Source organism: Cervus canadensis, chromosome 18 (assembly GCF_019320065.1).
Source record: "Cervus canadensis isolate Bull #8, Minnesota chromosome 18, ASM1932006v1, whole genome shotgun sequence".
In the NCBI taxonomy this organism is placed as follows: Eukaryota; Metazoa; Chordata; class Mammalia; order Artiodactyla; family Cervidae; genus Cervus; species Cervus canadensis.
The window spans coordinates 48494416-48566504 of record NC_057403.1 but is presented as its reverse complement, the minus strand read 5'-3'; the positions used below and the strand labels follow the sequence as shown (position 1 = coordinate 48566504).

The 72089-nt window shown below is 42.3% G+C and overlaps 2 protein-coding genes across 9 annotated transcripts in view; one reads left to right on the top strand and one right to left on the bottom strand.

Moving 5' to 3' along the window:
* Positions 1 to 7117, top strand: part of LONP2 (lon peptidase 2, peroxisomal) — a 92374-nt gene extending 85257 nt beyond the window's left edge. The window contains exon 15 of the mRNA XM_043437814.1: positions 6702 to 7117. Within this exon, the coding sequence (XP_043293749.1) occupies positions 6702 to 6923 (222 nt within the window). The 3' untranslated portion in view covers positions 6924 to 7117. The remainder of the gene's footprint in view (positions 1 to 6701) is intronic.
* Positions 7118 to 15781: 8664 nt separating this feature from the next.
* SIAH1 (siah E3 ubiquitin protein ligase 1) lies at positions 15782 to 42408 on the bottom strand. Of its 8 annotated transcripts, none has more exons than XM_043437813.1 (2): positions 42120 to 42408; positions 15782 to 17735 (listed from the first exon to the last, which is right to left on the bottom strand). In XM_043437813.1, the coding sequence occupies exon 2, from the start codon at positions 17731 to 17733 to the stop codon at positions 16885 to 16887; it is 849 nt and encodes a 282-aa protein (XP_043293748.1). In that variant the 5' UTR covers positions 17734 to 17735; positions 42120 to 42408; the 3' UTR covers positions 15782 to 16884. The 8 variants fall into 8 exon arrangements, with proteins under 8 accessions (XP_043293748.1, XP_043293745.1, XP_043293743.1 ...); XM_043437810.1 differs by lacking the exon at positions 42120 to 42408 and adding an exon at positions 41659 to 41777; XM_043437808.1 differs by lacking the exon at positions 42120 to 42408 and adding an exon at positions 41413 to 41603.
* Positions 42409 to 72089: the final 29681 nt, after the last annotated feature.

Below are 72089 nucleotides of genomic sequence, written 5' to 3'. Positions count from 1 at the left end.
CCATACTTTATAAGACATACCCTATCATTAACTTTATTAAATATTTTAAACATTTCCTCAATTTGCATATATACATGATTGATAGAATTGTTACAGAAGAAACTGACCGTTTCTTTGAACAAGCTTTAGTTAACAGATAAAGGAAACTGAAGCACCAGTTTGAAGGGAAATTGAATGACAAATGAACTTGAGATACTCATGTTCCACTTTGACATTTGAGGGAAAAATGTTCTAAGCATCAAGCTGAGGCCTGGCTTACCTAATATAACTGATGATTCCACAAAACAGTAGTGGAGTTAGAAACTGGTAGCAAAGCACCAATAGATACCATTTTGAAATTATTGTGTTGAATCTCGTTAGGGAATTCTATAAAATACAAATTGTTCTATACACAGTTTAAGATGGCTGGGAAACTGCATTCAGGAGCAAGAAAGAGCATATATCTCATCTTTTAAATTCGTATTTACTTGTACTCATTATTTCTGAGGGAAAAATACATAGAAAATGGATGCTTGGTAGTTAGAGAATTGTTTATTTAAGAACAAATGACTTTGAAGAGTATGACTCCAAGTTCTTGAGTTACAGATTTTTTTTTTTTTTCCTCCAATATATAATACTATATATGGTTTGGGCTTCATGGGGTCTTAACTGTTGCACTCTTCATGGTGGTGCATGGGCTTCTGTCTAGTTTAGGCGTGAGGGCCCAGTGGTGCTGCGGCATGTGGGATCTTAGTTCCCCGACCAGGAATCGAACCTGCGTCCCCTGCATTGAAGGGCTGATTGTTAACCACTGGACCACCAGGGAAGCCCCTGGATTCTTGACTTGTCTTAGATGGCTGTTATTAGCCTGATCACGAGATTCTCGGTTTGACAGCAACTCCTGCCCTCAGTTCTCCCACCCCTGTATGTTGTTGAGTTACACAGATTTGTCACTAGTCCCATTTTCAGGTTAATTTTAGAACACTTGCCATCAAGCTAGAATAAAGTGATTATGAGCCTGGATGGTTTTGGTTTGGCCCTCCTGCCTGTCAGTGAACTGTGTACCAGTTACTTCTACCCAGAACAGCACGACTCCCCAGTAAATGGAGAGTCCTGGAAACTGGCTTGGGTTTCTTGAAGCAACGTGATAATCAGCATGAATCTTACTCTTGATTCTTTGGGCACATTATTTTGACAAAATGAGTTTTGAGGATTTAGCTATTTTTAAAAAGTGGGATTTGTTCTTGTTATAGCTAACAGTTGTACAGTATGGCTTTTTCTGTTAAATTAGCACAGGATTAAGTATATTGAGGATAATTGTGTAGGGCTGGTTCGGGTCACTCAGCCCTGGAAAAGAGCCAGGCAGTAAAAACAGGAGCCCCTGGCAAGTTCCCGCCCACTAGGTGTCGTTCAGGTATAGAGCATTGCTTTTATATTAGCAGGAACAAGCCTTGTGAACTCTTATAGTGGTTTCTGTGTTTTCCGTAAACAGTACTGATCTTCTGCACGTTGTTCTTTTGCTGCTTTCTCTTTGAATAGATACAGAACAGGGCAGGTGCGAGGTGAGGTCCATGGTGCACAGCGTCAGCTCAGCCACCACTGCAGCCTGGCCTTCCCAGTGTCTAACCTCTCATTAAATACAAAATTAAAATTTTAAACATAAAACCAACTTTAACAATAGGCCTTTATGTTCACTATTTTAAAAAGTGCCCAGTAGCTTCAAAGGATTTCACACATCCATTTAAAATCAGGATTTTCGGCATCTAAGCCCCTTGGAAAAGGAGAGAGCATCCCCCAACCAGCCCTTTAACCGGAAACTCATCCTATAGACTCTGCTGTACCTTAGAGAGAAGGTTACCTCTCAGTGGAAAAATCTCATGTTTGCATTAGTGCTGGCATGATATATTGTGCCCAGTTCCTCTAACATGCATAGCTTCTATAGGAAAAGAAATTTGGAGGCTCAGCATGTGCAATAAAAGTTACCATGATTGTTTTTCAACTGTTACTTTTTATATGTTTTCATAACTTGGATGTGGTAAGCTCTGGTGAGTGACACGATCAGTTTGAGATGGCATTGAGGGCTTATTCTCAACACTAGCGAGGGACTGAGCGGATTTGTTGATCTAATATAGATTGAGATGTCTTGGGTTTATTCAGATTTACATGGACAGCTTCTGGGGATAAAAAAACAAGGCAGTGAGGCAGCACGGTGGGCCTCCGAGCACAGAGTATCCAGGACACTGTGAAGCAGCACTTTACAGCATCTCTGCAGCGATAAGGAAAAAGCAAAGATGAGTGGCGGAGAAGTGCAGTCCAGGGGTTTTAATAAATACCTTCACACTTGGCCTCTGGAGCTAACACTTCTCAACAGCGTGTTTAAAAAGACGGTAGCAATTTCATGATTGCCTGCAATAAAGTTTGGCACTGGAGTGTTTTTTAAATATGCAGCTTAATAAAAGTACTGAGGTAAATAAAACGATTGTGTTTGTTCCTTGAAAATTAGGGCATGTGGTGCTCAAGCATCGAAGTCATTCATACATACTTTAAGGTAAAACTGTTTCTGATAAATGCCAAACCTCTTGATTTGGCAGAAAGCCTGTGTGGCTCTAAGTTGAGCGCAGTAATAAGTTCTTTGAGGTGCAGCGTATGCTCAGGTCCTCTGAAGGGGAGCCCGCCTTTGTGATTAGGTCAGCCTGAAAAGCATTTGGCTGTTGTTGACCTTACTGTTCATTGTCCTTCTTTCTGCCAAGGTGTCTGAGCGTTTGAGTCAACCAGGAGTGGCGATCGGTTTGGCTTGGACTCCCTTAGGCGGGGAAATCATGTTCGTGGAGGCAAGCCGGATGGATGGCGAAGGCCAGTTAACTCTGACCGGCCAGCTGGGGAATGTCATGAAGGAGTCCGCACACCTTGCCATCAGCTGGCTCCGCAGCAACGCCAAGAAATACCATCTGACCAATGGTGAGTGGCCCGCCCCGCGGCCGCGGCGGGGGTGGGGGGCGTGCTCAAAGCCGTGGGCAGAGAAGAGCCTTGGGCTCGTGACCCAGGCGGTGTCCCACAGTTCTGAAACAAAGATAAAGGAGAGCTTTAAATGACCACTTACACCTTAAAGCACAGACCTTTGCTTTTGAACTGCAGTGGAAATTCTAGTTCCCAGTTGAGGACTGTTTGACTGGAACCTGAGCTGGAAACTGATTCCAAGAGTTTGTTTTGTTTTTCCTTCTACTTAGAATAGAATGAAGCTGTTCTTCCACACCCGCACTTACACTGCCCACTAATATTTTGAAGGATTTATTTACCCCAAACATTCATTTTTATCTCTTTGATTTTCTTTTTTCAGAGAAAGAGAAAACCAGTTTAATTTTTCTACATCAAAATCTTTTTTTCCTTTCTTAAAGCTTCTGGAAGTTTTGATCTTCTTGAGAACACAGACATCCATCTGCACTTCCCAGCTGGAGCTGTCACAAAAGATGGACCATCTGCTGGAGTCACCATAGCAACCTGTCTGGCCTCACTTTTCAGTGGGCGGCTGGTGCGTTCAGATGTAGCCATGACTGGTGAAATCACACTGCGAGGTCTTGTTCTTCCAGTAAGTATGAAAAAGCCTATTTATATGTTTTTCTTTTAATTTTTTAATTTAAAATTTTTATTAATAGTATTTAAAAATCTACATTAATAGTGGTTTGCCATCTTCCTATAAATGGCTTAATCAAATAAAGGAAAAACTGACGATTTTCCCCATGTTTTCCCTTCCACTAAAAAAAAAAAAAAAAAAACTTGCTGACAGGAGAAAGACACCAGTGTGGTCACCAGAAATATTAGCTGTTCAGATGAAGATTGGAGGCTTTGTTCTAGTTAATGAATTGTTAAATATATAGCACATGTGTGAAATAGGATGGTGGCTGTGTATTTTATTTTGGCTGCACGGGTCTTCACTGCAGCGCCTGGGCTGCTCTTGTGGTGGAGCATGGGGAACGCATGGGCTTGGTAGTTGTGGCGGCAAGCTTAGTCACCCCAGGTGGCATGTGGGATTTCAGTTCCCTGACCAGGGATCAAACCTATGTCCCCTGCATTGGAAGGCTGATTCTTAACCACTAGACCACCAGGGCAGTCCTGGACAGTAGCTGTTTTTAAACTTTCAGCCCAGTTCTCACCTTTGAAATTCCTTTGAGACCTCCTGTCCTCCTATAGATAATTTAGATTACTGTAATTGATAGATTGGTAGAAAAAGAAGTAGTACAAAATGGAAGTTTGTAGTAAAGACTAGCCATTCTTAATTGCTAAATGTTGAAAAGTTCTGTATATATGAGGCTTTGGGGTTCCAGCTTATATGGTAACTACTTATAAAAACACTGAAAAATGCATAAAACCTGAGAGATCATTTAGAGGTTTAAGTCATTAGATAGCAGTACCACTCTACATTAAAGTTTTGGCAGATTTAATAGCAAACTGAGAAGAAAAGAAATGTCCTTTATTCTGAGAACACCTCTGTTTTAATGAAGTAATGGTGAAAGTAGGTCATAGACTCACCAATTAAGATCACCAACAATGCTCTCAATTCTCTGGGTTTTTAAATTTAATTCAACCAGGAAGTCATATCCTAAACTGTATTTATGTTCTGTACTCAAAAGGAATGTTGATCTCTTTTCTTCACATTGCCCCGGAACTATTGCGTTTCTAGTGACTTGTGGTTAACACCAGCTGTACTACTAAAAGGAAATGAGCAAGTGCTTTAGCAACCATAAACTCTGTAGCTTCCTTGTTCAAATGGTAAGCCAAGTGAAGGAATACATGTTAATGGTCAGAAATGAGTGGGGAGCCATCAGCTGATAGTTCAGCCCACTTCTAGAAGATAGAAGTATCCCAACTGATGTAGCAGGACTGGAGATAGAGACATTCTTCCCAGCAGGAACCTGGTGAGAAGCACTGGCTCAGAGCCAGAAGGTTCAGACCAGGAGAACAGGAAGGGGATGGGAGACAAAAACCAGGGCATTCATTGACATCTCCACAGAACAAATGGCTCTTCGGCTTGGTCCCCTGCACTCAGAGCACATCTCACCCAGGCAAAGGCTTCCCCACCCCCAGGGGAGGACAGCCACAGCAACTCTGAGGAAGCCTTCACTTTTAAACTATTACATGAGACATGGAGAGAAGCAGCAGCATTTAAGAAAAAGACCTGCTAAGGCTAGAGAAAACATAATTCAAGAACAGAGGATAAGACAAAGCTCTTAAATTTAAAATGATGGTTTTAGGAATTGCTCAAAGAACTAGTCAGAAAAAAATAGAAAGAAACAATCTTGACAGATCCAGCATCTTAACTAAACTGAGAAAGTGGAATAGAACAAATTGTCAAGGAAATAACGGGGCATTTCCTAGAATTGAAGACTGTGTTCAGTTTGAAAGGACCTAAGAAAGATTGAAAGGACCAACTCAGGAAAAGGATTGCATCCTCATGACTTTCCAGTTCATCAAGGACAAAGCTTACTCATTGACGACACTAGATATATATACAGCACCTTCAAGACCCTGAGAGAAAATGATTCTTAATCAAGTCTTGTATACACAGCCTTCAGTTCAGTTGCTCAGTTATGTCCAGCTCTTTGCGGCCCCATGAAGCGCAGCATGTCAAGCCTCCCTGTCCATCACCAACTCCCGGAGTCCACCCAAACCCATGTCCATTGAGTCGGTGATGCCATCCAACCATCTTATCCTCTGTCGTCCCCTTCTCCTCCTGCCCTCAATCTTTCCCAGCATCAGGGTCTTTTCCAGTGAGTCAGCTCTTCGAATGAGGTGGCCAAAGTATTGGAGTTTCAGCTGCAGCATCAGTCCTTCCAATGAACACCCAGGACCAATGAACAGTCCATCCTTTAGGATGGACTGGTTGGATCTCCTTGCAGTCCAAGGGACTCTCAAGAGTCTTCTCCAACACCACATAGACAGCCTTAGTGTCAGTTAAATGTGAACACAGAATAGACATTGCCATACATTCAGGGAATCAGTTCATCGCACACTTTCTGATGAAGGTACTGTGAAAGTGTAGTTCAGCAGCATAAAGAAAAAGCCTGGAAAGAGCGACGGTGCGATAGGATGGTAGAAGTGCAGCAGGGGGGAGACAGCCTCCAAGAGCTGCCTCCAGGGATTATCTGTGTGTGGCATCTACTGCTGCATACACACCGCCCCCAAACAGTAGTTACTCTTAGCTTCTGTGGGGCAGGAGTTCAGGAGAGGCTTAGTTGGGCCCTTCTCAGTGTGGTCACTGTACCAGCCCGGGCTGTCATCTGAAAGTTGCCTGGGGCAGGGCATCTGCTTCCGTTGTGCTTCACTCATGACTGCAGATTGGTCCTGGTCAGCAGGAGGCCCTGGGTCCTCATTTAGAGCTGGGGTGACCTCAGACACCTGAGCTACCTATTAACAAGATTGATGTGAGTGTACAGAAAGGAATAGAAATATAAAAGGGAATCATGAACAGAAGAGGTGCTCATACCTGTCAAAACTTTAGAATTTTCCAGAAAAAGTTTAGAATTTTCCATTAATAGGATTTAGTTTGATGCTAATTGAAATGTAAAGAATATACTATTAACTTTTTAGTGGCTTTGTCAGCTCAAGCTCTAATGAAGTGGAAGATGATTTGGATGTTTGAAAATAGCAATGAAAGGTGGGTCAGGGTTTATCTTGAGACCTGAGGATGATCATAAATAAACCTTCCAAACCTTCTCTCCTTACAGGTGGGTGGCATTAAAGACAAAGTCCTGGCAGCACACAGGGCGGGACTGAAGCGGGTCATTATTCCTCAGAGGAATGACAAAGACCTTGAAGAAATCCCAGCCAATGTCCGGCAGGATTTAAGTTTCATCACGGCAAGCTGCCTGGATGAAGTTCTTAACGCAGCTTTTGACGGTGGCTTTACTGTCAAGACCAGACCTGGTCTCCTAAATAGCAAATTGTAGCCCAGATCGCAATAGAATTTTATTGTTACAAAGTGCCAAAAGGTACTGACATGATTTTATTCGCACCAATAGGGGTAAAGCAAAATGTCCCTAATTTGTGAACATAATCACAGCAGTAACAAGCCTCACTCAAGTGGTGGCTGGTGTTTATTACAGAAATGTTAATTTAATAAATTGATTAAATTGGAATTGAACTCTTGTCTTGAATGGGCTTATTACTGTCCCTGTCAAGTTACAGAACAGTGGTTTTCTTGTGGTTCCAAACTGAAGCCTCTGTATTACCTGAGAACTTGTTAGAAATGTGAATTCTCAAAACCCATCAGCAGACCTTCTGAATCAAACTCGGGGGATGGGAGCCAATCTGTACTAAGCCACCAGGTGATTCTGGTGTGTAGTCAAGGTCAGGAAACACTGGGATAGACCATTACGTTAGCAGATGCATCTACGGACTTTATTGGACCCTGAAAGCAATCAGAAGGGGAAATGAGCAAAGGTGAAACTATAGCCAACTATTGTTCTTTGTGGAACGTATCCAAGTGAAGCAAACTCTGATGAGGTCTACACATCCCAATACAGGCCCCTTCCTTGCTGAGGGGAGTAACAGAGTGGCCTGTGTTGGCTCACATGACAAACACACCGACCCTGAATGTGATCTTAGGAAAAGTAACCAGAAGGAGGCAGCCGTCCATCTGGGGAGGTCCCTATGCTTGGGGTCCTGACTCCTGCCACCTCCCCTCCTGTTCCTTGTTCCCTGTGCCCAGGCCCAGTCCTGGTAGATCTCTGGTAGACGTGTCTTCTGTGACTCAGTCCAGGATATGGGTCTTTTGAGATACGGGTCTTGGACTGAGTCACAGGAGAAGACAAGTCTACTAGAGGAAGTCTACCAGGGCTGGGCCCTGGCACAGGCGAACAAGGAACAGAAGGGGAGGTGACAGGAGTCGGGAAAAGACAGGCGGGAGACACAGGAAAAGACCCTGATGCTGGGAAAGGCTGAAGGCAGGAGAAGGGGATGACAGAGGATGAGAGTTGGATGGCATCACTGACTTGATGGACATGAGTTTGAGCAAGCTCGCAGATTTGGTGATGGACAGGGAAGCCTGGCGTGCTGCAGTCCATAGGGTCACAAAGAGTTGGACAAGACTGAGTGACCCGAACTGAACCGAGATATGGGTAACTTCTATGTACTAGCATTTGAACTTACTGTATCTTAGTTTTCCTTACCTTTAAAATGCAAATAATTGTATTCCACAGTCTTACTGTAAAGATACAGTTAGAATGCAATATAAAATAATGTTGAGCAATTTCTAATCATCATTCCAGCCAGTAATGGATTTTAGAATCTTATTATATACAAAATATAACAAGAGACTTGTAAAGATACATTGAAATTTCTTGGATAAGAATGTGTTAGTTGCTAGTCGTGTCTGACTGTTTGCAACCCCATGGACTGTAGCCCACCAGGCTCCTCTGTCCATGGGATTCTCCAGACAAGAATACTGGAGTGAGTTGCCATTCCCTTCTCCAGGGGATCTTCCTGACTCAGGAGTCGAACTCTTTTCTCCTGCATTCCGGGCAGATTCTTTACCATCTGAGCCACTAGGGAAGCCCTAGATAAGAATAAGGTATACAAATTACCCAAATACTGTGCTCAGACCTGGTAAATAAAAATCTGAAGGTGTTCTGGGAAGACAAGTCCAGATCTGGGACTGTGGCCAGTGGTAGCAGGCACCAGGAATTTTGAAAACATGTCATTTACTATCTTACCACTACTATGAATGTATTACTTCTGCTCAATCATCTTACAAGGTAGGAAAAGAAACTATATTTGTTTTCAGCAACCAGAGGGAGCTAATCCATACCCAAGTTGCTCTGCCTTGTCCCACCCAGAAGTGCAACATAGCACGCTTTAAAAGTGGGGGTTCTCTGTATTCTTCCTCAAGCGTTCTGAGCGTGCAAGTTTGTGCTGGTGCTTTGGCAGCAGCAGGGCATCTTCCGTGCCCTCTGACTCTGAGCATGGCTCTCCTTCCTAAAGGAGCTGACCAAGAAAATCTGTACCTGTCTGAAACTAACAGTATGACCTTCCATTTCTCTAGCATTGTTTTCAGTTTGTTATTTTAAATCTAAGCTTTTACTTTTTAAAAGTTATGGCAGATTTATTTACCATTTTAACTTAAAAGTGTATATGGGGTTGTTAATTACACTAATGTACAACCATCACCACTATTATCCAAAACTTTTTCATCATCTTAAACTGAAACTCTGTGTCTATTAAAAAAGTAACTTCACATCCCTTCATTCCCCAGGCCCTGGTAACCACTATTTTGTCTCTGAATTTGCCTATTCTAAGTACCTAATGTAAGTGGAATCATAATAAATATCTACCTTTTTGTGTCTGGCATATTTCACTTAGCATGTTATCAGTGTTTATCCATGTAGGATGTATCAGAATTTCATATCTTTAAGACTGAATAATATTCCATTGTTGGACATGCCACATTTTATTCATCTTTTTTTCTGCTTCTAGGCTGTTGTGCTATGAACGAGTGTACACAGCACTTGTCTCTTTGAGTCTGTTTTACATTCTTTTGGAAAGATGTTTGAGGAACCCAACTCATGTTTCCCACCACAGCTGCATCATTTGGCATCCCCACCAGCAATACACCAAGGTTCTTATTTCTCCACATCTTGCCAGCACTTGCTTGCAGTATTTTTTAAGAATTATTTTGGTTGCACTGGGTCTTCCTCACTGCGCTTAGGCTTCATCTAGCTGCAGTGTGCTGGCTTCTCCCTGCAGTGGCTTCTCTTGTGAAGCACAGGCTCTAAGCGCACAGGCTTCAGTAGTTACGGCACAGGCTTAGTTGCTCCACAGCATGTGGAATCTTCTCGGACCAGGGACCGAACCCTGCACTGGCAGGCAGATTCTTATCTGCTGTACCACCAGGGAAGTCCTATTTTCATTATTGGTAACGACCATCCTGAGGGTATGAAGAAGCATCTCATGGTTTTCATTTACATTTCCTTAGTGACTAATAATATTTTTTTCTTTCTAGCAATGTTTCTGTTTCCCAAAGACCCCCCCCTTATGTCAGCTGGGTTTTTTGAGAACTGCTAACTAACTTAAATTCCGGTTCAGCAGGCCTACAGGCAAAGGCTTGTTAATCAATGTATTTATCCAGTGCTCTCATGCTTTTTATGCATGGGCTTTAAAAATTTTCGAGTATTAAAACTATATAAAATTTTTAAGTGCCTTGGAAACCAAGAAATTTTATACTGCTTGAGGCACACATGCTTTTTACTTTGCTCTGCTGCTTCTGTTTTGAACCTTACTGCAAACCATGTCAGACATCTTTAGTGCTTTTAATCATCTATATGCAAATACAGTGGAAGATGCCATCACAGTGAGTGAGCCTTTTTAACATCTATTTACACATCATTGGAAGACCCTGATGCTGGGAAAGATTGAAGGCAGGAGGAGAAGAGGGCGACAGGATCAGATGGTTGGGTGGCATCACCAATTCAGTGGACATGAACTTAGGCAAACTCTGGGAGATGGTGAGGGACAGGGAAGCCTGGTGTGTTTCAGTCCACAGGGTCATGAAGAGCTGGACATGAGTTGGCAACTGAACAACACACATACTGGACCATAGTTAAGGTCTTCTGACTATGTGAGTGGTATTTAAAAGATATTAAACATATCTGAATTTTTCTAAATAAGGGGAGGTAAAAAAATAGGTTTCTTTTCTTCCCTTGACATTAGTCAAGATTTGCTTTCTAGCACAGATGTCAAAGTACAGATCATCTTCACAAGAAGAATGGAGTTGTAAATTCATTTCCATTTCCAGTGCCATCTGAGTTGTAGAGGCTGCTTGAAATGCAGAGGTTTTCTGCTTCCTGTCATCTGAACACAGTGACCTAGTGATGTCTACCATCAGGAGCTCCCTGGACTAGGTGACTGGCCCACATTTAAACCTTATCAAACTCTACCATGTTGTGAGGTAACCAACTGCTGAGGGTAGAGTGGGCTATTTCTTTTTCACTGACCACTGAAATGAGAAAAACCTTCCTATAATTAAGGGACTTGACACGAAGCCACAAAGAATGTTAATTTTGCCAAGTCTCCTTCCAAATCTGTAGTTTATCTGGGACTATTAGATGTTAAAAAAAAAATCAGTAATTTTTGTTTTTTAAATAAGTGTAACTTGTTCAAGCTCACATTATTTTGGCAAAAATAAGTTGTATTTGAGTGCCCATCTTCATGAAGATTTTATCCAGCTGCTTAAAATGTCGACTACAAAGTTTTACAGTCATGACCCAATTTGATGATTTATGATCCAATCCTGTGTGGATCACAATAAACTGGAAAATTCTGAAAGAGATGGGAATACCAGACCACCTGACCTGACTCTTGAGAGACTTGTATGCAGGTCAGGAAGCAACAGTTAGAACTGGACATGGAACAACAGATTGGTTCCAAATAGGAAAAGGAGTATGTCAAGGCTGTATATTGTCACCCTGCTTATTTAACTTATATGCAGAGTACATCATGAGAAACGCTGTGCTGGAGGAAACACAAGCTGGAATCAAGATTGCCAGGAGAAATATCAATAACCTCAGATATGCAGATGACACCACCCTTATGGCAGAAAGTGAAGAAGAACTAGAGCCTTTTGATGAAAGTTCAAGAGGAGAGTGAAAAAGTTGGCTTAAAGCTCAACATTCAGAAAACTAATCATGGCATCTGCTCCCATCACTTCATGGCAAATAGATGGGGAAACAGTGGCAGACTTTACTTTTTTGGGCTCCAAAATCACTGCAGACGGTGACTGCAGTCATGAAAGTAAAAGACACTTACTTGCTCCTTGGAAGGAAAGTTATGACCAACCTAGACAGCATATTAAAAAGCAGAGACATTACTTTGCCAACAAAGGTCCGTCTAGTCAAGGCTATGGTTTTTCCAGTGGTCATGTACGGATGTGAGAGTTGGACTGTAAAGAAAGCTAAGTGCCGAAGAATTGATGCTTTTGAACTGTGGTGTTGGAGAAGACTCTTGAGAGTCCCTTGGACTGCAAGGAGATCCAACCTGCAAGATCAGTCCTGGGTGTTCATTGGAAGGACTGATGTTGAAGCTGAAACTCCAATACTTGGCCACCTGATGCGAAGAGCTGACTCATTTGAAAAGACCCTGATGCTGGGAAAGATTGAGGGCAGGAGGAGAAGGGGATGACAGAGGATGAGATGGTTGGATGGCATCACTGACTCGATGGACATGGGTTTGGGTGGACTCTGGGAGTTGGTGACGGACAGGGAGGCCTGGCGTGCTGCGGTTCATGGGGTCGCAAAGAGTCAGACACGACTAAGTGACTGAACTGAACTGATCTAATCCTATGTTTTTTTGCTTTAATAACAGTTGATACACCAATGACAACTAGACTGTTACTAAAAAATAAATTTTACAGCACCAAAACACGAAGGAGTATTAAATGGATCTGAAGGGACACAAACAGGCAAATGCACTGAATGACTACTGAAATGCTATAAAACAGCTGTATCAAGTTTCTTTTTTAATCTAGGAAAACCTTTATTTGATATGAAAATTCACTTGTTTGGAACACATTAGGTATGGTTTGTCAGAGAAGGCAATGGCACCCCACTCCAGTATTCTTGCCTGGAGAATCCCAGGGGCAGGAGAGCCTGGTGGGCTGCCGTCTATGGGGTCACACAGAGTCGGCCAAGACTGAAGTGACTTAGCAGCAGGTATGGTTTGTACTATCAATGAGCTAAAGAATGTATTTAACATTCTTGGAGATAAAAAAATCATAATTTTTAATTAAATTCTAACAGTACATTTCTAGGCAATAGGAACTAAAACCCTTCAGGCTAAACCCTAATCTTGACACAATGCAAACTTACCAAGAGGTGCCTTTATTATAAAACCAAGTGTTCTTTCATATCCACTGTTTCTTCTTTTCAAAATGTAGAAAAGCCTAAGAGAAGTAATTTTCAAAGAAAATTCTTCAATCTGTACAAGGTTAAGGAAAATGTCTGTTTTAGCAGACAATGAGGCTATAATGCCAGACATCAGGATAAGCACGTTACAGCACATTTAACCATCCTCATTTTCTTAGGAGGCTGACATCATCACACCTTTTAGTACACCTAGAGGAGCAAAGTTACATGTTAGTAGGGAGTAGGTCAGGACTAAAACCCAGGCAGTTAGAACCTAGAGCCCACAGTTTACATTTTAGTGGGTGAATTTGGAGGATGCTGTTTTTAGATAAAACTGAGTTTCTTTTGGTAAATGACTCAACTAGCTTAAAATCATAAGCAGTGAGCCACCAAATTATCCTTTATGTTTAGAACATGCACACTGGTAGGTGGGGAAGAGAATGACTAAGGTTCTAGCAGTGCATTCAGTCTATCGATTTTCCTAACATTCTATCTGTTCCTTTCTTGTGTAACCTACATAGATGACTATAGTACTAGTTGGTAAGACATACACTCACTTTCACCCTGTGTGTTCTGATCTTACTCTAGATCTAATGCACCCATCACGGGCTGGCCCCCAGAATGTTTAAGTTTTGTTCAGTGTTTTGTTTTTTCAGTTGGGTTACTTACCAATTCTTCTACTCAAGAATCTGAATGAAATAAAATTCCACCATTAGAATCATTTGCAGATGTTCCTGGATATAAAGAGCTCTTGGGCTGCAGGGAAGGTGGGCACAACTAAGATTTTTGGTGAGCCAAAACATTTATAGCCATTAGGTTAAGTTTAAAGTTTGCAGTATTGTGGGCCTAGGCACACATATGATTCAAAAAAAAAAAAAAAAATCAGAGCAGAAGAAAAAAATTGCCCAACAATCATTAACATATTAAACTAGTTCATGATTCAACAGGATAAATTCACATATTTAACTAGTCCATGATTCAACAGAATAAATTCATATTTAACATAAAATAACAAAGAATATCACCTCAAAGAATTAACTCTACCGGGCTTCCCTGGTGGCTCAGCTGGTAAAGAATCCACATGCAATGCAGGAGACCTGGGTTCCATCCTGGGTTGGGAAGATCCCCTGGAGAAAGGAAAGGCTACCCACTCCAGTATTCTGGCCTACAGAATTTCATGGACCATACATAGTCCACCGGGTCACAAAGAGTTGGACACAACTGAGTGACTTTCACTCCACTTAAATCTATATAGTCCCCTGAAAGAAAACACGAAGACTCCAGGAGTAGGAGCATCAGTAAAAGTAGGATATTGATTACAATATAGATGATTTAAGAACAAGAGTTAGACCTCATAAATCAAATGAACCAAGAACTACAACTCTAGACCTATAGGCCAAGAATATAAAGACTACTAAGAAGAAATACAGTTAACAAATATCAAAATATCAACCTTATTACCAGCAGACACACAATTTATCTTAGGCATAAATTGGCAAAACATGAGGTTATAATGAAATGCAAAACCCTTCATTTTACTACCCTAAGTTTCCACTGAAACTTCTCTGGAAAGCAATGAAAACAGTATCATGACCTTAAAAAAAAAAAAGAACCCCAAAGAATATAACCAGAAAATGTATTAGAAATGTTCACAGGCTATTTAAAATTAGCCAGAAAAATTACAGGGACAAACTGGACAAAGCAAATATCCAATGCTGGGGACTTGGCTAAAATTACAGTCAATCTTCACAAAAGTTAACCAAAATGATATATTTCCAAGATTATTATAAGTGAGGAAATGCTTAGATGATCAGGTGATGTGTGTGAGGGTGAGTTACATAATTACATGATCCCAAATTATATAATTTCAAAATAAATGTGTGTAAACACATGTAAATATACATAAAGAACTAGGAAAATGAAAATGTTTGTAATCATCTCTGAATGGATAAAATGACTGACTCTTGTGTGTACCAAAGTCTATATATTAAACACATACTGCTTTTACAATAAAAATATTTTAAAATATTTTAAATATAAAATGATATACTGCCACAAAAATATATTAAATGAGGAGGAAAAGTCATTTTTCTAGCATTCATGCCAATAGGAATACACCTGGATGGATGCACCCTGGTGGTTGATCTGCTCCCTTTCACAACATAAACGGCTATACAAGCACAATCAGTTCAAAAAATAATGCTAATGTAGGAAAGAAACCACACAAACTTCTTTCCTGAAAATGGTTAACAGAAGTAAACTGTTACACCCAGAATTGGTGGTAGGGTAAGGGATGGGGGAAGGGGGAGTCCAAATTTTTTAGATTAACTTTCTACCTTTAGGGTACCCATAAAACCCACACAAAATAAAATGATCTCTAGCCAATCAGAGGGCAATTTCAGAATCTTTTTAGATGCTTCAGGGTAACTAGCAACAGTTAACTAGATGGTGCTAGTTATAGGTATAATAATAGCATCTAACATTTGTTGGGTGCTTATTAAGTGCAGAGCACTGTCCTTGGTAACTTGTATCCATCCCATTTAACCCTTGAAGGTAGCTACCATAATTAACCCCATTTTACACACTAGTAAAAGGGAGCCCAACATCACACAGCTGATTAGTGAGTAAAGGTAGCAGAGGCGTCTAGGTCCCTGAAGTCTGGCTGCAGAAGCCAGGCTCTAACCACTAGGCTGTAAAACACCAACTCATTTTTTTGCTGTTAAAGGGGTGTGAGGGGGTTGGGAGTGGGGAGTGATCAGTGTTTTAACTAACTGGCCTCCCTAACAGAGTTATAGGAATCAAAATGAAAGCTAGAGAAAGGAAGAAAACTAGACTCTGTAGGCCGAACAGAGGCCATAACCCATTCTTTTGCTATATCTTCAAACTTAAGAGCTAAAGCAGACACGTAAGAGTTTTTAATTTGCCAGATATTCTTTTAATGAGAATTATAAAAGACCAAAAACATTTTTTTGCAAACTGCCTTTTTTTTAAACAAATGATTTGCTTTTAATTACAAATACTGTGTGAGACGATGCCTTCTTTTGCAAAACCAATAAATACAAGAACAAATTTTAAACATATGTGATTTGTCCAAGATATGTGGGGGGAAGGGAGAGCCTGATTTTTTTTCCCCAGCATTAAAAAAAAAAATCAGTACTCCCTAATCTTACAAAGAATAAGTTTGAAGGTATGACTCAACTGGAGAAGAGAGGGAGACCATTTTATAGCTGCTTTAAATAGCTTCTGATAATTCTTCTGATGTTATCTTTCCTTTCTGAAACTCATATCTTCACGAAACAGTTGAATTTAAAATATTTCTAATGAACTGATTAATGGGGGAAAAGAAAATATGTATCGAACACATGTATAAATTTTACCATCAACAATTATGCATATCAAAAAGACACTAACTTTAAAAGGTACAAAAAAAAGTGAGGAAAAACCTGAATTACAGAAAAGAAAGTCAAATTTATTTAATGAAAAACTAGAATTAATAAAAATTAGCAAATACACACACACAAAAAAATACACACACACAGCAGCACTATGTATTGACTCAGAGGGAAAGCAGTGGCCCAAGACCACTCAGCATGGCTTGTCAGTTAAAGGAAAAAAACCCAAGCACACTCACACGCACGCGCACGCACAGGCACAGGCACACAAAGAAACAAACAAGAACCCAGTATTTCTCAACGGTACACTCGATCTACAACAAACACAAATTCAGAATTATTTTACAATGCTTCCTTTCTTAATACAAAAGATGCCCATCTTGGGTGTATATATATATATATATTTATTTTTCAGTGGTTTACTGTTGACTTATTTTTAAATATATTAGTGTTATTACATGCAACTGTTTCCTGTATTTAACAGCCTTTCCTTTTATTTACCTTCATGTGTCTAGCTTCCACCTACCACAAGTTTTTGGTTGGTAGGCAGACAGGTGCCTTATTCTCTGTGAAATTGAATGCAATGGTTTTAAACACTGGCCAGAAAATGTTTGATTGCCATTTCAACACATGGAAATAGTTACATTGATGCCTAAATTGCCGTTTTCTGCAAAGAGCTGTGCAATGCTGGTGTCAAAGACTAGGCAGTCACTGTTCATAATGGCTGTTGCAATTCCCTCATGAATAGATCGAGGAGTGGCTTCCCAAGTCAATCGCCGCCTATGACCATTTAGCTCAAGTCGATAAGCAAAATTTTCAGCTTGCTTGCGTGTTCCTATCAGCTGTACAATTGCAAAGAATTGCTGGTGACCATCATATTTTTCCTGTTTCTCCAAGACCAACATGAAGTGAAAGCCAAAACAGGACTGCATCATCACCCAGTCAACAGCACCAGGAAGATTAATGTCTGTGGCAAGGAACACTATGTCCTCTCCCTGCAGGGTCGTGATGGACTTGTGCTGATGCATCAGATGCGGCATGACGGCATCCAGAGAGCCTTGCCACTTACAGGAAGCACCAGGGCACGGACAGGAGTAAGGCCTAAACTCACAGAGCTCTTCGTGATCTGCTTTTTCTGTGTGTGGCAGAGTTATTTCACATCCAGAAGAGGCATATTTACAAGGGAAAAGTACTGAATTGGCCACTTTCTCCATAGCCAAGTTGCGAATGGATCCCAGCGGGCCCCGGCAAGTTGGACAACATGTGAGCTTTGGGCGACAGTTGCTACAAACAAGATGGCCACTCTGGCACTGAAGAATGGGTGGTAACACATAGTCGAAGCAGACGGGACACTCAAAGAGACTCGCCAGGTCATTGTTGGAGGCGGTTGTGCCCGTCAGGGCAGGCACCCTCTGGGACGGTGCGCACTTTGAGGTTCCAGTAGGTAATGCTGTTGCAGTCTGACGGCTCATTTCTGTAATAAAAAACACAAAAGTATAAGGAGGCAGGAGAAAAATAATTACAACTATAACATGTTTTATATAAATAACATTTACTTGCCAAAAATACTTGAAAGTTTAGTGCAAAATTTACTGTAAGCAAAATAAACAGGATTTAAAACAACATCGATTACACAAAATATGTGCACCGTACATTGGATAAAATCTGTTTTCACAATGTTCCAGAGCACGTTCCCTTTTTCTATAATATGTTAAAAAATCATCCTTGGATGGACTATATGGAATAAATGCTAAAATAGAAACTAGGATCCTATACAACTAAGGAACACTGTTAAGTTCAATGAAATTAGTTTTGACTGGAATTTCCCCTGCCTCTCTGTGTTCAACTGCCCTACTCATTCTATTTCTTCCCCGTTCTTAAGTCAGCTGTTGACAGCCTCAGTGAGTTCTACATGATCCAAGGATCACCAGGGTACTGACTTTTGATTGCTCTTTCTAACGGTAAATATTATCTGCTCAAGAGATCTATTTGGGGATGCCATCCCATCATCCATCTCCATGGAATGTTAACACCAGCTCGATCTTAATCTTGTTTCCTACCAATCTGTGACCCCCTTCAAAATTGAGGAAGTATATAGGTGAAATAGAGGGCCACCCTCTAAAAGATGTGAGTCTGGTATTCAGAAGTAAATCATTCTGTTCTACTTCCATTCTACAATATAAATCAGGTATAATTTGCAAAGAGGAAGGAGAGTCAGGAAAAGATAAAGAATAAAGATAAAAAGTATCAGAGAGACTCACACAACATTAGGGGTGAGGGACAGAGTCAACAGGTAAAGAATTCCTTATACTCTATTATAGAGTTCACCAGTGTTGCTGAAGCATTCATCAGCACAGCATTAAACATTATTTAAGAAATAAACTCCATCTGGAAGAAATGATCAACAATGTTAACTAACTTGTCAAGCTGAATTAAAGATAAAACAAGCACCTTTTCCCAGGATATAGTGGGCCACTTTCTTGGGGATGACAAAAAAATCAGTCCATTTATGTCCTAAGAGTATGTACTTAATAACCACAAGCCATATTTCTACAAAATCAAAATTAACAACTTCTAAATGTTAATGTTTCCTTAATTATAATTGTCGTTCTGTTGGAAAGAATTTAACGTTGAAAAAAATAATGCTGATTATCAATGAGACCACATAAACGCAATCTGGGTTCTATTACTCATAGACAGCACGTCCTAGGTGGCCTGGTGGTAAAGAATCCACCGGCCAAGGCAGAAGACACAGGTTCCATCCCTGGGTTGGAAAGATCCCCTGGAGGAGGGAATGGCAACTCACTCCAGTTTTCTTACCTGGGAAATTCCCATCGACCAAGGAGCCTGGTGGGCTACAGTCCACAGAGTCACAAAGAGTCAGACCCCATGTACTGATTGAGCACAAGCACATACTCATAGATTACTCAAGGACAGACACCTTAAATGGGGATTGAGAGTGAAACCTCTCCCCCAGGAAGCCCCAAAATAGAGCAATTCCACTGTCACTAAAGGAATATTCGAGTTCAAGGGAAAACAAAAGTATCACAAGAATTCTGTCATAACATGGCTCATCACATGGATTTAAGACCACAGGAATCAACTCTCATCACTGAAGCCCTGTATAACCAAAGTGTTCAGCCCAACAAAAACACTATAAACTCTTATGAAATCCAGTTTACCCCTGAGATTTTTTCTGCATATGATGATCCATGCATTTTATTTTAGCTCACTAGTAAAACAATGGCTTAGCATTGCCAAAGTGTCCCGTATACATGCTTATTTCATGGTCCATTGTATGCGGCTCATTTAAGAGAGCAACATAATAACTGGGAAGTGATTCCCTGGGCACAAAATCTAAGCTGATGCCTTTCAAATCACTAAACCAAAAAAAGCTGGTCACTAAACTCAGTTTGTATTCAACATAATACAACTAAGCAAGAAAAATATTACTGTTTCATTTTTTGACCTAGCAAAAGTTATACATTTATCAATAGTCCAGACTCACATTACAATATACATTATTATTTTCCCAAATGTACAAAGCACAACTTAAAATTCCTATTCAAAGTGTGAAAACAAGTAAAATATGGCTTCTATTTCTGGTGAATTTAAGTATTACAGGGCAGTAGCTGCTAAAACTTCCCAAAGCTCGGAAGGTGGAACTCAGTCCATCTTCACACAGAAAAATAATCCAAACACACCACAGCAGCCGTGCAGTAGAAACCAAGGACTGAAGTGTCTGGACAGCTCTGCAGCAGTCATGACATAACCTGAAGTTCGGTTTAAACTGAGAAAAGCACGGCTGATCAAAAGAACATCACTGCCAGCTCAATTTTGTTGCAGCAATTTCCTGATCCGTTTCAGAGGCTCAAAACAACTTTCCCGTTTCACAGCTTAAGCAACACAAGGCAATACCTTTTCTCTTCCTTGTCCCAGATGCTGGTAAACAAGTGAGCAAGACGCCTCTCCAGGAGTACAGAAAAGGTAAGGGAGACTTCCCGGTCATGAGAAGTCAGAGAGCTCACAGCCTTTCCCCCAGAAGCAAAGACAACTTGCAACAGAGGGCTCTCCTGGATACCTTCTTTTCCTAAACATGTCCTGGGTCTAGTTTTCAAAAGGCGGCACATGCCCTACTCCATACACTCCATTCACTCCTCAGAAGCACTGGCTACTGAAGAAGAGAACTGATGCCCACTCCTGTTCCAAGAGGAGTCGACCACACCTCCCCATGAGCTCAAATTCGCCTGCGTCTCCAAAAATGGGAGCCATTGCTGAGCTGTCCTCTGCTGGGCCCTAAACCTTCGTCTGTCTCGGAAGTCTGTCTTCCCCAAATTCATCGGCTAGGCTCCTGCCAGCTGGGTGAAGAACAGGGCTGAAGGGTGCGTAGAGGCGACTGGTCGACTACGTGCGCTCTCGGTGCCAGCTCGAGCTACTACTGCAGGATCCGGCCCGCAGCTGGAGAGTCTGCGCCAACGCAGTGCCAGGCGGCCGCAGGCTCTCTCCGCACAGGGCGGAGGCTGCCGCGGCTGGCGAGAGGCGGGGAGGCGTACGGGGCGGGGCTTAAGGCTCCGCCCCACCCTGTCTGGGGCAGCTCCCAAGCTGCTCTTGAACGAGGAGCGCGGACTCCCACCCAGGCCCCCAGCCGAGTAAAACCCCGTAAAACCCGGCGATCCTCAATCCCCGGTGATACTGTGCACGTCTCAGCACTTCCATCAGCTTACTAGAAAGCTGAAACACTCCATTTCTGTAGGCCCAAACAGTCGGATATCGGCAATTTTGCATGGTTTCAACCCAAAGTCTACACAGAATATGTGGGAAATACGCGACCAGACAAGCACACATCTCTGCACTATATACTCAGCCAGTTAACCCTGCGGACGCTAGATTTTTAAAAGTAAAAGTATTCTCCCTACTTTGTTCAGTAACTATTTAACAAGCGTTAACTACCTTATTTCCTCAACTGTAACTCACTTCTCCATTTTTACCACCGTCGGCACCTTAAACTCCTCCCTTCAGGAAGATTTTGTAGTGAGAGTAGTAAGCACACATATCCATATTAAACTCCCGCTTTAACCTCCAAATTTAGATTTTATTCTCTTCCTACTCTAGGAAAACCATCTTAAACGGCCTCATTAAACAGAGTAGCTTGTTTTGTTTTTAAATAAGCATTACCCTTGCCCCAGTAAAGTCCAGGGCCTCCAATCTGCATTGCGTCAGCTCAGGCATTCAGAGGTTTAACCTGTCATTACATCATGCTTAGTGTAGCCTTTAAAGGCACCAAGACCTGGTGTGGGGTGTGAACCCTGTGCTGTAAATTGGCCATTTTCAGCATAAATTTTTAACTCTAATCACTTCCCCACCCTATTAATAGTGTGTTCAATCACCTCAATGTCATTTTGGTATTAGGCTACAGAAAACATCATTAGGAATAGAAATATAATTGAAAAGTCTGTTCACTGAAAAATTATGATAATCTATGTTTTGATTTTCTAATACATATTCATTCTAGATAGGTCTCAGGTTTCTAGAGCAGGAGACTTCAAATGTTTTAGAACAGAAAAACTTCAGACAGATTTAAGACAGAGTCCAAATGTGTAAAAACAAGTAAAAGGGATGACATATTTCTCAAGCAAAAAATGTTTTTCCAAACTTCCAAAGAACCTATACAAAAAGAACCTATATACAAAGAACCTATACCCAGATCCTTACAACACCATCTAAAAATCATTAATCTGCAGACAAGCCTCTGAATAAGTGAGTCAGGACAGTAAAAATGGAAGTGTTCTGGAGTCATCTACACTTGAATTCAAACTTCACCACCTGCTCAGCTGTAAAACTGGGACAATATTGCTAGCTTTGAATGGCTTTTGTCTGGATTAAGGAAGATGGGGAAATTATATATAGCATAGATGGTACATATTCCAAAATACGTAAGTGCTGACTTAGACAATTCCAAAAGTTAACTTGTCTGGCCTGAAGTCATTAGTTAGAGACTCAGAACTTGTGGGTTCCAGATGTATACTCTAAAAGATGCCTTTAGCTTTAGTAAGATTATCAAACATGTCTACCAAAGAGCAACCACCTTTAACTAATTTTTAGCACAATACAGTAGAATTTCTCGACTAGGTAGAACATTTAAACTGGTTTTATGAGATAAATTTTTACAAAAACTACATTACAATAAGACAAGCCCACAGAATCCAAAGTTAGCAAAATTCCAAAATTTATCAAGAGTCCACTATTACTTACCCTTTCTAAAATAAAGCTTACATCTCAGGCCCCATTTGGTATAAAGTTTAAATAGACTTTAATTTAAATAAAAACATTTTACCATCAGCCTTTAATGTTGCCTTAGTAATTTTAGAGCATTTAACCATTGCTATGCCACATTAACAAACACGACTAAAGTAAACTTTTAGTCTCAATTTCATGTGGGAACCTTTGTTTCCTATTATAAATGACTAATGAACAATTTCTCTGATTAATCATAACATTGTGCCTGGGCATTTTAATGAATACCCAACAATGCTGTGCTTTTCATTTTCTTGCAGTACAAATGTTACCATGACCTGCAAATAATGGCCCCCCTCAAAGATGCCCACCACAAAATTAAAACTATGGCGTCTCCTTAAAAATTCAACAGCTTAAAATGCTACGTTAAAAACCAAACTTCATTATAACACAATAATGCCAAGGGGGGGGGGTGGGAATCAAGCAATCTATTTTTAGTTTCCAGAACTGTATCAAATTAATGGTAATTTTAAAAAATTGTACACAATATTTTCCTAAATGCTCTTTTCCTAAAGATAATTCAGAAAATGTTGTAGCCACAGAGTAAAATTTATATATCCAATAAGATACGAAGTGGGGGAAGTCCAGGACAAAAGACCTGATAGAAGATGTAAAAGCAGAAGTCTGAACAAAGGTGATGACAGTAAATGGAGAGGAAAATGCAAACCATAACCTAAATGTATAAAGCAAAGTATATTTGTTTTTCATTCCCTAAATCACTGTATTTTGAGGCTTCTATAACTTAGTAAAAAAACAAACAAAAAATACCTAACCAGAACCGATTAGGCACTAGGCTAAATACCAAGCTGTGGTAAGAGATGAAATGCAAAGTAGAAGTGAGAGGCCTGTGAGCTATCTAAGAGATGGAACTATTAAACTCTGCTGATGGGGATGCAAAATAGTTACCACCATATCCTCGTCACTGCAGAAAGTCCCACTGGACAGCATGATTCTATATCCTAATTTTACTTCACTATTTTCCTCATTGTTTTATTTCACAGTGAATCTAACCTCAAAATGAAATTAACCTCAAAAATGAAACTATAAACATCTCCCAAAACAAGGCAGGTCAAACTTCAATCTTAACAATCTGAAGCTCTTGCATAAATTGCACAAGCTCTGAATTTTAGTCATACCATTTACCCCTAAGAATTACATAAATCCTGCTGTCTTCTGATAAGTAACTACACATATCAAAAATCTAACCTCACTTTTATTCTCATTCCTCTGCAGGTAACTTTTCTACCCTAACAGGTGGCTTCTAGGATTCTGTCTTTGAAAGATATTTTCATCAGAACATCTAGATATATATCATAGCCAAACAGCAAGTATTTTCAATCTCAAGACAAATCTTTACCTTTGTGGGCCTTTCCTCTTCTTTTTTAACTCTTACCATTACTCAGTTCTTTTCTTCACATAATTCTGATACTGACTCTCCTGAATCTATCTTCAAAAGTCTTAATATATTTTTTCTCATCATTCCGATCCTTGCTTTGTACTGCATTCCAAGAAAACTCAAGTTCTAATTCATAAATTTGGTTTTGCTAAGGTTACCTATCTCCTGTTATGCTAAAGTATTTAATTATATAGATACCCTCAACCTCCATCCAACAAGGGAGCAGAGTAAGATGGAAGGAATGGCTGCTTCCCTTCCCTTTCCTGGAAGTTGGAATGGCCACATAAATTCAGACTGCACTGCTCTTGTACTTCCTTAACCTATTAAAGTTTCCATGTTTAATATTCATGTCCCTCATTGAAGCATCACTCTTGGTTAGTGGTTTTTTCCTCATTGCTATAACCTAAATGGTTCCAGGGTCAGCAAACTAAATAAATAAGGAGGCAGAGAAGGGACTTTCTTTCATCCTCACTAGAACAGTTGCCCCAGATGTTCATTAATAAGCATACGTATGTACCAGGTATTGTCCTCAATGAGCTTCCAGGTTAAGCATTTATCCCCCATGTTACAGAAAAGAAAATGGATTTCAAAATAAATTTCAGATCACAGAACTAATTAAAAAAAAGGGGGGGAGCTGAAGAGCTATGTGACTAAGGAAGACTTAGAAGGGGTGGTAAATGGCATCCTAGGCCAACAGACATTATGAAAAATTTTAGACTTGGAAAAGATCTTAACCAACTCTCTCATTTTCAGAAGAGAAAAATGACACAGAAGAACTTGCTAAATGTCATATAAAGTAGGTCAATGTTCTAATCTGGGCAATGTTATAATTTCCTAGATCCTTGTAAAGCAGATATTCTTTGGACATTTTCTAATTCAACTTGAAAAATCAACCTTTTCTGAATTTAAGTTTAGTAAGATTCAACTATCTTTTGCTTTCCCTCCCAACACAAGAGGGATCCCCAATGCAGCCAGGAAAGAGTAAAAAAGAGTAAAAAAAAAATGGGAGATGAGTAAGAGTCAGCATCTTAGAGGGGCCTTTCCTGATCACTTTATCTAAAGGCCAGATCACTCTTCTTACTGTCTTCATATTATCTCTTGCCATATGAAATTCACTTGCTAACTAATTTCTTACTACTTATTGTCTGTCTCCTGTCCTTTTCCCTCTCCTCCTCAGTATCAGCTTTTCGCTGATAACAGCAATTCTCAAACATTTTTGGTTTCAGGAACCCTTTCTACCAGTAACTGGCAAACTACAGCTGCAGGCCACTTGCCTGTTTCTGTAAGCAGTTTTACTGGAATATAGTTAAGCACATTCACTTACACCTAGGACTGCTTCCAAGGGTGGAGATGAAAAGACCCTATGTATGATTCCTAAGGTCTTCCCTGGTGGCTTAGTCGGTAAAGAGTCTGCCTGCAATGTGGGAGACCCAGGTTCAATCCCTGGGTCAGGAAGATCCCCTGGAGAAGGAAATGGCAACCCATTCCAGTATTCTTGCCTGGAAAAATCCCATGGACAGTGGAGCCTGGCAGGCTACTCTTTGGGGGTCAGTAAGAGACACGACTGAGTGACTAACACTTTTCACTTTCATGACTCCTAAAGCCCTTTAAGCCTATATAGCCACGTAAGAAAAAATTTGTCTTTACTGTTTTAAAGTTTTAAAAAATTGAGGACCCCAAAAGAGCATTATGTCAATGTGGTTTATATGTATTAATTTTTACAATATTAGAAATTCAAGTCAAGAACTTTAAATATATGTTAAAATTACCATCATATTTTTTATATAACATGTAAAAATCTACATGTTAAATGTTTATGAAAAATAACTTCCATAATAGGGAGAAGAGCATCTATGTTATGTTTTTTGCAAATCTTTTTAATATGATACAGTAAGAAAAACAAAAGTTGGATATTTAGTATCTGCTCAGTTACAATGCAGGAGACACCGGTTTGATTACTGGGTAGGGAATATCCTCTGGAGAAGGGATAGGCTACCCACTCCAGTATTCTTGGGCTTCCCTTGTGGCTCAGCTGGTAAAGAATCCACCTGCAATGCAGGAGACCTGTGTTCAATCCCTGGGTTGGGAAGATCCCTGGAGAAGGGAAAGGCTACCCACTCTAGCATTCTGGCCTGAAGAATTCCATGGACTGTGAAGTCCATGGGGTCACAAAGACTCAGACACCACTGAGCAACTTTCACTTTCACTTTCTGCAATTAATCTGTGAAGATACCACATGTCATGAAGCCTCTGGGAACCTCACTTTACTTTCACGTCTCATTATTATGAAAAACAGCTTTGACCCTCAAAGGGTCTTGAGAACTCCCAGGTTCCCTGACCATTAACTTCTCGTTCAGAAGCTCTGCAGAATATAAGCTTCATCAGAACAGACTTTGTTTATTGTGCTCTCTCTTCTATCTCCAGCACCTAGGACAGTACCCAGTCCAGATCAGGTACTCAAGTATTTCTGAACGAATAAATCAATCAAGTACAACAGTATGAAGGATTAGCATGTGTATAACCAGAGCTCACTCATCCCTGATGACTCCTCGGTAAAATATATCTGTTGCTTGATATAACCTTAAAGAGATTCACGTTTGAGACTTACAATTTACTTTAAATAACAATATTTTACAACACCGCCATGCTTATCTTTTACAAAGGAGCAAAAGGCAACAACACAATGAAGAGAAGAGAAGACTTCAACAAATGGTGTTGAACAGCTGGGTATCCACAGGCAAAACAAAAAAAGAAATCTAGACACAAATCTTACACCTTTCACAAATTAACTCAAATCACAGGCCTAGTAAAACATAAAACTATAAAAATCCTAGAAGATAACACAGGAGAAAATCTGGAAGACCTTGGGTTTGGCAATGACTTTTCAGAAAAATCAAACGCATGAACCCGGAAAGAATCAATTCATCAGCTGGACTTAAAAAGTAAAAATGTCTGCTCTGCGATATGATCAAGAGAATGAGAGGACAAACCACAGACTGGAAGAAAATCTTTGCAAAAGACATATCTGATAAAGGACTGTCATCCAAAATATTGCACAGAACTCAACAAGAAAATGAATATGCCAATTAAATGGCGTGCCACAACTACTGAAGCCCCCAGGCCTAGAGCCCAAGCTCCGCGACAGAAGAAGCCACCGCAGCGAGAAGCCCATGCACAGACTAGCCACCACTCGGCCCAACTAGAGAAAGCCCGCACAAAGCAATGAAAATCCAGCACAGCCAAAAATGAATTAATCAAAAAAAGAGGAAAAAAAGTGGGCAAAAGACCATAACACTCACCTCATCAGATATACAGATAGCAAAGGAGCATATGAAAAGGTGCTCCACATCATTTGTCATCAGGGAAATGAAATTAAAACACAAAAAAGATACTACCACACACCTTTTAGAATGGCAAAATCCAGGACACTGATAACACCAAATGCTAATGGGCATGTGGAGCAACATTCACTGCTGGTGGGAATGCAAAATGGTACAGCCACTTGGAAGGCAGTTTAGCAGTTTATTCAAAACTACACATATACCATAAGATTCAGCAATCATGATCCCCAAAATTTACCCAAAGTAGTTGAAAACTTATATCCACACAAAAAACCTGCACACAGATGTTTATAGCAGCTTTATTCATAATTCCCAAGATGCGGCAGCAACTAAGATGTCTTTCTATAGTGAACAGATAAACTGTGGTACATTCATACAATGGAATATAATTCAGAAATTTTAGAAAATGAACTATCAAGCCACAAAAAGATATTGAAGGAACCCTAAATATGTACTGCTAAGTGAAAAACAGTGAGTCTGAAAAGGCTACATGTTGTATCATTCCAGCTATATGACATGCTGGAAAAGGCAAAGGTATGGAGGCAGTAAAAAAATAAGTATTTGCCAGAGACTGGGCAAGAGAGGATGACTAGGTGGATCACAAAGGATTTTGAGGGCAGTGAAATGATCCTGTATGCTATAGTTGTGGATACATTTGTCAAAACTCATATAGCACTAAGTCGTTTGTTTAGCCACTAAGTCGTGTCCAACTCTTTTGTGACTCCATGAACTAGATAGCCCACTAGGCTCCTCTGTCCATGGGATTTCCGAGGCAAGAATACTGGAGTGGGTTGCCATTTCCTCCTCCAGGAGCTCTTCCCAGCCCAGGGACTGAACTCGAGTTTCCTGCATTGCCAGGTGGTTTCTCTACCATCGAGTCATAAGGGAAGCCCACAGCACTAAGAGTGAACCATTAATGTTCATGGACTTTGAGTCAAACTAGATGCCACGTGTCGCAACGCAAGACCCACATGCTGCCATGAAGATCAAAGATCTCACATGTTGCAACTAAGACCCAGCGCAGCCAGATAAATTTTTTAAAATATTAGAAAAAAACCCAGACTTTTGGACATTAAGATCAAGTATATGGAAACATTTGGTATATTACTAACAACACATGCAACAAATCACCAAATTAAAAAGACCCAGATTACCCAAGATTTTACTGAAAACTGTTGTTTCAACCTATTGTATTCATTTTTATAACCTCAGCCTAGGACCGTGTCTGAAATGTGATAAAGACAACAAAGTCTGCTATGACAGAAGCTTCCAACTGACCACCTACCAACCTGTAAAGCACTGTGTCAGGAGCTTCACACAGTCTATACTCATAAAGGCTGTATCTCCATTTTGCAGATGAGGAAACTGAAGATCAGAAAAAGTAAGGAGTAATAAGAACAGAGCCAGACCGTCTGCTTTGTCCCTGAATCTTATTTTCTTTCAAATAAGCCTAAGAAAAGTATGTATAATCTTCTCACTCTTACACAGAATATTCAACTTCACATGCAACTAATCTTCAATATTCATAAAAACTGACCAAAAAGCAAGTCCCTAAATTCTTTTAATTAAACCTGTAGTCACAGCAAGTAGTTTTAATTTTTTGTATTAAAGTGGAATAACCTAACAGTCATTAAGCCATTAGACATTAAATCAAACCAAAGAATCAAGAAGAGAAGAGGAGAAAAATAAGAGTAAAAGAAGCAGGGTACTTCTCCGGCAGTCCAGTGGTTAAGACTCCGAGCTTCCAGTCCCTGGTCATGAAACTAAGACTGAACTAAGATTCCACATGCTGCACAGCAAGAATAAAAGAAGCAGGAAGAGATTAAATAGGCTCTCAACCTTTTTAAGTCAAACCACATATCACTAAAGAGAATTTTGGGGAACTCACTTGAAATTATTGAAACCATACCAGTCATAATTACAACACAATCACTTCTGCAATATCACCAAGACTCACAGTGTCTAGATAAAAGCAGCCAAATTCTCATCATTTAGTTACTAATGTTTACTAATCTGCTTGGGCTTTATATTCTCTCAGGATGTAAAGCTGTCACACATTCCAGTAGATCTTTGCTCTTTTGCTCCATCTTGATGTTAAACTATGTTTTCAAAATTCTTCCCTGTATCCTGTACCCAGTTTTACACTGTAACATAAAACTCATCCACCTTCCCTTTCTTCTTGACAAGTAATGGTAGGTAAATGCACAGAGAACACAAATTTTAAAGCAGATCAACACTGGCAGTAACCTACAAAGAGTTGATGATACTAAGCTAAATAGAAAAGAACACACGGCTTGAGAGATGAAGAAATTACATGAGATAAAAAGTCACACTGAAGAGACTCTTTAATACATCATATGATCAATAGTTCTTTACTACCTTTATAGAACAATGGAATATATGGGGGAAATGCCATATTAAAAAATTCATGGAGCCTTATTCAAACTAAATTACACTCCTTTGAAACAGTTGAAGCTTTCCTGATGGCTCAGATGGTAAGAATCCAGCTGCAATGTGGGACACCTGGGTTTGATCCCTAGGTCAGGAAGATCCCCTGGAGAAGGGAATGGCTACCCACTCCAGCATTCTTTCCTGGAGACAAGGATGGACAGAGGAGCCCGGCGAGCTCCAGTCCATGGGGTCACATAAGCATCACATCTCAAACTCTAGCCAAATCATTTTAGTTATTTTGAATAAGGATATAACACATGAATTAACTCTAAATTTCATCAAACTAAGATTCCATTCTTTGGGCAGGTACCACATTTCTCTACAAAAACTTTCCTGTTTTATTCTCTTGGGTTTAGTTTTTTTAAAAACAGCATTAGCACATTCTCATCTGAATCCACCTGTTAGCCATGTAACTGAATGCTCCTGTTTACAGTTATGGTCACACTGGCTCCAAGTTGGTACTAACAGTACTCTAATTATGGGAAGTTAAAGAGAAAAATAGAGGGGGACCCAATATATAAGTGATGCATTTGTGTGAAGTGAAGCGCAGGTGACATCATGGTTTTCACTGAAGCACTGATACATTGGTAAGATAACGCAACATGTGGTGACCACACATATGGGATAACTTTGGTGTGCTCAACTCAAAAGAAGCTCCAGCGTAAGTCAATTCCATAACATGTTGTTTCAAGACTTCAATTTTGCAGGCAGTATTCAATACTTTCATTAATTAGTGTAATTCGAATTTTACTGGTTTTGCAGGTTTTTTTGTGTTTAATTTGCAGGTTTTGAACCTCACCAACGTCACACAGAGTTGACCACACCACTGGTCCCTGCTGTGTAAACTGTCACTGACTCCACACACTCGGGTTTTCCTGTCTCACCAGGTGCTCGTGTTTCCTTTACTGATTCCTGCTCTTCTCCCTGAACTCCTGATATTGGAAGTTGTCCATGGTCCACTTTTCTTCACTTTGGTAATCTCACTCACTCCTGTATTTTTAAAATTTCACTGATATTGCCATGGACCTCAACATTTTTATTTCCAAATTAAAAAACAAACAAACAAAATCTCCCAGATTTGTCTTAAAACTACGGATGTGTACACCCAGCTGTCTCCTAGACATTCCCACAGCCTGCGTGCATAGCCACTCAGTCATGTCCAACTCTTCACAACCGCACAGACTGTAGCCTGCCAGACTCCTCAGTTCATGGGATTCTCCAGGCAAGAATATTGGAGTGGGTGGCCGTTCCCTCCTGCAGGGGATCTTCCCAACCCAGGGACTGAACCTGTGCCCTCCTGCATTGCAGGTAGATTCTTTACCATCTGAGCCACCAGGGAAGCTCCAGACATTTCTACAGGAGGATGGTCAAAACTGAACTCCTTATCTTCTCCCAGAATACTCAACCAATAGCCTTCCTCTCACTTCATGGAAACTTCATCCTTCCAGATACTCATTCCAAAAGTGTTGAAGTCATCCTTGACTCTTCTCTACATATCACATGTGTAAAACCACCAGGAAATCTTGTACCTCCCTGAGAAATGAATCTAGAATCCAACCACTCCTCATCACCTCTACTACTACCATATCAATATCTTTCAATTGGATTACTCCAATACCCTTCTAACCAGTCTTCCTGCTTCCATCCTTGTCTCCCACCCCACCCACCAATTCAGAGAACAGCAATAAGAAAAAAAAAAATCTATTAAACTCTCCCGTATCCAGATAAAAGACAAATCCTACAACAGTCTACAAGACCCTAAACAATGATGGTATGTCCCCATTACTGTCTGACTTCATTTCCCACCTCTTCCTTCCTCACTGGCTGACTGGCACCCTTGTCCCCTAAAGGTAGGTTGCTCCTTTGGGTCTCTGCCTTAAAATACTTCTGAGATAGCCACAGGGCTCTCACCTCCTTCCAATCGTTGCTTGTATACCTCCTTCTCAATGGGGCTTTCCAGTCTCCTCTGTTTAAATAAACAGTGACCACACTCTGCCCACTGACCCCTTCTCCTAACCCTTGCTCATTCATTGTTGTCAATCCTTGCCTCTCCTCCTCTTCCTTACCCCTCCTTCATTTCTACTCTATTGTTGTCCATAAAATGTATTACCATCTATCAGTCATTCAGTCAATCAGTTCAGTCGCTCAGTCGTGTCTGACTCTGCAATCCCATGAACCGCAGCACCCAGGCCTCCCTGTCCATCACCAACTCCCGGAATCAACCCAAACCCATGTCCATTGAGTCGGTGATGCCGTCCAACCATCTCATCCTCTGTCATCCCCTTCTCCTCCTGCCCTCAATCTTTCCCAGCATCAGGGTCTTTTCAAATGAGTCAGCTCTTTGCATCAGGTGGCCAAAGTATTGGAGTTTCAGCTTCAACATCAGTCCCTCCAATGACCACCCAGGACTGACCTCCTTTGACCATCTATCAGGCTACACAATTTACTCATTTGCTATGGTTGTTGGCAATATGGTTGCTGTTGTAAACCCTCCTCCACCACCTGGAAAATGGGAATTTGTCTGGTTCAGTGATGTGTCCCAAACACCTCAACAGTACCTGACACATAGTGCAGGCTCAATAAATATGTTAGGTGAATAAATAAAACTAGAAAGCAGAAGCGCTTTGGACTTCTGGACATTAATATCCAAAGCTAGAGGTAACAGAGCAGTACTTGTTAAAGTCCAGGAGAAAACGATCAAACGCAGAGAAAACAGAGCAGAGAAGATGAGCATTAACTACGAGGAAAACTGTACAAATGGTTCCGAGAGAAGCAACCATTTACTACATGGCTCAGATTGCGACTGTTACAGTCATAGCAATGCAAACACAAAAGTATGGTGCTACTAAACTAGGAGAGTATAGGAACGGTAAGGGTCTGTACAGGTGATAACGGCAGGAAAGGTAGCTAAATACACAATAGGAATAAGGCCTAAAACTGAAATCCTAAAGTAACAACATAAGCATGTTATCTAGAGACAATGAAGGTAAATAAAATATAGTCACTTCAAAGAGGTTAAAGTAGTTGCCTCTGGAAAAAGACATCTGGAGAGGAATACAGCAGGTCGTTTTTCTTTAAAAAAAAAAAAAAAAAAATGAGCCTAGCGGAATATTTCATTTTGAATTATTTTGCATGTAAACTCTAGACTAAAAGAAAAAGTTCAAAAACTTGGTATGAATTGTCACCAACTGCATGCATTACTTAAGAAATTACAAACATAAATTTGTTTTTAAAGACTTGATTCCAAGTATTGACTAAGATCTGTGGAAACATACTTCCCCTACACTGTTGGAAATGTCCACTATGCAGGTTTCCAAGAAGATTTGTCAGTTTGTTTCAAAATTTAAAGTTTGTATACTCTCTGTGACCCCACAGTTTTTCTTTCAAGAGTCTATCCTATGACTTACACAGTGGCAAAGGTATATATATATGGATGCCTACAGCAACCCTATTTGTAAGAGCAAATAAACTGCAAACTGCTCTAGATGAAGAAAGTGACTAAATGATGGTCCATACAACAGAATACTATGCTGCCTTTTTTTTCTTTTAAATAAACAGACTCATACCTACTAACATATAAGAATCAAATTGTTTAAACAGGTAGAGAAAAAAAAAAGCCCACAGAATATATTACAATCCCATTTATGCTAGAAGAGATAAAAGAGATAGCTGTCTTTTTATATATGTACACATGTACATACATACCATGTAATGGGACAGAAAACTAGAAGGGCATCCAAATTGCCAAATGTGGTTTAAAGACTTAAGGTAAGGAATTAGAAAGGGGGGAAAGGAGGTCAAGTCCAGAACCAGAAATCACACAAAGACTAGAGTTGGGACCACTGAACTACAAATACATACACAAAACATCAAGATGGAAGGATATATAGACTACAGAGTATAAACACAAATTTCATTATTTGGAATTATGCAGTTTAGGGAAGCCCCTCAAACATGTATAGTTACTGACAAGTAGTAATCATTTAAAGGGAAAGTATCTACAATGATTAAGTCAGATCAAAGAAACTGACTTTAAAATGTCTATGGCTAACTTAAAAGAATGTGTAACACACACAGACTAGAAACTACACCACAATGTCTACAATGGTTACACTTTTTAATTACCACATTGTGAATGATCATGAGGAAGGTGGGGGTTGCATTTCTGTATATGTTTCTCAAATGCTCCATAAAACATATATATTACTTTGGGGATTTAAAATGATTAAATTTTAGTGCCTATGTTGTGTCCCCACACTTTCCTGCTAACGAACTGCTAGTGATTTCATACACAAATTTAAACATTAAGAGATCAAGAGTCGATTCTGCCTACTGCTTTCCTTTTTCCTTAAAATGCCTCAAATAGATGAATACTTACTTACAGGGAAAAATTATTTTTAAAAAAGCCTCTTCACATTTTAAAAACCCTATATTTCAAATACATGTACATATATTTCAGTTTATATAAACTTAAACTTAGCACTTTAAAAGTTAATTCTGAAAGACAAAATTTGTCTGATCACTTCTCCAAGCAAAATCAAAAGAATATCTGTAGAAATTAACTCAGAAACTATCTGTTTTAACAAAATATCCAAAGCTGTCCCCAACAAAGCTAAATCAGGGACCTTGACAAAACAAAAACCACAACTCAACTTTAGCTGAGCTCAAAAGAGCTAAAAGGTAAAACACAAAGGCAGGAAAAAGCAAGTTTTTAACAATTAGATTATTTCATTTAGTCAAACCAAAAACTGAAGTAAAATAGTTAGTGTACAGCACACTTAATTTTGCTGTATCAACCATTACTAGGCGAAGGCTGTCAATTATGACAATAATAACTATAACAATTACAATACCTCCTATAAAATTCAAGACTGGCATTAAATTCTTCTCACTTTCTAAGAAAATATTTCTCACTGGTAATACCAGCTTTATAAATATAGATTCATTCTCCAAAGATTTTTCCTCTATTTCTTTTTCTACTTTCATGTGCTCCCAACTCCCCTGCTATTCAAAATAAGCAAAAACAAAAGCCACAAGTAAGTTCAACACAACTGGGCAACCTCAAACCTAATAAAAGGTCTTTGCCAATATCATTTTGGTCACTGTGGTTCAAACCTGGAGAATAAATTGAACTCTAATGAACTGTATTATCTGTATCTTTCAGCTTAAGAGTTCTGCAGGACTTACTCCCCCTCCCCACAAAAATCAAAATAAAAGTAATGAGATACATGGGAGCTGGTCACAATAGTGTGCGAAATGCATTAAGTTGTATCCTTAAAATCTTGAGCAAATTTCTATATGTAGTTATCCTATATGTCTTCAAAAACAAAAAGTTTACATTGAGGGGAAAAAAAGTAATACCACAGCTCCAGGTAGTCTACAATTTCCCGAGAACAGTAAGCATCAGGTGTCGTAGCTGGTGACATATCACAGCATCTCCTCTCCTGCCTGCTCAGTCTCTCTCTCTCTACTGTGGCTTCCACCGGCTGGTACAGTAATCACCAACTACCAACACTTAACTGACGGCTTCACGCATACCTCCTTTAGAAAGTACAACAGAAGCCGTCGAATGCTGACTTCCCACTTCTTCCCTCCTCGTGGAATGGAAGAAGTGACCCAGGCCTTTGGGCAGTGTCCGCTCACCTCCTCAGAGGTCACACTGCTATTCTCCCTCTCTCCTGCAGCCGTCTTTTTCTACTGGACCACTCCCTAACACCTGAACATGCTCTACTATCTCCCATCTGGCTTCTGTGATGTTCCTCTACCTCACTGCATCATTCTGGGTGTCTCATAGATACCTTAAATCCAACATATCAGAACTTCGAATTTGCTGTCCTTCTGTTTTTTGAGTTTTATTGTTATTTGCAAACCCCCTCCTAGTTCTTTCATTCTTGGTAAACAGCACTATGATTCACAGTTGCTCAAGCCAGAAACCACCTAATTCTCTCCTTCCCTCACCTCTCATATCTAATCCATCAGTAAGCCCTGTTAATTCTGTCCCCAAAATACATCTCGAATCCACCCACTTCTCTTCATATTCACAGCCGCCACCACATTAATCCAGGTCATAATCAACTACTGTGCTTCATGATCAAAGTACATGTGTTAGTTGTGCAGTCATGTCCAACTCTTTGCGACCCCATGGACTGCAGCCCACCTCTGCAGGGGAAATCCTCTGTCCATGGGATTTCCCATGGCAAGAATACTGAAGTGGGTTGCCACTTACTTCTCCGGGGGATCTTCCCAACCCAAGAATCAGACCTGCGTCTCCGGCAGTACAGGCAGATTTCTTTACTGAGCCACCAGGCGAGCCTGATCAAAGAAATGGCCTTCTATATTCTCCAAAGAGCTAGGCATTTGTGCTCAGTCATCTCCGACTCTTTGCGACTGCATGGACTGTAGTTAGCCGGGCTACTCTATCCATGGAATTTTCCAGGCAAGAATACTGGAGTGGGTTGCCATTTCCTTCTCCAGGGAACCTTTCTGACCCAGGGATCTAATCCACGTCTCTTGCATCTCCTGCACTGGAAGGCAGATTCTTTACCACCTGAGCCACCGGGGAAGCCCCCCCAAAGAGCTTCTCAGGACCCTTAAAATTCACATTCCTTACTTTGACTCTGCAGGATCTGATCCTTGCCTCTCTCTCCCCCTCAACCATTTGTTCCAGCAACACTCCCTTCTCTCAGTTCCTGGAACAGTCCATGTTCATTTTTGCCTCAGGGTCTTTACTTCTGCTGCTCCTTCAGCCTCATATTCTCCCTCCTCTCCTTCAGACAATTCCTTATCCTTTTAACAGCGATTAAATAGCAACACAGGGCTTCCCAGGTGGGGAAGTGGTAAAGAATCCTCCTGCCAATGCAGGAAACACGGATTTGATCCCTGGGTGAGGAAGATCCCCTGGAGAAGGAAATGGCAACCCACTCCACTATTCTTGCCTGTGAAATCCCATGGACAGAGGAGCCTGGCAGACTACAATCCATGGGGTCGCAACAGCCGGACACAATTTAGCAACTAAATAGCAATGTCACCATTTCTCACAGCAAGACTCCCTCCAACCATTATTCTTCACTCCTTTATAGTATATATCACAATTTATAATTCTGCTCTCTTCCCTAACCAAAATGTAAGTAGTAATACAGAAATTAAGTAACTTATTCAACAGCTAATTTTTTTAATTATTTAAGTACTTTCTCTGTTAAGTAATGTCCTTTTAAATGCAACAGTAGGCACTGTCCCTGCTCTTACAGAGCTTAAGGTCACAAATAACTAGTAACAGATGCTAGACACACATCCAGATCTGGCTCTTAACCACTTAGCTACACTGCCTCTCTAGCTGTAGGACACTGGATCAAGGGGCAGCAATATGCTTAGTAGATGTTCACATGCTAATGGAAACTAAGGCTTGGAGAGGTTAAGTCATCTGCCCGAAGCAGCACAGACAGATTATCTGAGGAATTAAGTACAATCATGAGGAAAGGCACAGATATATTTAAGTATGGAGAATGTTCAAGAAACAAAAAAGCATCCAGTCTAATCAGGTATGGCGAAGAAGAAATGCTGGAGGATAAGACCAGAAGAGCATAAAACACTGTGAAGGTATTAGCCATTCAATAAACATCTACTGAGCACCACCTACATGCCAGCCACAGTAACATACTCCAGACAGGGGTGATCAAGGCAAAGTCCTCATAGAGACTGCAGTCTCCATCTGTGAAGGCAAAGGAGAAGAGAAAACTACAGTTCAGGGGAATAGATCTTGTAGTAGGGCCAAGCAGAAAGTGCTATGAGAACATGGAGAGATGACATCCAACTCAAGGAGGGGCGTCCAGGAAGAGCACATCAGTTAAGTGATGTCCAAGCTGAGATTACAGAGCTTAGGTGGAAGAGAATATGTGGTGTGCACAGGCACTTGCAAGTACGTAGTTGAAAATGGCAGGAAAGTAACAAAAGCCAGCTTCAGGAGGCACTGTCGACTTACTATCTATATACTGTCAAGGAACCTGGGACTTTAAACTGAAGGCTTTCAGTCCACCTATGTTAGAAAGCTCCCTCAAATGGCAGTAGGAAAGCTGAAGGGAGGGGGCAGAGACCAAAAGCAAATAGATATTTAGAAAGTAGAAGAGGACTGAATGCACACATGAAAACAGGGAGAGAAGCAATGCCAGATCTCTGGCAATAACCAGAGAACAGAAAAATCAAGGCTCTATGACTGATACAGAAGATGAGAGCCTAGGACGGCTGGAAACGAAGGTTTTAGTTTAGGATGCATAGATCGGAAGCACTTTGGTATGTGAAAGTGGAAAATGACTTGCAGGGAAAGACATGGTTAAAGGAATGAGGATAAACCACAGATTGGGAGAACACGTTTGCAAAAGACACACCTGATAGAGGACTGCTAACCAAAATAGAGCCCAGCTCTTAAAGCTCAACAAGAAAACGAACGTGTCGATTAAAAATTGGGTAAAAGACCTGAACAGGCACCTCATCAGATATCCAGATGGTAACGGAGCACGTGAAAAGGTGCTCCACATCACTGTCATCAGGGAGATGCAAATTAAATCAAAAATAAGATAATGCCACACACCTTTAGAATGGCAAAACCCAGGGCACTGAAAACAGCAAATGCTAGCGGGCACTTGGTGCAACAGAACTCTCATTCGTTGCTGGTGGGAATGCAAAACGGCACAGCCACGTGAAAAGGCAGTCTGGCAGTCTACTACAAAACTAAACAGGGACTTCCCTAGTGTTCCAGTAGCTAAAATGCCAAGCTCCCAATGCAGGGGGCCTGACTTCGATCCCTGGTCAGAGAATTAGATCCCACAGGCTGCAACTAAAGATCCCACGTGGTGCAATAAGACCCAGCATAGACAAAGAAAGAAAGAAACTAAACATATTCTTACCATATCCAGCAAATCATGCTCCCTGGTATTTATCTACCCAAAGGAGTGGGAAACTTATGTCCATACAAAAACCTGCACACAGATGTTGACAGCAGTTTTATTCATAATTCCTAAGATATGGCGGCAACTAAGATGTTTTCTGGTAGGTGAGTAGATAGATAAACTGGTACACTCAGACAATGGAATAATACTCAGCGCTAAAAAAGAACCAAGCTATCAAGCTACAAAAAGACATGAAGGAAATTTAAATGTACATGACTAGCAGCCAATGTGAAAGAGGTACACACTGTATGATTCCAATTATGTAACACTCTGTAAAGTACAAAACTATGGAAACAGTAAAAAGATCAGAGCTTGCCAGAGGTTAAGGAAGGAGGGATGAACAGGTAGACCACAAAGAATTTTTAGAGCAGTGAAACTATTTGTGTGATACTATTAACGGTGGATACATATCATTTGTCAAAACTTGTAATACGTAACACCAAGAGTGAACCATAATGTAAACCATATTCTTTGAGTGATAAGGTGTGGGTACATCAACTGTAACAAATGTATCACTGTAGTGGAAGATGTTGATAATGGAGGAAGTTATGCATGAGTAGGGCAGAGTATATGGGAAATCTCTGAACTTTCTGTTCAATTCTGCTGTGAATCTAAAACTGTTCTAAAAAGAAGTCATTAAAAAAAAAAAAGACCTATGAGCAAGAGAATACATGGGTCTAGGTTTCACAAGCAAAGAAATCTGAGTGTCATACGAATATATTAATAGAAGTAGTAGGTCAGGAAACAAGTCTGTACTGAGTGTCAGCCACTGAGGATACAGGAATAAAAGACCACAATCCCTGCCCTTTTGCAGCAGAAACTCTAGTAAATCTAGCCATGGAAAACCAAATGACTCAAAATGCACTAGAAAAATCTTTTTTAAAGAAACCATTAAGGATTTTTTTAGGGAGGCCAAGTTTATACCTAGGTTTTTCTTTAGGGGTTGGTAGGAAGTCTGAGGTTTTCATATATTGATTTTGTTTGTAGTGAGGTCTAGAGCAAAAATAACCAAAAATTAAAACATTTTATAAGACGTATATGAACATTTCATAATTATAACTGAAGTCTGTAAAACAGATCTAAGCCAAGAAAAACTTCAATCTCTAGAAACCAAGTAAATCAATTCCTTCAAAATACAATTTTAAGTGGTTGCTCTGCAAAGTTACTGAACTTTGTTTACCCTCCTTATGTAAGACCTGTTTTCTAAACACTGTATAAGCTGAAAATAAAATCCTATTCTCCATATTACGTCATTGTTGCCATAGCTAGATGTTTCCTTTGCAACTTCAATTAATTGTAGCCTAACACTTTTAAATTATAGATATTAAAGTTTATTGCTCTACAACAATTTTGTAAAAATTTCCCAAAGCTTAGACAGAACACATTACACTAAATTGAATTAAATTTCTGAATGTGTAGCTTGTGTAATATTTATCCTGAAAAGTTCCTCATCTATCATTTAAACTGTACTTCAGCTTAAAATATTATTAAATGTTCAATTATGCTGCAAAGTGTCAAGAGGGGTCATGCAAAGCATTTCTATGACAGAGCAAGAGAAAATATTTTGGCAAAGCCAACTTTAGGGTTGTAACTAATTATTTCAGATCACAAATGTCTGTTGTATATTTTAATTTCCAGAGCGAAAAATCACAGAATTTGTACACTCCATTTGAGGTCAAAATCTACTTGTCATGAACTTCTAACAGCTAACCAAAATCCTCTCCTCCACAATTTAAGCCAGTATCTCCCGAAGAAAATTACCAGACCATTACATTTATCACCACACTACACTCTGCTCTTCAGTAATGTCCAAAAGAGATGGTGACACCATAGACACCTAACACTCAGAAACTCACTGTTTCACTTTTCTAAGTTAAGACCTCAAAAGCAAACTGAGCCATGAATGTGATTAAATTCTAGATCACACAAGACTCACCCAGATGTCTTAACTACAGAAATTTTCCAACGCCATCATCTTCAAAGGCCTGGACATTTATCATCTAAACGGCTTGTTTTCATTTTTAAGAACTAACAAAATGCACTAAAAGAAAACCTACGCAGTTCCAACATATCCAACATGCCAAAATAATCCCATAAATTTAGTTATTAAACAACAGCCTTGGCAGCAAACATTTACTGAGCACTTACCATGGGCCTGCCACTGCTCTAAGCCTTAAGCCCTTCACCTACTATCTCATCAACTCTCCCAACAATCCTACGAGGTCGGTACTGTTATTTACCCTATTTTGCAGGTAAAGAAAAAGAGGCACAGAGAGGTTAAGTATCTTGCCCAAGGTCACAAACCGGTGGGGCAGGACTGGAACCAAGGCAGGTAGTCCCGACTTCAGAGTCCGCGCTCCCAACGTTCAACTGCTGCAAAGAGTTAACAATTTACCCTTGACAGCCCCTTATCAAGAAATGGTAAATGTTCAACAGCTAGAAACGGGCAGTCCGATCCCTGTCCTATATCCGTGCTCACGGCTTCTACGACTTTGACAAATCGGCTACACCATCTGATTTTCCGGACACACAAACTGGACTTCTCTGGATGTCAGAGCAAATTCTCAATCTTTCCAGGAACGGGAAAAGGAAAACCTACGCAACGCTGTGGCCCAGATTATCCACATTCCTAAATAATAAATCTGGGAGCGTCCAGAAAGGCCCCCAAACTACCCAACAAACGAAGCCTAGGAAAACCAAGGTTTACAATAAAAAGCTGGAGCTTCCCTGGCAAATCGTTCACGCGATCTCCTCTCTAACGACATAAACAAGGGAGGAGGCTGCATTCTTCCCACCGCACAATGAAAACGCAGGCCGGAGCGGGAAAGAACGCAGCGCAATCGGGGACGACCGCTCCCGGGGTCGGGGGCAGGCAGGGGAGGCCAAGGACGACTGAGTCGCCCCGTCCTGCCCCCGGGCCGATGCGGGGAGGGGCCGGAGGGAAGGGCCGGCCACTGCCCGCACTCAGCTGACCTCCGCCATGTTGGCCGCAAACCCCGGGACCCTTCACAACAAAGGCCGGCACCCGGGAGCAGGGAGCGCCGGGCGCCTCCCCCGGCCAGGCCCGCCTCCCAGGCGCGCGGGGGCCGGGCCGGTCGGCGAGGCGGCCCTTCCCCGCCCTCGCCCGGCGGCGAGGGGCCGACCCCCGGCGCGGGCCTGTCGGGCCCAGGGCGCCGGGGGCGGGGGCGAGCCGGCTCGCCTCGGCGGGCAGGGCCGGGCAGGGGAGGGGAGGGGCGGGGGGCGGCGCTCGGCCGGGCGGCCGGGCTCGGGCCGAGACAAAGGCGCCCAGGTCTGGGGGCTGCCCGCACCCCCTTCCGGGCGGCGCGACCCGGCCCGGTCGACCTTCCCGCCCGCCGCCATGACCGGGCCTGAAAGTCCTCCTCCCGCGGAGCCCCTCGCGGCCGGCTCCTCCCTCCAGGCCAGGCCCCACTTACCTGTGGGCGGAGAGCGCGCCTCGGACCCCGGTCCTGGCTCAAACGCGCTCTGTCGCCGCCGCCAACCCCCGCCACCGCGGGCAGCGCCACCGCCTCCTCCTCGTGCCAACACCGACGGGACACTCTGGGCCGCCGCTGCCGCTCGAGAGTGCGCCCCGCAACGGCCGCCCCGGCTCCCCCCTGGCCGCCGCCGCCGCCGCCGTTTCGCGCGTCCTCGAGCCCGCCGCGCGCTCCCGCTAAATACCACACACTGCGGCGGCCGCCATGAGGAGGCGCGGCCCCGCGCGCCGGCAGCCCGGAGGGGGCGGGGCTTCCACGGGCGCGCAGGCGCAGAGGCGCTCGCGCGGCCGGCGGCGACTTTCGCGGGTCGAGGTGCTGGGTATCGAGGGTGGCGGTTGGCGCCCGGGCTCTGCGGGCACAGTTGCTGTGACTGAAGACCTCGCGACAGGCAAACACTTGAACATCGCGCTTTTGCCTGCAACCGTCCCCTCCTGGGGAGGAGCAGGGCTTCGCTGCCGCGTCTGGGACCCGCTTTGCGCGCCCCGCGCGGGGCTTTGTTCCGCGGCCCAAGGGGTCGTCCCGCGCGGCGGCCCCGCTATCTACCCACTCCTGTTTCGTTTGCTGGTTTCACACAGCGCCTCCTCCGGCTCTTCCCATCTCCACTCTTCCCCAAAGGAAAAAGCAACGGACTGCCTTAGCCACCGACCTGAGCCCCCACCCCTAAAGGGGAAGAGGTCCAAACCCCTTCGTTAGCTTTGAGCTGCTCTTCAGCGAAAGCGGAACGAGTTTCAAAAGCTTATTTTAGCTGAAAAGTGGGTAGTGGCACGCCCTTCCCCGTGTCCTCCTCTGGAAGCTAAATGAGACTCTGGGTTTTCTTTTCCTAGGAAATAAAAAGAAAGTCATTCAGGGTACTTAACAAATACAAAGTATATACCAGAGCAAAGGCTAGTGTCAGACCTTAAACTGGATTTCCATGTAAGAGCCTCCATAAAAATAGTATTCTGTGTGAAAACAAAAAGTACTTTTTATATGAGACTTTAGAAACCACCAGGGAATAGTCTCGCATTGTGTCCAAGTTCCTATCAATAGGAAATCTTTTTAGATGGGAAGTTTGTATGCAAGCACCGCTGACAAAACTTTTCGGCTTGAAAGTGAGAGGCACACAGTTATTAATATCTTTAGGTACTAATGCAAGCTGCTAATTTCCAGCTTCCCCCAACAAATCTGTAGACTGTGTCTGTGTTGATACTTCTCTTCTCAACCTAGTACTTGCTTTTTGTGGCTACTTTCTTCCTCTGGGACCATTAGCACAGTGTTTCTTGAGGCTGGGAAAGTAAAAAACCACGTGTTCTTAACCACAAGCTATACTACTAATATGCTGGTCCCCAAAGCCCAAAAGTCACTTGAAGAACTTGGGTGAATTATAGAGGCCCCTGCAGTAATTTCTTCAACAATAAATTCTGACAGGTTCTGTTATACATTGCTTGGTCGGGCTTGGAGTTTACTGAGTGAAGAAGACATTCTTTATTCATTCTTCAACACAGTGTTAGGTTCTGGGAGTACAGAGGCACTAGTCCTACATCCATGTATATGTTATCTAGTGGGGAACATAAAATCAGTCTTAACAAATCTATGACTACACCTGGGGAAAATATTACAAAAAGGGGGGTGATGGATGGTCCCTGGTGCTAAGAAGGTATGTAACTTGCCAGGTATATAATAACAGGTGACTAAGTAAAGAACCTAAGGATTAGAAGGAATTAACCAGTTAGAATTGGACATGGAGCAACGGACTGGTTCCAAATTGGGAAAGGAGTATCAAGGCTGCATATTGTCACCTTGCCAATTTAACATATATAAAGAGTACATCATACGAAATGCTGGACTGGGTACAGCACAAGCTGAAATCAAATTGCAATTGCAGGGAGAAATTTCAATAACCTCAGATATGCAGATGACACCACCCTTACAGCAGAAAGCAAAGAGGAACTGAAGAGCCTCTTGATGAAAGTGAAAGAGAGTGAAAAAGCTGGCTTAAAACTCAACATTCAAAATACGAAGATCATGGCATCCGGTCCCATCACTTCATGGCAAATAGATGGGGAAACAGTGACAGACTTTCTTTTCTTGGGCTCCAAAATCACTGCAGATGGTGACTGCAGCCATGAAATTAAAAGACACTTAATCCTTGGAAGAAAAGCTATGACAAACCTAGACAGCAGAGATACTAACTTTACCAACAAAGGTCCGTGTAGTTCAAGTTACTTTTTTTTCCAGTAGTCATGTATGGATGTGAGAGTTGGACCATTAAGAAAGCTGAGTGCCGAAGCATTGATGCTTTTAAACTGTGGTGTTGGAGAAGACTCTTGAGAATCCCTTGGACTGCAAGGAGATCAAGCCAGTCAATCCTAAAGGAAATCAGTCCTGAATATTCATTGGAAGGACTGATCCTGAAGCTGAAACTCCAATACTTGGCCACCTGATGCGAAGAACTGGCTCATTGGAAAAGACCCTGATGCTAGAAAAGGTTGAAGGTAGGAGGAGAAGGGGATAACAAAGGATGAGTCAGTTGAATAGCATCACCAACTTGATGGACATGAGTTTGAGCAAGCTCTGGGAGTTGGTGGTGGACTAGGAAGCCTGACTGCCGTCTATGGGGTCAGACACGATGGCTCAGCGACTGAACTGAACTAAGCCAGTTGGGGATCGGGGGTGAGTTACTGGAAAGTGAAGGAAAGGCATTTCAGAGGAAAGTGAAAGTGAGAGGAAAGTGAAAGTGAGTTAGTTGCTCAGTCCTGTCTGACTCTGCCACCCCATGGACTGTATGTAGCTCACCAGGCTCCTCTGTCCATGGAATTCTCCAGGCAAGAATACTGAAGTAGGTAGCTATTTCCTTCTTCAGGGAATCTTCCCAACCTGGGGCTTGAACTCGGATCTCCTGCATTGCAAGCAGATTCTTTACTATCTAAGCCACCAGGGAAGCCCTATTTCAGAAGAAAGCCTTGCCCAATTCCTGGAATGGAAAACAACTCCACTGCAGATTTTTTTTCCTGGGGGGTAAGAGAAGGGACTAGGAGGGCACAAGTTATAGGTAAGTGGTGTAAAGAGGGATGCTAAAAAAGTCAATGGAGTTCAGAGACTGCTGGGTTTTGTGGGCCAAGGTGTCCAAATTATGTAATGGACAGCACTTCTCAGGCTAGTGAGGCCAAGAAAGGATTCATTCACTCAGGAATATACTTGAAACTGAGACTCGGCTAAAAGGTAGGAGGAGGAAAATGAAAAATCCTTCCAGACTGAGGTCAGATATGGAAGGGACAATCACAAAAAGAAAATGTGTGTCTAAGTTACAGTGTAATGGGGAGGTAAAGTTTGGCTGAGACTGGCCAAAATGAGCAAAGGGTGACCAGAGAAAACACTTTGGTCTAGGTAAGAAATGAAGGCCTGAACCAAAGAGCTGGTTGAGAGTCTTGGAGAGACAATTGGATCTAGAGAGCAATCAGGTGGATTTAGGGAGGGTAGGATGTGGAGATCAAAGAGCTGAGGCTGGTGATAATGCCAAAGATATAGTAGAAATAGATTTTGTTGTTTAGTCACTAAGTTGTGCCTGACTCTTTTGCGACCCAAAAGACTGTATTAGTGAACATTCTTAAGCATCTACTGTGTTTCAGTCACATGCATTACCTCATTACTCCTCACAAAAACTCCATAAAGCAATACCATTATTATCCCCATTTGATACATGAGGCAACTGAAGCATGAAGAGGTCAAATAACTTGCCTTAGGTCACAGAGCTACTAAGTGGCAAAGGCAGGATTCAAACCCAAGCCCTTCTTCTGTGCTCTGCTCTAAAGCCTATTCTGAGATTTCTAGCTTGGTAAATGGTGATGGACAGGGAGGACACAAAGAAAACTAAATTCTTGTTGTGGAGGCATTAGGTGTGAAGTGCCTGGGGAACGTGCAGCAAGAAGCTGGAAATAGAAGCCCAGGACTTAGGAAGGAGGTTGTGGGTCATTCCCCACAGTCCCCGCCCCACCTCACCCCACCCTATCCTAGCCCACCCCTGTTTAGGGTGGAGCAGAGATGTGTGTTCTAGCAGATTCTCTGGTGTCACAGAGAACAGAGCCTAGTAGGGGAATTAATGAGGAAAACCCAGGTTTCTTTTTCAACAGTCATTTTGAGGTTTGCCAATTTCAATTCGATTAAGGCAAAACTGGACATTACAAGATGGAATATGGTACGTACTTTTAAGATAGAATTCAATAAACTAAATTAAAAAGATAGATATGAATGGAACACTGTTCAGCTGTAAAAAAGAAATAATGTCATTGTAGCAACATGGATGGCCCTAGAGATTATCATGCTAAGCCAAGGGAGAAAGAAAAAGACAAATACCGTATGATATCACTTAAATGTGGAATCTAAAATATGACACAAATGAACTTATCAAGGAAACAGAAACCCACAGACATAGAGAACAGACTTGTTGCCAAGGGGGAGGAATGGATTGGGAGTTTGGAATTAGCAAGTACAAACTATTATATATAGAATGGGTAAACAACAAAGTCCTGTTTTTAGCTCAGAGAACTATATCCAATATCCTATAATAAATCATAATGGAAAATAATATGAAAAGTATATATATATATATATATATATATATATATACTGGATCACTTTGCCATACAGCAAAAATTAACACAACATTGTAAATCAACTATACTTCAATAAAATTAATTTTTAAAAAATGAAATGAGGGAGGCTTCCCAAGTGACCCACAGTTAAAGAATCAGCTGGCCAGTGCAGGAGATGCAAGAGACACGAGGTCAATCCCTGGGTCAGGAAGATCCCCTGGAGTAGGAAATTGGCACCCCACTCCAGTAATCTTGCCTGGGAAGTTCCATGGACAGAGGAGCCTGGCAAGCAACAGCCCAAGGGGCTGCACAGAGTCATACAAGACTGAGTGACTGAGCAAACATGGAATGATGTAAGCCAGTGGGACACAATCCTCTACCTTTGCAAAAGCTACCTCTTTATAAGGAGAGTTGAGAGCGTTGGTCTCAAAGAAAACCTGGTATTTTCTTAGAAGGGAGAGCAGAGAGACTCCCAGATTCCCTCAGTTTTCAAACTTTGCCTTCCTCTCCCATTGAGATTTGAGCTGTGTCTCAGAGTCTGACGAACATTCTACCTTTTTTTTATTTTTAGAGGTAGACGTGAAACAAACATATGTGTAGATAGACTTAACATATAGTGACATCACAGCTTACCAGAGTTAGGATTTAAACTCTGCCCATTAAAAAAAAAGTAAGTATAAAAAAAAAAAAAGTAAGTATAATCAAAACTATCCTTGAAAATCCTTTGAATTGCCCATAAGTTACAGTGCATATTGTTTTGTGGCAATCAAAATTCCAAATATCATTCTTTGCCAAAATCTAATTTTGGCTCCTCATGTCCCTGTTCCTTCTCCCTGTTAGACCATCAATACGTATTTTGCCCATCCAAAAATGACACTAATTCCTTTGGCCCCATGCTGGAGTACCTTATAAGTTGGTAGATTCTTTTAAGCTGCAGGAGTGCCCAGGACAAAGTGTTGCCTGAAGATGCTACAGGTCACTTACGAAGTGTCAGAAGCAACTTCTGTTTCTGGAATTCTCGAACTTGATTTTCTTGGCTAGGTTGGTACCTGCTCTCCTGTAGAAAAGTTGAAACTACTTCCTTCTCCCCCTTCCTTTTATATAAAACTAGCTCATGAGAATAATTTCATCCCCACTAATCTCATCTAGATTCGGGAGGGGCTTAATCTGGTTTAGTTCATTCCTACTGAGGGTATGAATAGCTGATAGATATGGGTGGGACACGAACACAGTATTGTAAGTTTTAAACATTGGAAGGAAAATAGCCCCACTGTGAAGTAATTATACATCCTTTTCTCAATAGGGAGGCAACTCTGCTTCCATGATAGTTAATCTCAAGAAAAGCATTTCTATAAATTCTAAAGCCAACCCAAATAGTCCTCTACTTGATGGGATTTCAGGATGAGTGCCAAATATTTTCAGGCCAGATGGGGAAAATATTTCAGCCTTCCTAGTCCCCTTGAATCATGTCAAATGGCAGTTTCCTCTGCTCCAAAGGAATGTAAAGTGCTAATCCTGTAGGTGACCCACAATAAAGACTCTAGTGATAGGAAATGATGTGACTTTCTTCTTTCCTAATCATGAATAAAGCAGACACTGATAATAGTATCTAGATTTGGGGATCTTATATAAATTCACAGTAACTTGAAATTTAATATAGGTCTGAGACCAACTTATTGACATCTTCTCAAAAAGAACTATTCTTTCCATGGTGTCTGGTGAGATTTTACCAAGAGATGAAGTAGGAGCAAGTGGAATAAGTAGAAAGTGTTTTGACTGACTGCATTAGTCCATGAGTTTTAATAACTGAGTCATGTTCAAAATTGGATATCATTATTTCTTTCACATGGAAACTTGCCAAAAATACATACATATACATGTTCTTTCTCCCACATTCTCTTGTATGATTGTTTTAAACTATTCTATGGATTAAGAGCACTCAGGCACACCTATGTAAATCTTTGGGCACACCAATGTTCTTAATTTAAGAAATATGAATTCAAACTTTATAATAATAATATATATATTTTCTAGTTTTTGGTTTTTGGAAATACCACTCAACGGGCAGGATCTTAGTTCCCTGGCCAGGGATCCAACCCTGGCCCCTGGCAGTGCAAGTGGCTTGTCCTAACCACCAGATGACCAGGGAATTCCTCAGTTATCCAAAATTCTCAACTCCCAACATGACAATACAATGCAACAGTACCTTTCCAAATGCTCCCCTGAAAGCTCAAAGCCTTAGCCCAACTTAGCATCACCTTCCCCTCTCCCAGTCACCAGTGTCCTTTTTCCAAAGTACAAATCCTGCCTTTGGTAAGTTGCTTTCCTGTTCCTGCTCTAGCTGGTAGCTTCCTGTATGGGTCCCTGAAATCCGTGAGTTTTTGGAAGGTCTGTTTCTCAAACTTCTCTTCCATCAAGCCTCTACTAGTTCACTGACTCACTTGAGGAATGTGCTAGTGCTATTCAAGGCACACTGGCTGCCCTCCATACAGTCAAAGCAACTTGTCCTTTGCATGATTACATGCAATTCCAGATAACACCATAAAAATTGGCAAAACCAGTTAAGACAGTACACTTAATTTCTAAGTGTCTAATGTCAATACAATTATTTTTGTACAGATTGGTTCACAAGGCCAAAGCCATCATTCCCAGACCACTGATGGGCTGTGTTGGTTTCCAGGCAATCAAAGATATCTTTTGCCCAGGAAACTATTGCTATTAATATCTTCTCTTACGTTAGCTCGTTAATACCCATTTATCATTCAACCAACATGGATAGCTCTGAAGACATATTAGCATTCCCTTCCTAGCTGAGCTCTGCCGCAAGCCAAACCGGGAGCCTTTCTTGGCCTGAAACATGCAAGCATGCCTCCCTCCCAAATACTAGATTCCTATCAGCTTTGAGAGGGGAAGCAGGTCCCAACACGTCAGACATGTCTAACACAGAGCAGAAACAATGTTTTCTTTATCAGACACACCTGTTGACAGTCAGTGCCTATCTGGGGGTGGTGAATGTATTAAACAGCGTCCAAAACAAATTCTACCAAACCAGGTGAAGAAGAAATTGGAGCTACAGCATAAATACCCAAAAACATGGTAGGGACTAACTGCCGAAAGGTCCTCAGTGATCAGGAAGTGCATTAGTCCACAACTTTTTTTTCCTTAATCTATTTCTTCACAAAAAATGTTATGTGCTAGGCACTAAATTTTGCAAGAAGCTGGAAAATCATTTAGGTTTTTAGGTATATGGCAGTCTGTGGGGATGAGTGGTGTTAAGAATAATTACTTTCAGTCTTACATCAATGAAACGCAATTAGTGTCCATCCCATCCAGAGCTCTTGATACAATCCCTGCCTCCCCTGACCTCCCAATACACACATACTTATTTCCACAGATCCAAATCTTTTCTTTATAGTCACCGGAAGTTAGCCTTTTAAAAGATTCTATGTTGATTTCCTGTTCTTTGCTAAGGAATACACTAAGCCTTTTGCAGGGAGGGGCGCAGCAGAGTCACCATTGTGTTCCCATCAAGGCCTAGCACAATGCCATAGAGAGCCCTCAACATTTTTGCTGAGCAAAGGAGTAAATACTAGACAAGGACCATGTCCCAAAAACCTCCCGCTGTCTAGGAAATCTGTTTACGATTTTTAGTTTATATGTTTTCATTCCTTGTTAGAAGACATTTGTTCCTTCTTTCTTGGAAGAACTAGCATTTATTGGACTCCTAACGTGCTTGAATTTACAGGTTATTTACTTTAAAGCTAACAACATATATGAAGGGAGTATCATATAGATAAGGAAACTGAAATACAGAGGAAAAGTAACTTTTCCAAGGGTACCTAACAATAACGAATGGAGTGAAAGCTGACAGTCAGGCCCACCTGGCTTCAAGGCCTTCGCTCTTTGCTCTGTGTGTGTTTCAACAAAGGGACGTTGATCTTTAAGTATTTACACATGAATTCTTCTCCAGAGCTCTGAAGTCTTTGACAAGAATTTTTAAATTCAGCATTTTCACTTGAATAATTGTAGAAGAATTAGTAAAGGTATACATTATCTGAACAACTACCTACAACTCTCTATATTAATTGAAAAATTGAGGCATATTATAACGTTAAGGTATGGGGTGATTACTGGAAACACTATAGTTGACAAGGACTGTTAGGATATGGCTAATGATGGGGTGAAGGAGAGGGAAAGGGATTTTCATTTGAATTATTTTTAATCACTTATATTGCTTGACTTTTATAATTTTTCTTTTTTTTTTTGGCCTAGCCAAGTGGCTTGCAGTAACTTAATTCCCCTATCAAGAATTGAACCTGGGGCCACAGCAGTGAAAACTGGACTGCCAGGAAAGTCCCTACTTTTACAATTAAAAACAGTAAAGGCAATAAAAGTCTTTAAGGACAAAGTCTGTGAGTTTTAGGCTTGAGTACTAGATTAGTGACCCCAGGCAAGTAATCTAACCTTTTTGCGTCCAAGTTTCCTTATCTATAGTAACAGACCCCCTCTTCTAGGGTGAGTGTGAAAATTATCCATGTTAAACGTTTAGAACAGAGCCTGACTTTAGTAGACAGAAAAAAAACAACAACAACAACAAACAGAAGGGGTCCAGCAGTTGGAGGCTGTAGTAGATAGCATAATGATCGCCCTAAATGCCAACAATCTCCCCCCACCCCGCCCCCCACTCCCAGATCCTGTGATGTTGGGAGGGGGACTTTGCAGGTATGATTGAGTTAAGGATCTTGAGATGAAGAGATTATCCTGGACTGTGCAGGGGCATGCAGTGTAATCACAGGGTCTTCTAAAGAAAGAGGCAAGCAGGAAAGTCTGATAGAAGGAGGTGTGAGGAGGGAAGCAGCGATCAGGGTGAGTCAGGAAAGACTCACAAGCCAGGAAATACAAACAGCCTCCAGAAGGCTTGGAAGTGCAAGGAAGCAGATTCTCCTCTGGATCCGCCAGAAGGAACTAGGCCTTCCAGCACCTTGACTTTAGCCCAGAGAGACTGATTGTAGACTGCTGACATCCGGAACTGTAAGAGAATGCATTGCTGTTTTAAGTCATTACACTTGTGGCAATTTGTTGCAGCAACAATAGGAGTGCAGACACAAAAGGAAGTCTTAGACTTGAGTCAGCGTGGGTTGAAAGGCGAGGGTCCGCTGAGGATGGCGCTCTCTTGAATATCACAGAACCTCTGGGAACAAGGCAGAGGCATCCCTGGGCAAGTCTGCCAGCAGGGTGAAAGCTGGAGAATGCTGCCTCATGCTAATGTTAAGATGGAAAGGCCATCCAAGCACATGGAACTCCATGCTTACATGCGTTCAGTCTCACAGCCTCGGAGTCCCTGAATCCATTGAGAGAAAGCAAGTGCGTGTCTGCTGATAAGCTGTCCCTGCACCTTTGAACACCTGATTCCTAGTAACTGTCTCTTTGGTAGGCAATAAGAAACAGCTTCTCACGGCTCATTTCTTAATCAACAGAAACATTGATTAATCAGGTTGACTTTCCAGCACGTGTGTATGCAAATTATGGAAACATTTCTTTTTTCTCCTTCTTCCCTCCTTTTAATAAAAATGTCGCCCTCAAAGATATCCTGGAAAAAGCACTCAGGCTTACAACAGTACAACTGTAACGAGCCAAGAATTCTATTTTTTTCCCTATTACACAGAACAATAATTCTTAACAGCTTAAATTTTCAAAGCATTTCACAAGCATTTAATTAGTCCTCTCCACTGCCAGAGAGAAGGAAACTGATATTCATAGTATTTCATCCTGACATCCTTTAATTTGGCAAAACTTCCACTGACTTCAAGAAAGCATCGGTACCACTAAGGCTATTTGGGTCACTGTTGTTTAGTCAGTTCTCCTCACCTATTGAAACCTGGTCATTGGAGCTGTTTAAATCATCATCTCATGAGGGCTAGATGGGGTAGGGGGAGCTGCTTTGAGCTTGGAAGAGAAATGGCAATGATTCCCTCAGAGAAATGACAAAGCTCGTCTGTACAGAACCTGCGAGATGGGGCTCGTGATGAAGGCCCTTTGCCAGTTGCATCAGAGCCTGATTCACTCCGGAGAACTGGGGCACGGTGATGCTATCGGGATGCCCTTCTCAGCCCTGGGCTCTCTGGAGGCCCAGGACAATCAGCAGTTGAATTGCTCTGGGCTCTTTGCTTAACCTCTTGGATGCGTGGGAAGCTCTAGGAAGCCCTACTTTTCTCTCTTTTCAGACCTACTTCCTGAAGGTTCCTCTGATATAGACTAGCCTCACAGCCTCACAGACCTAACTCTCCACCCGCCAACCATGCCCTGAGGGTGTGGCCTTGCCACCAGACCCGCTCCATTGATTGCAATTGGATGAGGTAATCCCTTCCACTCCATTATGCCAGCGACACAGTGGCCAAAATAATGTCAAATCCCATTTTCAATTCAAAGAAGCGAAATTCAATAAATGCTTCCTGAGTGCCTGTTTTGTGCCAGGCACTGCCCGATCCTAGCTAGATAAAGTCCCAGGCCCTTAACAACCTTGGTTTTAAGTCAGACAAATCGTCAAATGACTGTAATCCAAGTACAGTGATGAAGGTGCCTGCAGGCTGTTACCAAGAGAAGAGGGCATGAAAAGAAGGGGCAGAGGAGGGAAAATAACATATATGGGGGGAGGGGTGGGGGAGGAAGCACGGGAGGGCTTTTAAAGTGGCTCTTATAGGATATGATTTTCATGAGCATGTTGGGAAGGGGTGATATGATAAAATAAGAAATGTATATTTGGTCTCTGTTCCTGACAGAGGCCCCTGTGTTCCAGACCTTCCATTTCTCGTCCTGTGTACCCCTCCATCTGGCTGTTCTTTCATATCCTTCATCATACCCTTTATAATAAACTGATAATGGGAAGTAAGGGCTTCCCTAGTGGCTCAGTGGTAAAGAATCTGCCTGCCAATGTAGGAGATGTGGGTTCAATCCCTGGGTCTAAAAGTTCCCTTGGAGCAGGAAATGGCAACCCACTGCAGTATCCTTGCCTGGGAAATCCCATGAACAGAGGAACCTGGCCAAGAACAGTGTTATAATGGGGTTGAACATCCAGCTGGTGTCTGGAGAATTGATCTAGTTGTTGCTGTGGGAAAATCCCACACTTTTGATGTCAGAAGTACAAGGAATAAAAATGACTCAGAGAGGGTATTTGAAAACAAAGGACTTGGGGACGTGCAGGCTGTGTGGGAGACAGAAGCCTGGCCCGGCTGGGTCTTGGAGGAGATGCAACTGGACAGCTAGGTTGAACCAGGTCTTTGTGGGCCGTAAACTTTTATTGATGTGTTTCCCCACCTTATATTATTCTTGCACCACTGTCAGGATCTTCTCCAGACCCACATATCATCTCTACACTTCTTTACTTCATACTCTTCTTGTTAATTCACTGTTTGTTGTTGAAATGTAATGAACACTCTGTACCAGGGGTCAGCAAGTGGCCCCACAGACCACATCTAGCCCATTATCTGTTCTTATATGGCCCACCGGCTAAGAATAGATTTTACTTTTTTCAATGGTTGGAAAACATCGAAAGAAGAAGAATATTTAATGGCATGTAAAAATTGTGTGTTTAGTTGCTCAGTCATGTCTGACTCTTTGCAACCGTAGCCCTCTGACTCTTCTGTCCATGGGATTCTCCAGACAAGAATACTGGAGTGGGTTGCCATTTCCTGCTCCAAGGGATCTTCCCAACCCCAGGGATTGAACCCTGGTCGAGTTGCATGCAGATTCTTTACTGTCTGAGCCATCAGGTAAGCCCATGTAAAAATTATATGAATCCAAATTTCAGTGTCCATAAAAGATTCTTTTGGACACACCTATCCCCAGACACATATATGTGGTCCATAGCTGCTTTTGCGCTATCACAACAGAGTTAAGTGGTTGTGACGTAGACCATACATGGCCCACCTAGGCTAAAATATTTACTCTCTGGCCCTTTACAGAAAAGATTTGCTAATCTCTGCTCTTTAGTAAATGTATGCATTTGAAAATCCTGTCACTTGTCATAATGAAAAGTGTCTAGAACAAATAATTTAAAAATAAAAGTAATACCAGAGGTACACAGTCAAGTAACACCTTGGGGAAACACTGATTTGTTGAGCAAATACTTTGCAGAGGTACTTTTTGCTAATGTCTTTAAATGGGATGGTAATGATAGAAGCTACAAAGTAGCTCCTGGTTTCACTTGAACAAGAGTAAAAACTTTATGTACATTATCTTATTTAATCCTCAAGATTGTTGTCATTCAGTTGCTCATTCATGTCCAACACTTTGCAAGCCCATGGACTGCAGCACACCAGGCTTTTCAGTCCTTCACCGTCTCCCGGAGTCTGCTCAAACTCATGTCCATTGAATCGGAGATGCCATCCAACCATCTCATCCTCTGTCTTCCCCTTCTCCTCCTGCCCTCAATCTTTCCCAACAACAGGGTCTTTTCCAATGAGTCGGCTCTTTGTATCATGTGGCCAAAGTACTGGAGCTTCAGCATCAGTCTTTCCAGTGAATATTCAGGGTTGATTTCCTTTAGGATTGACTGGTCAAGACAGCTGATTGGAAGTAACGCTATTTGTCTTTTGGAGATAAGAAAACACAGGCTTATAGAGATGAGGCTCCTTGCCCAGGGTCACATTATTAGTAAGTGACATATCCAGGATTTCATCTCGGGTCTCAGGAGGTTAAGCCTATTGTAGGTTAAACATTAAAGCACCATAATCTCTCACATTGTGAGACCCTAGGATGCCCCGCTGAAAGTCTGTAACCAGGAGGAGCCCTTGAAAGTTCTGAGCCAGAGAGTGACATAATCAGAGCCCCGCTGTTCAAGGATTAATCCAGGCATGCTCAGCAGGAAGGAGTGGACCGGGATCCCTGGAAACAGAGAGACCAATTCATAGACTCTCATAGTAGATTAGTGACACTGTCATCATGGTGAAATCCAAGGGGCTTAGTGGCAAAATGGACATGTGAGGTGAGGGAGAGGGAAGGGTCAGAGTCCCTTGAATCTTGATGATAACAGGATGATGAGCAGATTAGGAGACGGAGGCTAAATGTAGACAGGACATGCTGAGCAGGCTCTGGGGAAATGTACAACCGATAGGAGGAAATTTGGGACTGGAACTTGAGAGAAGCACATGCTCTGGGGTATCATCTACCTGTAAGAGATAGTTAAAACCATGGATGATAATGAGTTTCAAGGACAAGAGTGTACAGAGAAACAAAAGGGCATTAGGGAATGTCCATGTTCAGAGAAAGGAAGGAGGAAGAAGAGCCAGCAGAAGAGTGAGATAAAGAGAGATGATGGGAGGAGGGGGGCGCTAGCGAGGGGCTAGATCACAGAACTGGCGGGATGGTGACTAGGAGTGAAAGGGATTTATTGGAATGTTGGGGGTCTGTGTACTTCTGTGACCGGAGAAAATAAGCTGGGGGAGAGAGAAAATGGTGAAAGATTCAGACCCAAGAGAAGAAAAAGACAATGGTTAAAAAAAAATTAGCATCTGGTATTGAGCTGCATGAGTTGCTTGTGGACCGGGTTTTGGAGATTTTGGAGATTAATTCTTTGTCAGCTGCTTTGTTTGCTATTATTTTCTTCCATTCTGAAGGCTGCCTTTTCACCTGCTTATAGTTTCCTTCGTTGTGGAAATGTTTCTAAGTTTAATTAGGTCCCCTTTGTTCATTTTTGCTTTTATTTCCATTACTCTGGGAGGTGGGTCATAAAGGATCTTGATGTGATTTATGGCAGAGAGTGTTCTGCCTGGGTTTTCCTCCAGGAGTTTTATAGTTTCTGGTCTTACATTTAGATCTTTAATCCATTTTGAGTTTATTTTTGTGTATGGTGTTAGAAAGTGCTCTAAGAACACATTGAGTCCGTTCTAATGAGGTGGATGCAACTGGAGCCTGTTACACCAGACTTTTGGACTATGTAGGAGAAGGCAAAGGTGGGATGATATGAGAGAATAGCATTGAAATAGGTATATTACCATATGTAAAATAGATGACCAGTGCAAGTTTGATGCTTGAAGCCCGGCACTCAAAGTCGGTGCTCTGGGACAACCCAGAGGGATGAGGGAGGGACGGAGTTGGGGGGGTGCTCAGGATGGGGGGACACATGTGCACCCGTGGCTGATTCATGTTGATGTATGTCAAAAGCCACCACAATATTGTGAAGTAATTACCCTCCAATTAAAGTTAATTAATTAATTTAAAAAAAATTTTAAAAGAGTGCTGCTGCTGCTAGGTCGTGTCAATCATGTCCAACTCTCTGCGACCCCATACATAGATGGCAGCCCACCAAGCTCCTCTGTCCCTGGGATTCTCCAGGCAAGAAGACTGGAGTGGGTTGCCATTTCCTTCTCCAGCAACAACAACAAAAAATAGCATCTGCTAATCCCAAACTCCCAATCCAACATTCTCTTATACCTCTCCCCCTTGACAACCACAGGTCTGTTCTGTCTGTGAGTCTGTTTCTATTTCATAGATAAGTTCATCTGTGTCATATTTTAGATTCCCACATACAAATGATATTATATGGTATTTGTCTTTCTCTTTCTGACTTAGTCTGGTAATCTCTAGGTCCATCTATATTGCTGCAAGTGGCATTATTTCATTTTTTATAGCTGAGTAGTGTTCCATTGTATATATATGTACCACATCTTTATCCACTCATCTGTCATGGACATTTAAGTGGTTCCCATGTCTTGGCTGTTGTGAATAGAGCTGCAATGAACATTGGGTTGCATGTGTCTTTTTTCTTTTGGATAAATGACACAAGTTTCCTATGTAACACAAGAAACTATATTCAACATCTGTGATAAACAATAATGGAAAAGAATAAGAAAAAGAATGTGTATATATATATATATATATACCCGCCTGCCAATGCAGGAGATGTAAGAAATATGGATTCAGTCCCTAGGTCAGAAACATCCCCTGGAGGAGGGCATGGCAATCCACTCTAGTATTCTTGCCTGGAGAGTCTCATGAGCAGAGGAGTCTGGCAGGCTATGGTTCACAGGGTCACAGAGAGTTGGACACTACTGAAGTGACTTAGCACACACATATATAATATAACTGAGTCACTTTGCTGTATAGAAGAAATTAACACAACATTGTAAGTGAACTATACTTCAATAAAAAAAAATCAAGGAGGGAGATTAATCTTTGCAAGGAAGCAAGACCCGTCTTGGTCATTGTAATGCTTTAAAAATGTATCCATAAATATACCTTCTTTTAAAAGGTAGAGCTTAATCCCCCAACCCTTCAGGGTGGGTTGGACTTGGTGACTCATTTCTTACAAATAAAACAAGACAGAGTCACTTTCAAGAGAGGTCAAAAAAAGGCATTTTGCCTTCCTTCTTGCTCTTTTTCTTTAGGATCACTTGCTCTAGGAGATCCAACCACTTTGCTGTGAAAACGCTCAAGTTACCCTCTAGAGAAGTCCACATGGTGAGCAACCAAGGCTGAGGCCTTCAGCCAATAGCCTTGTGAATAGGCTGTCTTGGAATGAGTCTCCAGCCCCAATCAAGCCTTCAGAATGCCGGCAACCCCAGTGAGTCAACAGCTTTACTGCAACCTCACGAGACTCTGAATTAGAATCATCAAGCTAAGCCATTCCCAAACTCCTGATCCGCACAAACTATTTAATAATCTATGCTTGTTTAGGGCTTCCCTGATAGCTCAATTGGTAAAGAATCTGCCTTCAGTGAGGGAGACCTGGGCAGACAAATAAATAAATATTTCTTAAAAAAGAAAAGAATACCAGGTTTGAATTTAAAATCCGCAGCTTCTCAGAGTTTCCCACCAGAGCCTGGCAGTCCAGAGGCCAGCTTGATCTCTAGCCCTCCTCCTGACCTTCTTCATTTCCCACACTCCCTTACCCAACTCTGTCCCACGAATCAAGGAACCTCACCTGGGCACACGGCACTGCAACACAGTGTCCCAGCTCCGGCCTCAGCCCCTCCCAAACACATGCATAAGTGGTGTTCTTGTGTCCACCCTCTGGAGGCAGAAGTGCGCCTGGCCTTGGGAGCAGTCCCAGGGCCCTTGAACTGAGACTCCAAGGTCCCAGGAGCGGACGTGTGGTCCAGAAGGGGGCCTCCAGGTGGGTTCCTCTCTCTGGAACCTTAGACTCCTCACACTTGAGGGGCAAGGCCAGAGGAGGGCCAGAGCTGGTCTGCTACAGATCAGTTTCCCATTGCTGCTGAAGTTACCGCACACTTAGTGGTTTAAAATGACAGAAGACTTGCCTGGCAGTCCAGTGGTTAAGGTTTCACCTTCCAGTGCAGGGCATGGGGTTTGATCCCTGTTCAGAAAGCTAAGATCCCACATGCAGCTCAGTCAAAATACCAAAACTTTAAAAACAAAAACCCCTGGAAGCAATATAGTAAGAAATTCAGAAAAGATTTTACAAAAATAAATAAATTAAAATAAAGAACATAAAACTTAAAAAAAGAGAAAGATGCAAATCCATTATCTCCTAATTCTGTAAGTCAGAAGAACTGCAGGACCTCACAGGACTGAAATCAAGGTGTCAGAGGCTTTACTCCTTTCTGGAAATCCTAGGGGCTAACCCATTTCCTTGCTCATTCCAGTTCTTGAGCAAGTGTTTGAACACTTCAAATCCTTCCTCCTTTTTCATCCTTCTCATTCTCTAGCCCATACTGTTTCTGTACTTACGTCTACATTTAAGGACTAATACAATTAAACTGAGCCCACCCAGAAAACGCAGACTAACCTTCCCATACCAAGGTCAGCCGATTAGCTGCTTAATTCCATCTGCAACCTTAATTCCCTTTTGCCATGTAGCAAGATATGGTCACAAATTCTGGGGATCAAAACATGGGCCTCCCACAGGCAGTGAACCTGAGGGAATCTTCTCTGACAGAGTGATTGAGAAGTGAGATCTGAATGTTGAGAAGGTGCCAACCATGAGATAATCTAGGGCCGAGCTGTCCAATATGGGGGCCATGGTGGTTATTTAAATTGGAATTAATTAAAATTAAATAAAATAAAAAATGTATTCCTCAGTCACACTGGCCACATTTCAAGTATGCAATACTCATATTTGGCTGGTGGCTACTGTGTTGGATGGCGTAGGGTAATAGAACATTGCCATCATCCTGTGTGCGCATGTGTGTGTGCTAAGTCACTTCAATCACATCTGACTCTTTGTGATCCTATGAACTCTCCACCAGGCTCCTCTGTCCATGGGATTCTCCAGGCAAGAATACTAGAGGGGGTTGCCATTTCCTACCACTAGCGCCACCTGGAAGAAATCTGCCTTCATCCTAAAAAGTTCTATTGACCAGAGCTGGTCCAGAGGAGTTCCAGGCAGAGGGAAAGTCATGTGCAAAGGTCCTGGGAAGGACACAGCTCCATCGAGTTACAGATAGATGTAACACACACTAGGAGCGGAAGCCTGACATCTTTGTATTCCTGACACCAGAGAATCATAGACGGATCATAGATAATTAGCATTGGAAAATGGCTTTGAAGACCCTGGGCCACCTCACCCCCCAAATACAGGTCCCACCTCAAGATAACTTGGATGCATCCTGAGTTTCCCTAACTGTAGGTTGATTGTCCCTTCCCTGACACCTCATTGCCTTCCCTACCAGGAAGATCACCTCTCTGCTAGTCCATCTCCTCCTTTCCTTCAAGAGCCAATCCGCAGAACGCCCTTTCAGAAAATCTCCCCAACTTTCATGTGATGGAGCAGAGAGGCACCAGGGACACAGTCTGGCCAGCATCCTGTCTTTTTTTTTCCCTGTTAAATGTCTATATATATTGTCCCCATAACATCCCTTGCACAGGGATTGTGACTTCTCTATATTTGATTTCCCTACAGCAGACGACAAAGGAGATTGAAAAGCTTTTGAGGAAGGAAGGAAGGGAGAAAGGACAGACAGGAGGGAGGGAAGGTGGGAGGTATGATGGAGAAAAGAAAGATATAGGACTCCACTGCTAGGATAGAGTCCTAACAGTGATTTCAGACTGATTGATGATGTGCAAGATGTCTCTATTTAATCTGTGGGGCTGCTAAGATAAAAGCAGGTTAGAACATGATCTAAGTGACGCGCACTGATCTGGGACAATTACCTCCCTAGCACCTTCACACCTGCCTTTAAAGAGCACTTCCTTCCTCTTCAGTTTGTCTTGGGCAGCTCCCTTAGCATATGTGTCTATTTCTTGTTCCCTCTGGGTTTATACTTTCTAGACTCCTTGGAGGGAAGTTTTACAATGAAAAGAGACTAGGAGTAGAAAACCAATGATCATTGTTGTTAGGGATTTGCTTAAGAGATTCTAGAATTTGAAAGAATCCAGATTGTAGATAATCCCTTGATCTCCCTCTTGCCTGCTGGCTGAATATGCCAACCAAAATGAACACAGAGAAGAAATACTAGGTTTCTCTACTCAGTATTTTTGGGGCTTCCCAGGTGGCGCTAGTGGTAAAGAACACACCTGCCAATGCAGGAGACAGAGGGGATATGCATTTGATTCCTGGATTGGGAAGATCCCCTGGAGAAAGAAACAGCAACCCACTCCAATATTCTTGCCTGGAGAATCCCATGGACAGAGGAACCTGGTGGGCTACAGTCCATAGGGTCACAAAGAGTCGGACACGACCAAAGCGACTTAGCATGCCCTACTCAGTTTAAATGTTTCTTTCCTTAATTTATAATGCAAAGTTATCCTGCCCAACACCACCTAATGTATGTTTTAGCCGAAAAGCACAAGATATTTATGTGAAAATGGATATGGAGTTCAATCCCCAGCAGACTGTTAAACGTTTGGCCCAGGAAAGTGAGATATTCATGTAATGAAGAATTCAGTTTTTACCATTGAAGCTGGGGACATGGTGTTTGGAGGGACAGAGGTGATAAGATTTCTAGACATCCTTCGCTGGTTTGACCTGTATCACAAGACTCAAAGGCCACAGTAGAAGGCATCCAGGGCCGAGACATGAAGCAAAAGCTCAGGGCAGGTAGGCCTCTTGTGAAGTAAGCCATTCAGCATCTTCCAAATAATTTTTGTGTGATTCTGTAAACTGTTCTGACTAAGGTGTTTTGTTTTTTTCTTGGAAAGAGTATAAGCTCTGAATGGTCATATTCCGCAACCCCCTTGGATGTTAAGAAACAAGGCAAGACATTACGTCCACCCTTCAGGACCTTGTTGTTATGGCAACGGGGACAGGCAAGCGCAAATTTCCTGACACTGAGGGCCTCAAAGTCAACATAAGGATGTGCTTTTGTGAAACCCAGGTGGTGAAGGAAAAAGCAAATAAATATCGTCCCTCCTGCTCCCCGACTGGGGGCCCCACAAAAGCCTCCATTAAACTAATTCACGCAGGTCCTGCTGGGGAGCTGACAAAACTCCCAGCAGGGTTAGGTTTCTTGGCTCGTTCCATGGCCAGGATCTCAGGTGTCTTCCCTCTTTCTCAGCAAAGCTGAGTCACAGGGCCCCGCGGAGAGGGTGCAAAGCAATGGCCAGGGTCTAGAAAAGACCTGCACACCCTGCCCACTGGGGATTCACCAGTCAGTCCCTTCTCTCTGAGGTTCCCATTTGTGAAGTGGGGGTGTCGGCCCAGAAACACTTTTCCAGCTCTAGTCCTGTGCCTAGAGGCAGATCTTAACCAAAGAGAAGCTCTGCATGTGTGCTAAGTTGCTTCAGCTATGTCTGACACTTTGCGACCCTATGGACTCTAGCCCGCCAGGCTCCTCCGTCCATGGGATTCTCCAGGCAAGAATACTGGAGTGGGTTGCCGTGCCCTCCTCCAGGGGATCTTCCCAACCCAGGGATCGAACCTGTGTCTCTTACATCTCCTGCATTAGCAGGCAGGTTTTGTTTGTTTGTTTGTTTTTACCACTAGCGCCTCCTGGGAAGCCTAGAGAAGTTCCAGGAGATGTCATAGTCTCCTAGATAGATGTAACTGGACGCCCATCCTGTGGAAGCCACTTACATGAACTCCTCTAATGCTCACAGCCCCAGGAAGGTGTCCCCACTCGATAAATGAAGAAACAAGGTCCAGGAGCTGTAACCGGCCCAGCCAAGGTCGCTACAGGTAGGCAGCCATGCGGCTGGCCTCAGTTCACAGCGAGGTCTGAGTCCAAAGTCCTTTCTTCACACCCCTCTGCCTCCCTGTTGCCTTCTACTTCTTTACCACCTGCCCTTATTGGTGACCGAGGCTCGAGAATCTGCTGGGAGGACCCCTGAACCCGCCCTGCTTCCCTGCGGCCCCCAGAGTCCTGCCATGTATCCGCCCATCACAGCCTTTTGTCCCCAGCACGCTTGTTCTCTGGGCTGCTCTCTCTCTGTCCTTGACGGTGAACTCGGCTTGAGCCCCGCACTGCGCTGAGCTCCCGTGACCCTCATTACAACTTTATGAGATAGGCGCCCTTGTCAGCCCTGCTTCACAGAGGCCAGGACAGACCTAGAGAGGGTAAGTAGCTGACAGAGCCGTGCTGCCCTGGGAAAGGCAGTGTTACCCAGACAGGGTCAGGTATGAAGAAGGACACGCTCCAGGAGCTGGGGATTGGTGTCAACTCCGCTCTTCCGCGGTTACTTTTTGAATGCCCAGGCGGCCAGGCAGAGGATGCTGTCTGCTCTCAGGCCTTTTGCTGCTCCATGAGGACTCACTGGAAACTAGATTTTTTAACTGACTTTGGCTGAACATTCCCATTACTCACAAAGATGATCTGAAGACTGGGACGTGAGAATAAGGAGGTGCCCCTTGGATCAGCTGTATTTCCATACAACCCAGAAGCCTGCTTTAGACCTTCCAATGGCTTCTCATCAACCAGAATACAATCCAGTCTCCAGCCCTATATGACCTGGCCCTTGCCTACTTCTCTTACTCTTGACCTCCACATGACTATAAATCTAGCCTGTTTGTCACCTTTTTAAAGAGCCCTTTTAGTCTGTTTATTCGTTTTACTTCCTGACTACCCTGCTCTCCTCAACCAAGAAGCACACAGTAAATATTTATTTGAACTTACTACCATTTATTGATTTTATTCCTTATTGATTTTGTTGCTGTTGTTTTTCAGCAGCTAAGTTGTGTCCAACTCTTTGTAATCCCGTGGACTGCAGCATGCCAGGCTCCTCTGTCCTCCACCAACTCCCAGAATTTGCTCAGATTGAGTCAGTGATGCTATCTAATCCTCTTCTCCTCTGATGCCCCCTTCTCCTTTTGCCTTCAGTCTTTCCCAGTATCAGGGTCTTTTCCAATTAGTCCACTCTTCATATTAAGTGGCCAAAGTATTGGAGCTTCAGCTTCAGCATCAGTCCTTCCAATGAATGTTCAAGGTTGATTTCCTTTAGAATTGACTCATTTGATCTCCCTACTGATCAAGGGAATCTCAAGAGTCTTCTCCAGCACCACAGTTCAAAAGCATCAGTTCTTCAATGCTCAGCCTTCTTTATGGTCCAACTCTCATGTCCATACATGATTGCTGGAAAAACCATAGCTTTGACTATATGCACCTTTGTTGGCAAAGTGATGGCTCTGCATTTAAACATGTTGCCTAGGTTTGTCATTGATTAAGCCTAAACTTATTGATTAAATCAAATCTTATTGATTAAGTCAAAGCAGCAGCAAAAGTATAACCCTGCTTTTGGTGGGCAGATATCCATGGATCTGTTAAATAAAGCAGGATGTCTTAGGGATGTCTGTGTAGGGAACAGCTTCTGAATCAAGAGATAGCACCTCCCTCAGGCACTCAACATAGGTTTACTGAAAAGATAGTGGAATGCTCTGGAGCAAAAGAGTTTGTTGTTGTTTTTATTCAGTCACTCAGTCACGTCTGACTCTTTGCGACCTCATGGTCCGCAGCACGCCAGGCCTCCCTGTCCATCACCAACTCCCAGAGTTTGCTCAAACTCATGTCCATTGTGTCGGTGATGCCATCCAACCATCATCCTCTGTCATCCCCTTCTCCTCCTACCTTCAATCTTTCCCAGCATCAGGGTCATTTCCAGTGAATCGGCTCTTCATATTAAGTGGCCAAAGTATTGGAGCTTCAGTTTCAGCATCAGTCCTTCCAATGAATATTCAGGGTTGATTTCCTTTACGATTGACTGGTTTGATGTCCTTGCAGTCCAAGGCACTCTCAAGAGTCTTCTCCAACACCACAGTTCAAAAGCATCAGTGCTTTGGTACTCAGCTTTTTTCATGGTCCAATTCTCACACCCACACGTGACTACTGGAAAAACCATAACTTTGACTATTTGAACCTTTGTCGGCAAAGAGATGTCTCTGCTTTTTAACACACTGTTTTGGTTTGTCATAGCTTTTCTTCCAAGGAGCAAGTGTCTTTTAATTTCATGGCTGCAGTCACCATCTGCAGTGATTTTGGAGACCCAAAAAATAAAGTCTGTCACTGTTTCTGTTGTTTCCCCGTCTGTTTGCCATGAAGTGATGGGACCGGATGCCATGATCTTAGTTTTTCGAATGCTGGGTTCTAAGCCAACTTTTTAACTCCACTCTTTCACTTTCATCAAGAAGCTCTTCACTCCTTCGCTTTCTGCCTTAAGGATGCTGCCATCTGCATATTTAAGGTTATTGACGTTTCTCCCGTCAATCTTGATTACAGCTTGTGCTTTATCCAGCTTGGTGTTTTGCATGATGTACTCTGAATATAAGTTTAAAAAGCAGGGTGACAATATACAGCCTTGATGTACTCCTTTCCCAGTTTGGAACCAGTCTGTTGTTCCCTGTCCAGTTCTAACTGCTGCTTCTTGACCTGCATACAGGTTTCTCAGGAGGTAGGTGAGTTTCCTGCCCACTATAAAGGATTTGGGTTCCCAAATACATGCAGGGTTCTTCTCGTGGAATGCAACCTGTTGTCAGTGCACGTGCCTCCTGGTCTTCTTCACATCACCCCATGAGAACTGGGGCTTAGGAAACACACAAGAAAAGATTGATACTTAGCTGCTGCTACTGCTGTGAGTAATTGAGTCTTTTGCCTCTGACCCAAGAGTCTCCCATCTTCTGCCGACATTCGTGGAACTGTGGCAGGATAAATAATTAGCCTGCAAGACCTGTAAAGGCTCAATACTTTCAGGGTTCTTAACACACAGTCAAGTTTTTGCTTCAGATGATATAGCTTTAATTCATTCATGCCCCCCAGCATCCAGATGCAGCACAGAGTTACCCAAAAGTCTCTGCTATTTCTGGGCTGTGAATTTGCCAGAGAGGTTATTTAGACTCTGTCATAACATGGTGAGGGAATCCCATTAGCATTGTTATTGTCCAGTTGATAAGTCGTGTCTGACTCTTTGGGACCCCATGGACTGCAGCACACCAGGCTTCCCTGTCCTTCACTATCTCCCAGAGTTTGCTCAAGTTCATGTCCATTGAGTCGGTGATGCTCAATCACCAATGAGACCTAACCATCTCATCCTCTGCCACCCTCCTTCTCCCATTAGCATTGCAGTACATTATAAGCTCTGTAGGTACTAATGTGAAAGTTGTGTCCAACTCTTTGTGACCCCGTGGATATATATAGTCCATGGAATTCTCCAGGCAAGAATACTGGAGTGGGTAGCTTTACCCTTCTCCAGGGGATCTTCCCAACCCAGGGATCGAACCCAGGTCTCCCACATTGCAGGCGGATTCTTTACCAGCTGAGACACAAGGGAAGTCCAAGAGTACTGGAGTGGGTAGCCTATCCCTTCTCCAGCAGATCTTCCCGACCCAGGAATCAAACCAGGGTCTTCTACATTGCAGGTGGATTCTGTAGTACAAAGATGTTTCCAATTTTGCATCATCTTCAGAGAAAAAGAAGAGTGAGCCTTATCGATCACCTTGCACTATTTTTGTGCATTTGTATTGGCTAGCATCACTGCATCATCCAGAAACTGGGCAGCACCATGAGGCTCCTGCTTCATAACCCTGATGGAGCAACCTGGGTGGGGGCTGGGGGTGGGGGAACTTCTGGTCCTGCATTGCGTGATTGTATACTGTTATAACTTTTTACTATTAGCTAAATAACTTTACTATTATTTAAATAACTATTAGCTAAATAAAAAAGATTTAAATACTGAAAAATAAAATACAATTTACAATAATGACAAAAATAAGTTCCACCATCAAATAAAGAGAAAGGAAATTTTAGAGTCTGGTAAACACTTTGGTTGTTCATCTCTCTCCTTTCCATGTCTTGTAAAGATTTTGCTTTTTTGTTTTTTTTTTGTGTGTGTGTGGTCAGTGTGGGGGTTGTTCGGGCGCTAAGTCATGTTAGACTTTGTAACGCCATGGGCTCTAGCACACCAGGCTTCCCTTTCCTACACCATCTTCCAGAGTTTGCTCAAACTCATGTCCACTGAGTCAGTGATGCCATCCAACCATCTCATCCTCTGCTGCTCCCTTCCCCTTTTGCCTTCAGTTCTTCCCAGCAGCAGGGTCTTTTCCAATGAGTTCGCTCTTCACATCAGGTGGCCAAAGTATTGCGTATAGGGGAAGGGGTGTCAATAACTGGACTGAGAAAAAACCAAAGAAGTTCTTTGAAAATTCATTCACTCATTTAAAAAATATATTAATTTCCTATCTGTACTAAGCAAAATGGGGGTTACAAAAATGTATCCGCTCTCATACAAATGAACTTAATTACAAAACAGAAACAGACTTACATACTTAGAAAAAGAACTTACGGTTTTGGTGGTGGAAGGGATAGTTAAGGACTTTAGGATGGACATGTACACACTGCTATATGTAAAATGGATAGCCAACAAGGACCTATTGTATAGCACATGGAACTGCTCAGTGTTAAGTGGCAGCCTGGATGGGAGGGAGGTTTGGGCAAGAATGGACACATGGACATGTATGGCTGGGTCCCTCTGGTGTTCACCTGAAAATACCACAACATTGTTAATCAGCGATGAGTTAGTCCCTCGGTCATGTCTGACTCTTTGCAACTCCATGGGCTGTAGCCCGCCAGGCTCCTTTGTCCATGGGTTTCTCCAGGCAAGAAAACTAGAGTGGATTGCCATTTCTTCTCCAAGGGATCTTCCCTGTGAAGGAATTGAACCTAGGTCTCCTGCATTGCAGGCGGATTCTTAACTGTCTGAGTCACCAGGAAAACTTCTATGCCCCAGTACAAAATGAAAAGCTTGAAGTTTGAAAAAAAAAAAAAAGTGTAATCGCTCATTCTCCACCCTTAAGGACTTGACCATCATGAGGGAGGTGACTGGGACACAAATAGTTTGGATAATTTGAATAACCCCAGAGGTGAGTTCTGCCCTAGAAGAGTGAGGAATTTCATGTAGGGAGCACACTTCATAGTAGAGGCAGCATTTAACCTGGACCCAAGGCTGGCCGTGCAGGGGACCTTGCATGTTGAAGGGGCACAGAGGCATGGGCGCTGGGCAAATGAGCCTGTGCTGGGAAGAGGGAAGATACTTCTGGATACATAGGTGGAGTCAGGTTGGGTTGAATACCTAAGAAACTGGACTATATTGATTGCTACTATATGTTTATGTGTGGGACCAAGTTTCTGGAATAGAGAAGGAAGGTCATACAAGGGTGACAAATGGAAGAGTAGGGAAATGTTGGAGGGTGAAGATCAGGGTGAAGGAAAAGGCAAATGTAGAAGGAAGGGAATGGGGCCAACTGGAGGCCAGAGTGTCTAGGAAGTGATTCCATTTGGGAAAACCTGGTCCCCTTATTAACAAACTCAGGTTCAGCTGCTCACTGTTTGAAAGCCAGTATCTGAGAGACAAGAGTTGGTAGGAAGGGAAAGGTTGCTCTCTTCAGAAAGTCAGCAACTGAGGGAGAAGGTGGATTCATGTCCACAGGCCAACTCCCCATTGCTGATCAGGGAGCAAGAGCTTTTTTTTTTTTTTTTAATAATTATTTGTAAGTCAGGTCTTGGTTGCAGCATGCGGGCTTCTCTGTAGTTGTGGTGTGTGGCTTTACTTGCCCCGGGGCGTGTGGGACCTTAGTTCCCAAGGCAGGAATTGAATCCACGTCTCCTGCATTGGAAGGCCAATTCTTAACAGCTGGACCACCAGGGAAGTCCCAGAATAAGAGCTTTCAAAGGAGAGATTCAGGGGTGTATAATTGGAGGGATGTGGCTATGTGTAGAACAACACAGTCAGCTCTGACGGTCATCTTGAGATTGGTCATGCGGTGGTCAGAGCACATCATCTTGTTTTAAGTATAGTTAATCTTCAGTTCCAGGGTTGATTATTTCCCACATCCTCGAAGCCAGTTCTCAGAGTAGTGTAAGACGGAGCAGCTTATGTGATGGCTACAGTCTGGCCTCAAGAAGTTAACTTCTTTTACTTGGTGGGGGTTGCAGTATCTGCAAAACAGCTGAAAGGATATAGTTCAGAATACTACCTATAGCCCTTGAGGAGGAACTAAAAGTCCTTGGCTTTAATGACTAAACTTTTAATATGTTGACTACCTGACTATTTTTCTTTGGTTCTGTATTTTCTCATTTCTCAGATTAAGCTTATTCTTTGACTAAAGTGTTTCTTTCTTTTTATGACTTTTCTTTTTTTAATGCAACCGTTTTTAAGGTCTTTATTGAATTTGTTACAATATTGCCTCTGTTTTATGCTTTGGTTGTTTGACCACAAGGCATGTGAGATCTTAGCTCCCCGACGAGGAATCGAACCTGCATCCCCTGCTTTGGGAGACAAAGACTTAACCACTGGACCACCAGGGAAGTCCCAACTGAAGTGTTTCTACAGACAAAGGGCAGGCTTCCCCTGTGGCTCAGCCGTAAAGAATCCACCTGCAATGCGGGAGACTTGGGTTCAATCCCTGCATGGGGAAAATCCCCTGGAGAAAGAAATGGCAACCCACTCCAGTATTCTCACCTGGGAAATCCCATGGACAGAGGACCCTGGTGGACTACAATCCATGGGGTCGAAGTCTCTAAGTCAACCATGACTTAGAGATTAAACAACAACAGACAAAAAAAGGCAGACAGAGAACATGGCAGTGGAGGTAGAGAGTCTGACCTGGAAAGGCCCCGAGGGTCCTGCACCCTTCCCTGACTCATGGGGAGGGCTTGTGAAGCACTCTATTTGTGGATGGAGGGTTAACACAAATCTTTATCTGATTCCTGTTTCACAGTACCAGTTCAACAATTACAGATTCAGGATTTAATTTTAATGAATTCTTACATCATACTTCTGGTGTGTAAGCTTCATTCTACTTTGCTAAACATTTTTGAGTTGTGCAAATCTCTGACGGTCATGAAATTTTAAAATGGTAAAGCTGGAGAAATGTCTATGGCTATTGGGTGGAAAGTTCACAAAGCCTTATTTAATATCCAATGTTCTCTAACTTAAAGGATTGGGCAATGATTCTTGTCATCCTAGAAGGCAAAAATGAGGCTTGTTTCTTGTTTCTTTCTTTCTTTCTTTTTAAACAAAAACAAACAGACAAACCTGTTTGTGGAACTTGCTCCATGTAGGTGGAACATGTGAAGTCCTTGTTAGGAGAGACAGTCCAGACAGAGTAAAATAGTCTGAACTGAGCTCACACACCATGCTTTCCCAAAGGAAACTCAAATCTGCACCTTGCTGCAGAGAGAGAGAGGGCTTATCAGTCACTCCATGAGTCAGCCTGGCTGCTCCACATACTAATTACCTAACATGAAGCAACAAATCGGGAGTAGGCCAGGGGTCACGGTGCACATGCCTGAGTAATGCCTACCAAGGGACAGCCATGTAGCTGAGTGCATTCTCCTCCCCAGTGCCCCTGTGTTGTGAGGCTGGCAAGGTGGTTTACCCAGGGCCCTACAGGGATCAAGGATGGGCAACCTCCGGGAAGTGGGCTGTGCCCTTTGAGCTCACAGGGCAGGCCAGAAGTCTCCTCTGTCCAGTCCTGCCTCTTCTTGGCACTCACACGAGACTTTTGTGACATCCCTCTGCACCTCCTAAATGGTAATTACAGATGTGAGTCTACACACAATTGCCTTGGCAAGATGCACCGATGGAGACACCTCTACTGAAAAGGTAGGGAGTCAGGGCGAGGACACAATTGCACAACCCTCACCTCACCCACTTTTTCCACTAAGAATGATTTGTTACTTAGAGCCCAAAGCCATTAGTCCTCGCTCAGAAACAGTACATTGAAATCATCCATGAACCCAATCTAGTCCAAATGAACATGAGTTCATTTGACTACAACCATGCATGTATTTGTTGAAAACAGTTTATGCAAGAGTTGTGTTAGGGAATAAACAGCTCAAATATATATTTGTGGCTAAGGATATTATCTGGACAGAGGAAGTGGGTGGTAGGTGCGATGCTCTGAGAATTAGTTAACTAGCATTATCATTTTCCCTCCCTGCACATGTCTAAGCAGGAGAGCCCTAGACCAAGTGAGTGGCTGACTTGGGAAATGCCTCTCACTTGCTGCTCAGCACAGTTCTCACAATAGAGGCTTCATGGCCCTGATGAGTGCCCTAGCCCTTCCTCCAGGCAACCCACTCCAGTGGCACTGTTTCCTGAATCCCTTGGAGAGCTGTCAAATGACATCCCCCAAGCTGGTGATTGATTTGGTTTTTAAAGAAAATCAGCCAGATGACTCATCAGGTTTAGAGGAACCTGATCATTTGGTCAATGAGTAGGGGAGGGTTTGGTGAGCAGCTGAAATTTTGATTTTTCTACTAAATGCAGATAAGGCCAAGTGGATACAATTTTGGGAGAAGGTGGTGGAGAGGAAAGGAGCTGATTCTAATAAAAAGTCTAGATTCCAAGAAAAGAAGCCAGGGCAAAGATGTGAAATGGCTTGAAAAACCCTGGATCTGCTAATAACATCCATGAGTGGGATGCAAGTGGGGGAACTCAAGCGGCTGAGTTTGAAGGTGATACTGGGCACAATTCTACAGGTCATATTATAGAGTTTCTGTTTCATCTACTGTGTGCTGGGGAGCCATCAGAGCATTTAAGTGAATAACTAGATCTGATTTTTGTCTGAGAAAGAGCATTCTGACTGCTAAGTCCCAGAGGAACTGCAGACAGAGGGCAAGAGTGGCCTCAGGGGACCAGAGAGAGACTGTAGCAGCGCCCCAGGTAAAGGGTGGTCTGGGCTTTGGTCGCAGCTGAGTGTAGAGAGAAGTGACCTGGAGATATATTCTGGAGAGGAAATCTACAGGACTAGCTATCAGGAGGGAGAGAAAAGGAAGAACAAAAATCATCATTTTGCTTAACCCCACCAGCTGGGGTTATATATATTGAGATGGTAAAGACTGGAAAGTAGGAGCTTGTATGCTCAAGGTAGGAGGTGAAAAAAAAAACAAAAACTTGGAATACTGATAGGAAGTTTACAAGAAACTACACCTGGGGCAAGCCTAGAGAACAATTGAAG

Excerpts from the sequence above, each read along its gene's own strand:
- SIAH1 (XM_043437806.1), bottom strand. The coding sequence starts at position 19,181 with ATGAGTATGTGCTTGTGCTCAATCAGTACATGGGGTCTGACTCTTTGT. Across the intron at positions 17,736-19,081 it reads GGTCGATGGGAATTTCCCAG|AAATGAGCCGTCAGACTGCA; the intron begins GTAAGAAAACTG and ends TTTTTATTACAG.